This window comes from Rutidosis leptorrhynchoides, chromosome 8 (genome assembly GCF_046630445.1).
Source record: "Rutidosis leptorrhynchoides isolate AG116_Rl617_1_P2 chromosome 8, CSIRO_AGI_Rlap_v1, whole genome shotgun sequence".
NCBI classification, from domain to species: Eukaryota; Viridiplantae; Streptophyta; class Magnoliopsida; order Asterales; family Asteraceae; genus Rutidosis; species Rutidosis leptorrhynchoides.
In genome coordinates, this window is record NC_092340.1 from 48,728,775 (window position 1) to 48,800,863 (window position 72,089).

At 32.7% G+C, this 72,089-nt stretch overlaps 3 protein-coding genes across 3 annotated transcripts; all 3 read left to right on the forward strand.

Annotated features, from left to right (window-relative positions):
• Positions 1-15,073: 15,073 nt before the first annotated feature.
• On the forward strand, positions 15,074-39,315 carry LOC139863372 (uncharacterized). The gene is made up of 7 exons (XM_071852010.1): positions 15,074-15,181; positions 15,488-15,908; positions 16,002-16,260; positions 16,345-16,514; positions 16,579-17,130; positions 37,775-38,152; positions 38,291-39,315. Exons 1-7 carry the CDS (start codon positions 15,074-15,076, stop codon positions 39,313-39,315), a joined length of 2,913 nt encoding a protein of 970 aa, XP_071708111.1.
• A 1,715-nt stretch (positions 39,316-41,030) lies between these two features.
• On the forward strand, positions 41,031-42,815 carry LOC139862974 (ras-related protein RABA6a-like). Its single transcript, XM_071851610.1, has 2 exons — positions 41,031-41,252; positions 42,377-42,815. Exons 1-2 carry the CDS (start codon positions 41,032-41,034, stop codon positions 42,813-42,815), a joined length of 660 nt encoding a protein of 219 aa, XP_071707711.1. The 5' UTR covers position 41,031.
• A 6,626-nt stretch (positions 42,816-49,441) lies between these two features.
• Positions 49,442-56,158, forward strand: LOC139862756 (pleiotropic drug resistance protein 2-like). The gene is given in 18 exon segments (XM_071851381.1): positions 49,442-49,535; positions 49,569-49,834; positions 49,905-50,018; positions 50,117-50,188; positions 50,478-50,870; positions 50,945-51,035; positions 51,453-52,353; positions 52,429-52,589; positions 52,752-52,855; positions 52,945-53,110; positions 53,203-53,372; positions 53,455-53,787; positions 53,983-54,273; positions 54,346-54,429; positions 54,499-54,632; positions 54,724-54,951; positions 55,020-55,446; positions 55,860-56,158. Coding segments are annotated over 18 exon segments (4,299 nt in total). The 3' UTR covers positions 56,130-56,158.
• Positions 56,159-72,089: the final 15,931 nt, after the last annotated feature.

Sequence of the window (72,089 nt, forward strand, 5' to 3'; positions counted from 1 at the left end):
ACTTATCATATAGATTATATTACTCCCACTTGAGATTATATTACTCCTACTTTACCCACCCCTCTATATATATTTATATACATACGTGATTTAGGATATGCATATGAAACCGAGAGTCCCACCTTCTTTTTCCAATAATACCACACATCACAATCATCTTTATCATTATTAAATTTTCTTCCTTATTCGATCCAATGCTTGTGATATCCTGTCTCCCTAAACATATATCCGTGATTTCATGAATTTAACATTGAGATTACTGTATATGTTTTTGTCTCCTTCACAAACATCTACCATCTATTTAGCCTCTATAAATAAATATACATATACATGCTTGCTCGATGGATATCACCATTCCATCATTTTTTTATTTTTGGTTTATTGCCGTGAACAAAACCCACAAACCGCCACCACCTTCCTCTCCTTCAACCACCTTCCACCGTAGCATCATCACCACCGCCACTATCTTTAAACTTCAAACACCAACAACAACCACATAACCATCATGAACAACCCCTTCATCTCTCTCTCTCTACAAGTTTTGATCGTGAAACACCACCGGAGTCACCATCACTTCCATCGGCTCACAACCCTGCACCACTTTCATGCTCGATCAACACCTTCAACCATCTTATGCTTCTGTTTCTTTTATAACGATCGATTACCATCACTTACCTTCTGCAAGTTATTCGACTCAAACAAACCATTGTTACTGCATTTTACTTGTTTCATGTTTCATGTTTCATTTTTGTCGACCACCAAAACCCACAACTCAAACATTACAAATCACCTTGCAAACCACCATCACTACTCCCTACACATTTATGTTTCTATCCCTCTCTAATTCTTTCTCTTTTCTAAACTATTTCCTCGATCAAATAATCATCAAATACCATCATTAATATCACCGTATTACTGCAAATGTGTTAAGAATCATTTATTCGAACTATCTGCAAGATTTTAACCTCTAATTCCTTCAATTGCTTATTAATTTCGAAGTCAAAGCTTAGAAACAAAAAGTCAACTATTATGATCTTCATAAAATTCGAATCCGTGTTATTGTATCTGAATCAATTGATAAATCTAGAGTGTTAGGAAGGTAATTTCTAACATTTTTCATGATGGAATTAAGACTTACAAACAACCAGAATTTGTTTTGATTTTTGGAACTCATATTGAAAAGACGAACGGGATACCTGTTACCTTCTTCTGTTATCATTCGATTAACCCAAACCCCACCTTTGTTCTTGTTCGATCGGTATCTTTTGGTTGCTACTGCTATTTCCTCCTTGATATTGGAACCTGTCGATTACCAAGTACCAACACTGGAAAACCATCTGTAAAATGATTTCGGTTCCTGTTACGACTATACTCCGTATTAATAAACCTGTTATTGGGTTAATGCTAATGGATCAATTAAATTGAATTGTATTGTTGGGCTTCTACACATTGGGCTTGTAATTGTTGTTGGGCCGAGATAATCATGAGCTGAAACAAATCACTCACCTTATTTATCTTAAGGTATAAATATTACGGAGTATTATTAATATTCTTATTAATATTTATATTATTATTATTAAGATTTTTTATGATCATTATTAAGATTGGATTTATAAAAAGATGAATATAATATTAAAGATGATGAAATTAACTAATAAGAATAATGATAAGAGGCGATCTTTGTAAATGCTATAATGATATTAGTATTAAGTTTATAGGATGATACAGAGGTTAAACGATAATGATGATGGTAACGGTTTATATTAAATGAAGATAACAATGATGAATGATAGGATTATGATGATGATTAGAAATAAGATTATGATGGTGATCGAAATGAAAACGATTTAAATAATGATTTTAAAGATGAGGATGATATTAAAATGAGGATGATGATGGTATGATATTACAATTATTAATATTATTTTTACTAACATTAATAATAATAATAATAATAATAATAATAATAATAATAATAATAATAATAATATTATTATTATTATTATTATTATTATTATTATTATTATTATTATTAACATAAGTATTATTATGAAATGTCCCGTTCATATTGATTATAAACGTTTCATATTAATTAATTTCTTTGCGAGATTTTTGACCTCTATATGAGACGTTTTTCAAAGACTGCATTCGATTTTGAAAACAAACCATAACCTTTAAAATATTACGACGATTATCAAATAATGATAATCTAAAATATAGCGTTTTCACACGACCATTACATAATGGTTTACAATCATATTACACAACAATATATGTCTTCGAATGTAGTTTTTAAACAATATTATACAAGCATGCTGACTCCAAATCTTGTTCATAAATTAGCATGCAACAGCGGAAGCTCTTAATAATCACCTGAGAATAAACATGCTTTAAATGTCAACAAAAATGTTGGTGAGTTATAGGTTTAACCTATATATCAAATTGTAATAATAAATCACAAGATTTCATCTTTCAATAACATGCAATCTGCATAAAAATCATTCATATGGTTGAACACCTGGTAACCGACATTAACAAATGCATCTAGAATATCCCCATATATAAATATCAAAGTACTAAAGCAGTTCAAATTCTCTGACTGGGGCGTGTCTAAGCCCATAGATCTATCTTTAGGATTCGCGTCAATTGGTGGCAATTATAATAAACACCAATTCTTAGGCTACCAAGTTCATATTCAACATAGAATGTAGTTTCAATACTTGTGTCTATTTTGTAAATCATTTTCAAAACTGCATGTATTCTCATCCCAAAAATATTAGATAGTAAAAATGGGACTATAACTCACTTTCACAGATTTTTCCTTCGTCAGGAAAATAAGACTTGACCACGGGTCGATTCACGAACCTATAACGAATATATACATATATATCAAAGTATGATCGAAATATATTCACAACATTTTTTATTACGTTTTAACGATTTAAGTTTGTTAAGTTAGCAGTCCAACGTTAGTAATCTACAACTAGTTGTCCACAGTTAGATGTACAGAAATAAGTCAATATAAATTATCTCGAATCAATCCACGACCCAGTGTATACAAGTCTCAGGCTAGATCACAACTTAAAGTATATATATTATTTTGGAATCAACCTCAACCCTGTATAGCTAACTCAAGCATTACTGCATATAGAGTATCTATGGTTGTTCCCAAATAATATATATAGATGGGTCGATATGATATGTCAAAACATTGTATACGTGTCTATGGTATCCCAAGATTACATAATATATGTTAGAATACATGTATAATACAATATAAGTTAGTTAAGTTATGATTTGTATAGATTTGTTACAAATTTCACGTAGCTACAACAAGCAAAATTATCCAATCTTGTTTTACCCATAACTTCTTCGTTTTAAATCCGTTTTGAGTGATTCAAGTTGCTATGGTTTCATATATTATTAATATTATCATTATTAATATTCATATGATTATCATTATTAGTATTGTTATTATTAAAAATTATTATTATTACAACTATATTATTATTATTATTATTATTATTATTATTATTATTATTATTATTATTATTATTATTATTATTATTATCATCATTTTTTTTACTACTAGTATCATTATTATTATTATTACGACTATATTATTATTAAAAGAATCATTATTAGTAAAACTATCATTTTATCATTATTATTAAAAACATCATTTTTAGTAAACTTATCATTATTATTAAAGTTATTATCTTTATTAAAATTATCATTTTAAAAATTAACATTTTTATTATTATTATTAATATTATTACTATCATCATTATTATTATCTTTAATCTAGTATTATTACTATTATTAATTTAACAAATAAATGATCATCATATAAAAATATATTTAATAACCATAACTTAACTACCTTAATATCTTTATTTATTTTTAAAAAATATAAACTAAATATATTTAATTAAATAATGAAACCTATAAGTTATTAATATAAAAATGTTATCACTAATAAATATATATATAAATTTGTTCGATTACAATTATATGTGTTGATATATATAAATGATATAGGTTCGTGAATCTGAGGTCAACCCTGCATTGTTCAGTTCTGTCGCATTCATATTTTTACTACCAAATATCGTATCGTGAGTTTCATTTTCTCCCTTTTTAAATGTTTTTGCAATATATATTTTTGGGACTGAGAACACATGCGCTGTTTTTATAAATGTTTGACGAAATAGACACAAGTACTTAAAACTACATTCTATGTTGGATTATTAAACCGAATATCGCCCTTTTTAGCTTGGTAGCCTAAGAATTAGGGAACAGACAACCTAATTGACGTGAATCCTAAAGATAGATCTATGGGCAGTGACCAGCCACAGTCAGAGAATTTGAACTGCTTTAGTACTTCGATTTAAATGGTGATTGCGATTGCCAGTATATGGCATACTTGCGAGTATGCGGGGGATATTTAAAATGCATTAAAGTTAATGTCGGTTACCAGGTGTTCATCATACGAATGGATTTTATACGCTTGCGAGTGTTTTGAAATCGAAAATGAAATCTTGTGGTCTATTGAAATTATTGAAACGATTATTTATGATAAACCTATGAACTCACCAACCTTTTGGTTAACACTTTTAAGCATATTTATTCTCAGGTATTAAAGAAATCTTCCGCTGTGCATTTGCTTATTTTAAAGATATTACTTGGAGTCGTTCATGACATATTTAGGACAGTACCTCGCAATGGGACTAAATTTTGAAGTGTTCGTCCATGTGGATTTGGACGGGTTGCTACAAATTATGGCAACTAGGTAATTGTTTTTTTAAGTTTCAAGTTTCTATTTTATTTTAATTTGATAACTATTGTATATTTTTTTATTTTCATACGACTACGAGTTATATACTAACTAATCATGACAACTAATGTAGTACATTTGAGAAAAAAATATTATACAATAAAATTATGACGGCTTAAAACAATTAATTTAATACAACTCAAAAAGAATATTAGACAATGAAATTGATCGTATATGTAAAAAATTACGTTAATTCATTTTTAACAATTATCATTTTATGTACAAAAATAATCAATATAGGTAAAATATTACTCCGTATTTTTACCATGTTTTTCTGCTACGGGTTGTTATTTTAGCTATTTATTATTTATTGTAGAAAAATAATACAAAATCATTATAAAATATATAGTAAAGTTTACTGAGAATACACCCCGCTTTTTGTGCCCCAACTCAACCCGGATTTTTTTCTAACTTCCATGTTTTTTCTTTTGTTCATATATATATATATATATATATATATATATATATATATATATATACTAGCCTTTAAGAGCTCGTGCGTTGCACGGAGACTCTTAATCAAATAAACTGAAACGTATATGTTATATCAATTAACGGTATGATAAAGAGAGTATCAAAAGTATTCTTGTGGATGAAATAACAATAATATGGCTAAGTTTTTTTACTTTACACTAAACACATAGATTAAGGGTACTAATTCCGACATTAACAAAACACATGACCAACATTAGGAAATTTATATGTAAGTACATCGCCAAAAGTTGCATAATCGAAACATTGTTTTACACAAAACACAATGGGTGACGATTGACACCAATGTGGCTCTAACACCCTCTTGCAACTATCCGAACAATTTTAATCCAACAACAATCATGCTCATATGCTGTAAATTTCAATTATAATCGTCAACTACTTTAAATATAGAATAGCCAAGTTGACTAAGAAGAAATTTTCGTTGAGTAAGTAGCTAATGAACTGAAAAATATAAGTAGCCAATACCTTCTCTTACTAATCACATCTAAATCATTTGGATGCGGATTCATATTAGCTTTCAGAACTTGGTGCTATGAAATAGGATTTTTCGTAAAACCTGCAATAGCACCCACATGAAACCAAAAAATAAATAAATAACACATTTTGGTAAAATCTCTATACAAAAATTATGTATCCGTTAAAAATAAGATGCTGAACGTGGTAACACATTACGAACATGTAAACCCACCCATCTTGCCACCAATACATATATACCTTAATACACGCCAAACAGTTGATTAGGTAACAAATTAAATTTAAAAAATTCACCTAATCCGTAAGTAGTAAACTGATGACAAAAAGCAATAATTTTTTTTATTTAAAAATTCTTTGAATATAAGTGAGACTCAACTGAACCAAACATGGACTGCAAGCTTCGAACTAAAACATACTGCATTTAACTAATTACCAAACTCGCCCAACCCACCCATTTGGCCACCTCTAAATCTTATTTGACTAATTACCAAACTCACCCAACCCACCCATTTGGCCACCTCCAAATGTTACCCAAATTTGTAAAATATAAGTGTATAAAGAGTAAGTAGTATTATGGAGATCAACGCTAGTTTATGTTATGGTTGTTATACATAAATGTAAATAATATAAACTATAAAACGTCATAGAAATTAAACAAAATTGTAATCTTAAAACACATTGAGGGTTATATGTTGGGAGCAACGTTCAGAGGCCTGATAAAGTTACCTGATAAACCGAAATAATAAGACAGTGTGCCTAATTGGTCCATTGTTAACCGAAATAATAAACACTCATTTATAAAATACCAAAACTTGCAAACTTACGTAACTCGATAAAAAAACAAGTAGTGTCTAGCAATCACCCATTTGGACACTAATTAACCGAAATGAGTCAAATGACGAAATAGTCATCAAAACAACCTCTTATTAATTAAACAATACTTTTACTCCCAAAATTGTCACAAATCAAAAGAACACCTCATATGTTTTTATAGTATCATATACGTTCAGTTTAATTTAAAAATCATATAGCATTTATCATAATCGAATACTACATGAAGTTTCAACATATATTCATTTACCTGTATGGCTTCCTCTATTAGCACATGAGAGTGGTAAAGTGGTTTGAGAAGGTTCTGCCTCACCTCCATCCATATTTGCAGATTGTGAGATAGATATGGTCAGACTCCAGAATTATTACCCAAACATACCTTGTTTAGTAAGCCTAGAAATTAACACATTACCATTGATACTGAGAATGAAGTGAATTGCACAAATTGTCCTACAAATACAAATACAACATCAAACTAAAGAGACATAATAGATTTGAAAGCTAAAAAAGTACATGTTGTAAGTTAATAAACTTCATCAAAAAAACTCTAAAAATTTACAAATGGAATTTAAGAGCCCGTGCGTTGTACGGATATTTAGTTAATAGTTCTAAATATATTATTGTTGAACTTATTTACAGATTCTTGAATGCATTACAAAAACCCACAGGTAAAAAAAACTATAGCACAAGCTTGATATAAATAAATTGTATTTCAAATATTAAACTATGCAACGACATATTAATGCTACCTCTGTTTGGAACTCTTTTTCACCCTGTTTGGAATCAGTTGCAAGAACTTTAACAGCAACTGCTTCACCGGCAGTCATTTGAGCTCTATAAATCGGACTAAACGCCCCTTGACCTATCAATGATGTGAAGTTGTAGGTCGCTTTCTGTTAATTCAACATCACCTTTTCTACCTGTTAAAGAACAACTACAACAAAAACAGATCAAATACATAAATGACAAAAATACTAAAATAACAATCACCCATTTTGACACCAATAAACCCAGATGGGTCAAATGCCGAGATAACCATCAAAACAACCTCTGATTAACTATACTTTTTTACACCACAACACTAAAACTTATTAACTTACATAACTCGATAGTCTACTATTTATGCTCTTCTATTAATTTTGCAAAAATAATAAATAAAAGATAGTCCATTATATATTTACATATCAACTGAAGTGAAATTGCAATCTGTATCGCTTCTAGGAACTATATAATAGCAAACCAAAAACGTTTTTCGAGTTACGTGATGAAAGGCTTAAGAATTAACTAAAATGCTTAACCATTTTTGGACTATTGCGCCCTTTACTAAAATGTCTTATAAATAAGATTAATAAATTGTCATTGATAACAACGGGAGGATGACAATGCCAACGAAATAGTAGTCAATTTATCAAAACCAAAAAGCATGATTAAGAAACGACAAACAATGCCATAACTCATAGACTTATGGAAATTAAATTGTAAACGTGATGTGAGATCGTAAACAGAACTTCAAAATTTTCTGATATAAAAATAAAATGTACCTTTGTTACATGACGAAGAGTAACATCTCTTGTAAAAAAAGCTATGTCAACGAAGCAAGTAACGAATTTGAAACTACATATGCAACATATCTTCTTCTATGAATTAATACCTTTACAGAAATGATGATGAAAGTGCAAAGAAAAAATTTAAAACAATAACATCACAAAAATAGATAGATTCCAAAGATTAATAGAAACAATAAAAATAAGTAATTCTCAACAAACTACCTATATTTTCACGGCAATTCAAAGATTTGAAGGCCTAATTCAACAAAAAAACAATATAATTAAACCAAAAAATAATCTAAGTGAACGAACAGGGTTTATAGAAACAAATCAATAACTTACGTAGTCGGAGGCGGATACAAAAGCGCAGACTGTTAATGGAACCCTAATAATCGTTCATTATATCCGGAAAATCGTTAATAACCAGTGATGTTCAATTGAAACCCTAATCAAACGAACTCGCAAGCCGATCATCCAATCAAATTCAGTTTGGATTTGGAAGAAGATGAAGACGATTCAAAAGGTTCCGACGAGTATATGTCTTCAAAATATAAAAAAGTAGTACTGTTATGTTCGCAAAGTCAATGATTAATACGGCGATGGCGGCGATGTTTATTAAGGGCGCCGGAGGAAATAAGCACCTGTGCAGATTGTGGGTGGTTACAGTTTTGAAGAGAGATGGGTGATTCCTGTCTACGGTTTTTATTTTTTATTTTCAATTTATTATTTATGTTAATGGTGGTATAATCTGGTGTTTGATTGGGACACTTGTAAATTTTGTATAATTAACATAATTAATTCGTAATTAACAGAAAAATACACGTGGCAGTGTTTTGTCAGAGTCATTTTCAGAATGACACGTGGCTTTAAGTATCACACTTTATGTGAGGAAAAAAGGATATATATATAATATATAATATATATATATATATATATATATATATATATATATATATATATATATATATATATATATATATATATATATATATATATATATATATATATATATATATATATATATATTTGACCTAAATAATTTTAAGTGTTTTACTTAAAATTTAGACATAAATCTAAGGTGAACATATGATAAATTGAAGGAAATAAAAGAAAATAGTTTTAAAATCATAATTAAAAATCATTTTTCAGATATTTTAAGTATTTCAACTTTATATAACCTTTATTAAAGTATATTAATATTTTTATTTCTCATTTAATAAAGTATTTTTTGTCAATTATCAATGTGGGGCGATTCGATATACATACCCGTGGGATCACGAGATACCACTACCTTAAAATTTTTACCAAAAAATACTTTTTAAATTGTATATGACACTATTAAATTTAATTGCAGTACCTTATATATTTTTCAAATTCATAGTTTTTCTTTTTATATTGTATAGTACACCGCTAAATTTAACTACTCGGACCACATATATTTTTCGAATTTTTAGTTCTTTTGAAAAGAAACTACCACTGAGATAGCATTCAAATTTATAATTAGTACAGAAAAAAAATCCGGAATCCCATTGAAATATTATCCTCAAATCACCATGCGTGAGTATTTAAATTTCGTACCGCCAACCCAGGTTCGATTATCACTCAAAGGAGTGAATTTTCAACCTTTGATGGAATAGCCAACAATTTGGGAAGGTCTCGGGGGGAGGGGGGTTTCACAACTTTCGATGGTGCTGTCAACATCGTCGCGAATTGAGTTTCCTTTTAGGGTGATGATATTTCCAAATCTAAATTTGATACTTCCACTAATTTTTTGCATACTTTCTTAAAATACCCCTACTCTTTCCTCTCACATCCATCAAGTTGTTTTATCTATATACATAAGGGTACTTTAGGAAATGATAGAAAAACATTGTGGATCTATCAAATTCAAGTGTGGATTTATCACCTCCCTTTCTTTTAACGTGTGTGTGAGTGACAAATGAAAGCATTCGATGTGGATATCGCTGTAAAAAAAACAACTCCCTCGTTATAAACCAAATGGAAATATTTGAATATAAGTATGACAACAATGATCACCATGGGCCATGGCTAGAAATAAGTCAAACAACTGTCTTTTTATATATTGGGTCATAAGTCATATAATCATCCATTAAGCCCATCAGAAATTTGATATATACTGGGTCAGGTTACTTATAAGCCCATACTATTTTGTTAAAGATAATCGCATTAATTTCGTCCAAACATTTATTTTGTACATTTTTTTTTTTAATAACTTAACAGAAAAACGGAGAACTTTAATGCAAAATGAAAACCCCCAAGGGTAAACGAGCTCAGTCGAGCTCGAACTCGACTAAGTTCGAGATTGACTCGTTTAAATTTTATAGAGCTCGAGCTCGACTCGATTCGAGCATGATATTTTAAGCTCGAGCTCGACTCGTTTGATATTTTGCAAGCTCGAGCTTGGCTCGAACTCGACTCATTAAGTACATAATCTTTTTAATCTTCATACTATTTAAATTAATTATATTCGTATTTATTATGTTTGTAATTTTCATCCACATATAATAAGATATAAGATATAAGATATATTAGTATTGTTTTAACTATGATATGGAGTATAAAATAAGAATATTTATTACATAATTATATTTATATAGCAGATTATTACAAAAATAATATTTAGTGTATAATCATGAAAAATCTCGTTTAGGCTCGCGAATTTGTTCGAGCTCGAGATATGAAGCTCGAGCTCGGGCTCATTTACTAAACAAGCTTTAAAATAAGTTCAAGCTTGAACCCGAACTCGTTTACACTCGATTTGAATCGAACTTTAAACGAGTCGAGCTACTCGTGAGTTTGAGGGTTTAATATAAACAATGAGGGTTTCTTATGATTTGTATGATTTGACTCAGAACCGAAATTTTCAAATTTGTATATCATGAGAGTTTGGCCAATCACATTGCATATTTTATTTTAAAATTTTTCTTAATTCTCTTCCTTCATATAATTGATATTGATATAATTTATAATTAATAATAAATTAATAATTGATATTGATATTATATATTTTGCCTAATTTTTTTTTTCGTTTACAAGTCTAGCATTGCTTCTAATTAACTTTATAACCTATAATTTAATATATATATATATATATATATATATATATATATATATATATATATATATATATATATATATATATATATATATATATATATATATATATATGTGTGTGTGTGTGTGTGTGTGTGTGTGTGTGGAGTTAAAAGAAAGTATTATATTAATTTTTTCCGAAATGCCGGCTATATAAACACGAAAGAGCCAGAAAAGGGGCTCAACCCAATACAAGCACGAAGAAACTCGACACTATCTATATAGAGACACCCAACATACTAGAATCACCCAACTTATTATATTAATTAACTTTATAATTGAAAAGTTACGTGATTAATGAATAAAAGTTAAATATATATGTTTATATATCAAAATTTATAGTTAAATAAGCTTAAAAGTTAATATTTTAATGAATTACTGAATAACTAGTGAAATGATCCGTGATATCACGGGTTTGTTTAAACAAAACAGTTCAATGATATATTTTAGGTATTAAGTAAATGTAAATGTTAAATTCATTTAGTTTAATGACATGTGGAAACACGAATTCCAACTAAAAAAACTTGTCGTTGTTTTTACAAACATATTGATGTACTTAACTTGGTCCGTATATAACCCGAAAATAATATCCAATATTGTTTGTAACTTTGAAAATCGAAGTAAAACTTACTACAGTACATTTTTTTGTACAAAAATATATACTCCGTATATCTTATCTTTATCGAACGAAAAAAATAATACTAAAACTTAACCTTTTGTTTCTGTTCATCTTTTACACCTCACACACCAAGAAAATCCCTGAGGTTTATTTATTTAAATCTAATATATATACACTCCGTATAATATGTTACATATCTTTAATTAGGAAAGACTTAAAGATATTAGAATAAAAACATAACCTTAATATTTCGACCAAAAATACTTCAACAGAAAGATCACATTTTAAAAATATTATTTGTTTTTATGTTGTTTTTCTGATTTTTAGTTAAGTAATTAATATATAAAATAATAATGACATCATTATTTAAGTGATTAAATAATTAATTACTATAAGTACAATTTTTCTTTAATAACAAAATTCTTAAGATTAATGACATCATCTAAGTGAGCTGAATTTTTTTCTTTTTATTTTTGATTTTTTCTTAATAAATGAATTAGCCTAATAATGACATTATCATTATAGGATTTAATAGAAACTATAGATATAATAATTAAAATTATGATATTTAAGTAAATACGAGTTTACTAAATGGTGGTTAAGAATTTTTTGTCGAAAATTACTTTTATAAACAAGAGAGTTGCCCCCAATTAAATTACATACATTTTTTTCTCTTTTTTATAATTCCCTTCCTACACATGATTTTACACTTCATTTTGTATATAATTTTTCTTTTATGTTTTTGTAAGCATATAATATAATAATTACTATTTGAAGTATATAAATGGTCATATTTAAACTTAATTTAATGATCACTAGTAGTTTTCAAAATCTAACTTATGATATTGTAAATACTTACAAAATTAGATAATTGGGATGGATCATCATCTGACTTCATATCTAAGTAAGCTTATATCTTTGAACACAATCTACCAATTGAGATATGATATTCCGTACGTTGCATCATACAATGCTGATTAATTTAAGGTAAACACTTTTTAGTTATTTATACCAAAAAAAGCATTTATACATTTTAATTTAAATGAATGTCAAATAATTCAATGTGAGAGGTTTGTTATTAATGCACATATTTGATATGTTCGGATTTATTATTTAGGCTTATTCATATTATTTGGTGTGATTGAGTTAGGTTTGGTTAGCGTTATGTAGTTTGTTTGCTTTTGTTTTGGTCATTTAAGTTAGTAGTAGCCCGGTTTAACTCGATTATAGATAGTGGTTGCTCGCTGCATTTTTTCGGTAGCAATGTTTTCTAGTCTCGAGCCTAATCGTTTTATATTGGATCTTATCATTTTTGCCTCTTTCATCTTTCGATGAACTTGTCTTACTTATATGGGTTTCGTTATTTTTTTATCAAAATCAATAAATATTTTTTTTCCCAGCTTTAACATCATGTGAAAATTTAAAGATAACTAGTTTAGAAATCAATCTCAAAAAACTAACATAAACTCACATTATGAACTCAGATTTCTACCGCATGCTCAAATTTTGATCAGAAAGTCAAATAAAGGTCACATAATCACACAAGTAAAAAGAAGTTCTATAACCTAGAACTTCTTTGTACTTGTGTAAAAAGAAACAACAACAACAACAAAATCCAATACCACACAAGTGGGGTGGTAATAACCCTAGTTCCTCCGAAAACTTTGGGGCGATTTTACGGCGCAACATTTTGATCAATTGCTTAACATTCAATCTGTTTCTGTGGTTCGTTTGAGGCCATGGGTAAGAGTTCGGGTGGCAATAACATGAAGAAGAAGGCTCCCCAATCTGTGTCAAAGGTCTTGCGTAGCCGAACGATTGGGGTCGATGAAAAGGTAGATGTGGCAGATGATGCATCGTCTAAACGGGATATGGTGGAGGTGACTGCCGTTAGTAAAGAGGATGTCGATCCTTTATCAAGTGGTAACGTTGAAGGGGTTGGGATGATTGATCCCGTGCAGTTTAATATGGATGACGTGTATGAACAGGTGAATGATAATATTAGTGTGCACTCGATTAATATGTCGTCTAATTCTGGGGATGATACAGGTCCGGTGGAGGGGGATCAGAATCAATCTAAGCCAAAAGTGCAGGTAACTGGTGAACCTTTAAAATCCTACGTGAATGTTCTAAGTGGTGCTCAAGGCAAAAAAACAAGTGAACTTTCGTGAATTTAAGGAGCCATGTTTGATGGATGATGATGTAGATGTTGTGATTCCATTGTCTTCTGTAAAGGAGGCTGTGGAAAAATATCAAAACACTCTTTATGGGTATTTTGTTGGGAATAGAATGGCGTTTCCAGTGGTAAAAAACTATGTTTCGAATGTGTGGAAGAAGTACGGTCTAGATAAAATTATGATGAATGATAAGGGGTTCTTCTTCTTCAAGTTTGAGACGGAGAAAGGGCTAAGGGACGTTTTAGAAAATGGCCCATGTATGATTTGGAACAATCCTATTATCTTGAATAAGTGGTCAGCAGACATCTCATTATCTAAGGAGAATGTGACAAAAATTCCTGTGTGGGTGAAGTTATATGATGTCCCATTGGCGGGGTTTACCGAGGATGGGTTGAGTGCAATTGCAACTAAGATTGGGCGGCCTATAATGTTGGATTCATATACGAGCACTATGTGTATGGAGTCATGGGGTCGTCCTAATTATGCTCGGGCTATGGTGGAGGTATCGGCTGAGGCTGACTTGAAAGATTCAATCCGGGTTGCTACTCCAAGTTTAAATGGAAAAGATCGTATTATTGATGTAATTCGGGTAGTGTACGAATGGAAACCGCCGCGTTGCTCTTGTTGTCGGGTGTTTGGCCATGCGGATGCTAAGTGCCCTCTTAATGTGCCCGTGGTGGTGGATACTCCGAAAGTTGGTGGGGATGGTTTTCAACTTGTAGGGAAAAAGAATGACAAGAACAAGATCCCAGAGGTCCATTAGAAGGCTAAAGGTGGGTTTCATACGGGAAAGAATAAACAACAGTTTGTTTATAGGCCTAAATTAAATGTTGAAAATAGGGATGGGGTTAACAAACCTAAACAGGCTGTTGGGGTTGGCACATCTAACCAAAGTGTTGGGGTTGGCACATCTAAACATACTAGTGGGGCTGGTGAAGCAAACCAAACTGAAAGTTAGAAGGAAGAATATCAACATCTTAATATGTTCTCGGCTCTAAATGGGTTAGAGGAGGATATCAACGATGGTGATGAATGTGATGTTAATGCAAACATGGATGAAACATGTGACTTCATGGCACACAAAGATCCGGTGGGTGCAAGCACACCCAGTACATCGGTTCTCAATGTTTAGCATCGCTTCGTGGAATATTAGGGGTTTGAATCGTGTCCCCAAACAAAACGAGGTCATGGAGGTTGTTAATGGTAATAAATTGTGTGTGTGCGTGCGATTCTTGAATCTCATGTTATTATTCATAAACTTAGTGTTATATGTAATAAAGTGTTCCCTAATTGGCAATGGTCATCAAATAGTAATAAATGCCAAGGAGGTACGAGAATCATTATGGGTTGGGATCCATCTATGGTAACTGTTATGGTGTTATCGATGTCATACCAGGCTATTCATTGTTTGCTTGAGTCTGTCGCTGATGGTAAATGTTTCTATACGTCTTTTATTTATGCTCATAATCGGTATATTATGAGAAGGCCGTTATGGACAGAATTATCAATGCATTCTTCATTTGTGGGTAGCCATCAGTGGGCTATTCTCGGTGACTTTAATGTTTCTTTGGAAGTTGATGAATCGTCTAGTGGGTCGTCGAAGGTTACATTGGCTATGAGGGAGTTCAAGGATTGTATCGAGGGTATCCGTATGACTGATATCAATCGTTCAGGGTTCCAGTTTACGTGGAACCAACGCCCGAATGCTAGAACTGGTATCTTGAAGAATATTGATCGGGTTATGGTCAATGATGCGTTTCTTAATGATTTCTCTAATGCTTTTGCTCTATTGGAGCCTTATAGAATCTCGGATCATTGTCCTGCAATATAGAAGATTCCGAGTAATATTAGGTCAAAACCTAAACCGTTTAAATTTTGTAATTTTATTACAAAGAATGAGGATTATGCAGATACAATTCATAAGGGTTGGATGGTTGAAGTTCAAGGCTGCCATATGTTTAGAGTCGTTAACAAACTCAAAGGTCTGAAGAAGCCTATTCGAAAACTCACTTGGAAACGCGGTAACTTGCACAAAAGGGTTATAGAACTTCGTGATAAGTTGGATGCAGCCCAGCGTAATCTGGATATGAACCCGAACTCCGTGGATATTCGAGAAGCTGAAGCTGAATGCCTTCGAAATTATAATGAAGCTTTGATTGAGGAAGAGATGTTCTTGAGGCAAAAAGCAAAGATAGATTAGTTAAGAGTTGGTGATTGTAACTCAAAGTATTTTCATAGTGTGGTTAAATCTAGAACTAACAGAACTCATATACAATCGATTGAAGATAATGATGGTGTTCGAATTGATGGGGTTGGAGTTACCGATTTTTTTGTTAAGCATTATGAGGCGTTCTTAGGCACTTCCCAGCTTGCAAACGAGCTAGACGCTCAAGTTTTCGAAAACAAAATATATCTGAGGCAGCGTTGCATATGATTAGGGAAGTCACTTATGACGAGGTGAAGATGCTATATTTAATATTGGGTCAGAAAAATCGCCTGGACCGGATGGGTTTAATGCGGAATTTTTTAAAACGTCGTGGAATATTGTTGGTGAAGATGTGACTAAAGCAGTGATTGATTTCTTCAAAAATGGAAAACTTCTAAAGCAGATTAATCACACAATTATTACCCTTATCCGTAAGGTGCAGTCGCCTAGTAAGGTTACTGATTATAGGCCTATTTCTTGTTGCAATGTTCTCGATAAATGTATTAGTAAAATTATCACGAATCGCATCAAAATGAGCCTTTATGAGGTGGTGGGTTGTAATCAATCGGCATTCATTCCCGGAAGGAGGATTTCAGATAACATTCTTCTTACGCAGGAATTGATGAAGGACTATCATACGAATAGGGGTGTTGTGAGTTGTGCATTTAAGGTGGATATCCATAAAGCGTATGATACTGTTGACTGGGGTTTTTTGGAGTGTGCTCTGCGGTGTTTTGGTTACCCGGATACTATGGTTAAATGGATCATGACGTGTATCTCGTCTACTTCCTTTTCAATTGCAGTTAACGGGGACCTCCATGGTTACTTTAAAGGTAAGCGGGGTCTCAGGCAAGGGGACCCTATGTGTAAAGACCCAGAAAATTTCATATTAATAAATTAATTACAGGATAAAATGTTTCCGACACGATAAGCGAACCTATTATGCTGAATCTTAAAACTTTTTGAACTAGTTTACACATTCATGTACCTTTCAAATTTTTTTCGATGATTCACGAACGTCATAACCTGTGATAAATATATAATCGTTTTATAATGTAAGATATTTTTTAAATTTATAAGAAGAAACGCAATTAAATCAAAGATGTACAAGTAAAACACTATTTGCTACAGTAAAAATTATTTTGCTACAGTAAACACTATTTGTTACAGTAAAACACTATTTGCTACAGTAAAAAACATTTTGCTACAGTAAACACTATTTGTTACAGTAAAACACTATTTGCTACAGCAAACACTATTTGCTACAGCAAACACTATTTGCTACAGTAAATATTATGTCGTCGAACTAGCAAAGAAAATGAAATGAGCTGTCCAGCCTAGCCATGTGATCGCATGGCAAAAGCACTGAAAACCCATGCGATCGCATGAGGACCAAATTCAGGAAATGTGTCTATAAAAGCCAGCCTTGTTCTGCTGAATTAGGTACACCATATTGAATCAGAATTCAATCTCACTCTTTCTTTCTATATTTATTTTATAATTATAAATTTAAATTAAGTTTAATAATAATAAGGTATATGCGAGGGTGTTTTTAATTCGGCTTTCAAACCATTTTAGACTAAGGAAATATTGGGTATTGTTTGGGGTATTGTTCTTGAATCCAAGGCCAACCATACAGTCGTCTACCATCATTACGTCTACACAATTTGCCTACAATATTGAATCTCAATATTGAACCGTAAGTTTATAGTCTCCCTTTTTAAATACTTTAAAAAATTTTGGGCTGAGAATATATGCAATTTATTTTAAACGCAATGGACACAAGTACATACTAAATTCTACATTGAGTTAAACCGAAAATACCTTAGCTTTGGTAACTAGTAGCTGCCAGTACATAGGATATGGACTGGTGGGCGCGAATAATTATATATGGATCCATAGGGCTTGACATCCCCGTCCGAGCTAGAGCGCTAGCCTTTTAACGGACGTATGTTATTTGAGTTTATGACACTTTGGTTTACGTGTATTAAAACAAATAGGGTAATTATTATTATAGCGTTAAGTTTAGTTACCAGGGTGCTCTGTTACGTAGAATCTATTGATAAACTTTTGATGAAATCTTGTGGTCTATCTTTATATACTTATGACTCGAGCAATTAAACCTATAACTTACCAACATTTGTGTTGACCTTTTTAGCATGTTTTATTCTCAGGTCCTTAGACTGCTTCCACTGTGATGTGCTTGTTGCCTGCATGGAGTCTCTCATGCTTTGTATAAAGTTTATTGCATTCGAAACAAAACCACGTTGTGTAATAAATAAATTGACTGTGATGTCAACTTGTAAAATAAAGACTTATGTATTTTGGGGATTTGCTTATACCTAAGCACTCGCCCACATGCTTATAACTTTCTATGTTTAGAAAGTCACTTATTTTAATGAATGCAATATTTTATCAAAACGTATCATATAGAGGTCAAAACCTCACTGTGGAATCAATGATTAACGTGCCGCGTCAATAGCGATTTTGACGGGTCGTTACAGTTGGTATCCGAGATTGAGGTTATAGGGAACCAGAATTTACATTAATATGTTTAACTGGTAATTGTTAGGAAGCATTAGTGAGTCTGGACTATGAACATATCTGTTTTTACCGATTTTTGCTTATCATCTTGTCAAAAACACTATATATGATATATTTATATGTTAATGTAATTATTGTTTCAATTATGTGATAGATGACTTCTTCTAATCAAATTATTTTGTACGACTTGGAATCGGACACTGAATCTATTCTCTCCACAACTATAAAGGACGTTCCAATACCTATTAAAGAAGAAATTGTGTTAGCCGGGGAATCTCAACTCCAGGTAAACCCAAAGGAGGTCCCAGCTCCACCCATCCCTGGTTTTTCGGAGCCACAGTATCGTTTCGATGGTACCGTGATCCCTGGAATAAACGAGGGCCGTCCATTTCTAAACGAACATGGATACTGGTCGAGATACACCGCCGACGGGCGGGTTGTGCCGATTACGCCTGGTAGATATCGGATCATGACCACCGGCCGAACATATTCTCCTATACATGACTCAGACAGTTCATTAGGTGAGATCAGTGAGGAGGATGAGAAGGAAGTAAAGGAGATTACTGAAAAAGAAGTTAACAAAGGAAAGAAACCTGTAGTCACCAACCCAGAATTGCCAAATCCAAAAATTAATAAAGCAATTGTTGCTCCTAATGTTGCTACCCCTAGTCACCCTTGTCTTACCAACTCTATTGAGGTATCAAGTATCTCAGAACCACAACAAAAATATAAACGTACCGCTCAAATAAGCGTTATTCCAGAACCTGATAACAAGAAGCCTCGTCGTTTTTAAAAAACCATTTCCGCTACGACATCACTTCACGCATTGTATAATATTAATTAGTGTGCTTTACTTTATTTTACGTATGTTTTATGTAAAATAAACTTATGTGAATAAGTGGTATTGTATCGTTGTACCATAGTGCATTGAAGAATAAAGCGTGAAATGAAAATGCATTAGTTTTTCATAATAGAATATCATTTGAATGGTAGTAGTTAATTGTTGTACTAAGCTATTAAGTATGAACTTTAACGGGTATGTAATATCCTAGAAATAATTATAAAACACTAATAAGAAGAAAAGGCTTTTATAATAATTGGTTCATATTATTAATATGCTACAATTAACTATTGACTACTCATTATACCTATAATATTCTATATGATTAATTTATCTCTGTTGCGTTTATTGAAGAAACATGTCTCAAATGTCGGATGCTGAGTTTGAGGAACTAGTCGAGAAACGTGTGAATGAAAGAATTGCTGCAGCTGAGGCAGCCGAAGCAGCGGCCAAAGCAGCAGCCGAAGCAACAGCCGTAAACACACACTCACGAAACGGATGCTCATACAAAACTTTTCAAGGATGCAAACCACAAACGTTTAGTGGAACCGAGGGACCAGTCAGTCTAACCCGATGGTTTGAAAAGATGGAGTCTGTTTTCAAAATCAGTAATTGTGCGGACGGAGACAAGTCAAAGTATGCTTCGTGCACGTTGCAAGATGGTGCACTTACTTTGTGGAACAATTATGCTAAAGCAGAAGGAGTAGATACAACATATGATATCTCTTGGGAAGAACTGAAAAAGATGCTAATCGAGGAGTATTGTCCTCGAAATGAGATCAGAAAAATGGAATATGAGTTACATAATCTGAAGGTTTTTAGCGCGAATCTCAAGAACTATGAACTAGCCTTGTTGTGTCCTGAATTAGTGCCAAACGAGAAACGAAAGATAGAGATGTATATTGACAGTTTGTCAATCAATATCAAAGGAAATGTTACATCATCCAAACTGAATACGATGCAGGAAGCCATGAGAATGGCACACCAAAAGTTCGATTAAGGAACCAATTACCGAAGTCAAGACAACTGAAGAAAAGAGGAAATGGGAGGACCATAAGGGCAAAATTTCTCACCCGAAGAGGCAAGAGACCTTTAAGGGCAAACAATATGGGGCAATTGATAGCCCATACTACAAGGGACCCCATCCGTTCTGCAAAAGATGTTACACACATCATGCAGGTTATTGCCATGTGGTCTGTGATAAGTGCAACAGGAAAGGGTATGTGGCGAAAGATTGTTATGCCACTGTTTCTGGCGTGAAGACAAACCCGACCGATGTCAAGAAATGTTTTGGATGCGGGAAGCCTGGTCACTTTATAATTCAATGCCCTGATAAGGAGAAGAACAAAGAACCCGCACGTGGGAGGGCATTTAACATTAATGTCAGCGAAGCACGTGAGGACCCTGATCTTGTTACGGGTACGTTTACTGTTAATAATCAACTAGCTTCTATTATGTTTGATACGGGTGCTGATAGAAGTTATATGTGTAAAGACTTTAGTTCTAAACTAAAATGTGCATCATTGCCTCTAGACGATAAATATACTATTGAATTAGCTAATGATAAACTGATAAAAGCCGATAAAATTTGCCATGGTTGCGAAATAAATCTCGTTGGTGAAACCTTCAAAATCGATTTGATACCCGTAGAATTAGAAAGTTTTGACGTAATCGTTAGCATGGACTGGATGTCCAAAACAAGAGCGGAAGTTGTTTGCACTGAGAAAGCGATCCGCATCCCTTGAAAGGATGAAACGTCATTAATGATTTATGGGGAGAAGAGCAACTCGAAGCTGAACCTTATCAGATGTATGAAGGCCCATAAACTTATAAGAAAAGGTTGTTATGCTATTCTAGCACACATGAAGAAGATCAATACCAAAGAAAGAAGCATTGATGACGTGCCGGTTGTAAGAGAATATCCCGAAGTATTTCCAGAAGAATTACCAGGGCTACCTTCAAACAGATGTGTAGAATTCCAGATTGATCTCGTACCAGGAGCTGCACCTGTAGCCCGATCCCCATATAGACTTGCATCTTCATAAATGCAAGAATTACAAAACCAGTTACAAGAATTATTGGACGTGAATTTATTTGCACCAGTTTTTCACCTTGGGGTGCTCCTATTCTGTTCGTCAAGAAGAAGGATGGATCTATGAGAATGTGCATAGATTACCGAGAATTAAACAAATTAATGATCAAGAATCGGTACCCATTACCGAGGATTGATGATTTGTTTGATCAACTGTAAGGATCAAGTGTTTATTCTAAGATTGATCTACGCTCCGGATATCATCAGCTGAGAGTGAAGGAAGAAGATGTTCCTAAAATCGCGTTCAGAACCCGTTACGGTCACTATGAGTTTTTAGTCATGCCTTTTGGATTGACTAATGCTCCAGCAGTATTCATGGATCTAATGAATCGCATCTGCAGACCGTATTTAGACAAATTTGTCATTGTTTTTATCGATGACATATTGATTTACTCGAAGAACAAGGAAGAACATGAGCAACACTTAAGACTGGTACTGGAGGTACTCAAGAAAGAAGAACTGTACGCAAAATTTTTGAAGTGTGATTTCTGGTTACAAGAAGTACAGTTTTTGGGCCATGTTGTCAGTAAACATGGAATTAAAGTTGACCCCGCCAAGATTGAAGCCATTAGTAAATGGGAAACCCCGAAGACTCCAACACAATTTCGCCAATTCTTAGGTCTTGCTGGTTACTACCGAAGATTCATTCAAGATTTCTCTAAAATCGCCAAACCCTTAACTGCATTGACTCAAAAGGGAAAGAAGTATGATTGGTCTACGGAACAGGAATCCTCATTCCATTTATTAAAGAAGAAGTTAACGTCTGCACCCATTTTGTCATTACCAGAAGGAAATGATGATTTTGTGATCTATTGTGACGCTTCGTGCCAAGGTATAGGATGTGTATTGATGCAACACATAAAAGTTATCGCATACGCCTCACGATAACTAAAAATTCACGAAATGAACTATACGACGCACGATTTGAAACTTGGAGCAGTAGTTTTTGCACTCAAAATATGGAGACACTATCTATATGGCACCAAGTGTACAGTGTACACCGACCATAAGAGTCTTCAGCATATTTTTGATCAAAAACAACTCAATATGAGGAAACGTCACTGGGTAGAGTTATTAAACGATTACGATTGTGAAATCCGTTACCACCCCGGAAAGGCTAATGTTGTAGCCGATGCCCTAGGTCGGAAAGAAAGAGTAAAACCTCTTAGGGTCCGAGCTTTGAACATTACAATTCGTACTGATCTCACAAAGCAAATTCAAGCAGCGCAGTTAGAAGCTTTAAAAGAAGAAAATGAAAAAGGCGAAATGAGTAAAGGATTAGAAAAACAACTTGAAGTAAAAGCCGATGGAACCCTGTATTTTTGCTGGTAGGATATGGGTACCAAGACATGGTAACCTAAGGCAACTAGTACTGGATGAAGCACACAAAACGAGGTACTCAATTCACCCAGGAAACGAAAAAATGTACCACGATCTTAAGAAGTTCTATTGGTGGCCTAATATGAAGACAGAAATTGCTACTTATGTAAGTAAATGTTTGACATTTGAGAAGGTCAAAGCTGAGCGCCAAATGTAAAGACCCGTCCTAATCCATCCGGACGAAGTCCATATCGATTATAAACGATTCACAACAGTTGATTACATCGCGAGGTACTTGACCTCTATATGATACATTTTACAAACATTGCATTCGTTTTGGAAAGACAATCTTTCATTACATCTAAAGTTGACGACATGCATACCATTTCATAACATATCTTACTATAATTGATTAAATAACAATCTTGATGAACTCAACGACTCGAATGCAACGTTTTTTGAAATATGCCATGAATGACTCCAAGTAATATTTCTAGAATGAGCAAATGCACAGCGGAAGATTTCTTTCGTACCTGAGAATAAACATGCTTTAAAGTGTCAACCAAAAGGTTGGTGAGTTCATTACTTTAACATAGATAATCATTTCATAATTTTTAATAGACCACAAGATTTCATATTTCCATTTCTCATAAACATACGTCCCATGCATAGAGACAAAATATCATTCGTATGGATTGAACACCTGGTAACCGACATTAACAAGATGCATATAAGAATATCCCCATCATTCCGGGATCCTCCTTCGGACATGATATAATTTTCGAAGTACTAAAGCATCCGGTACTTTGGATCGGGCTTGTTGGGCCCGATAGATCTATCTTTAGGATTCGCGTCAACTAGGGTTTCTATTCCCTAATTCTTAGATTACCAGACTATATAGGGTGATATTCGATTTGATAATTCAACCATAAAATGTAGTTTTGATCACTTGTGTCTATTTCGTAAAGCATTTATAAAAGCAGCGCATGTATTCTCAGTCCCAAAAATATATATTGCAAAAGTATTTAAAAAGGGAATAATGAAACTCACCCAATGTATTTTGTAGTAAAAATACATATAACGATTTTGAACAATGCAGGGTTGGCCTCGGATTCACGAACCTATAACAATTGTGTATTTATTAATACGTATAATGTAAATTATAAAATTTCATTTATTAATATGTATTATTTATATATTTATAGTTTTATAGAATTTATTCTAAATTCCATTTTAAAACGTATACTTATATTATATTTTAAGTTATATTTTATATATATCGATTTTATGTATATATATTTATAATGATTAACTTTTATATAATTAGTGACATTAATATATCTATATGCATATATTTATGATTACTATTGTATTTTTGAAATTTTATTAGTTTGTTATGTGAATTATTAATACAATTCTGGTATATGCCATAAATATATATATATATAGTGTACAAAAGATTTATTTGTTAAAATAATAATTTAAATAATAATGATTTACTAATAATAATAATAATTGTATTAATAATGATAATACTAATAGCAAAAAAATGAAAATGATAACTGTTAATGATACAAACAATAATAACTCTAAAATAGTATTAATACTAATAACATACTTATGTTAATAATAAGGGTTCTAATATTTATAAAATGATAAATGATAATCATAATAATGATAATAATTCTTAAAATGATAAACTTAATGATAATAGTATTAAAATTATTTATACTAATGCTACCGGATAGTATTATGAATAATGTTACTTAATAATAATACTACAGATAATGATAATATAACTATATCAAGGTTAATAATCTTATTTATCATGTTATTGTTAATAATATTGATACTAATTAATAATACCATAATGGCAATCGATAATAACAATACTAGTATTAATATTTGATAGTGATAATAATATTGATAATAACAATAATGATAATAATAGTTGTAATTGTAATCATGATAGTAATAATAAATAATAACTAGTACTTATATCAATAACAATAACAATAATATTAGTACTAGTTAATAATAACAACAATTAATAATAACAATATAAATAATAATAATAATAATAATAATAATAATAATAATAATAATAATAATAATAATAATAATAATAATAATAATAATAATAATAATAATAATAATAATAATAATAATAATAATAATAATAATAATAATAATAATAGAAAGTGGACTACCTCAAATAAAGTCAAAAGAAAAAAGAAAACTGTCGCGAACGGGACTCGAACCCGAGACCTCTCGCTCCTCGTCCCACACACTTAACCATCCGAACCATTCTGTCTTTCTGATATTATCTATACTTATATAAATATAAACCCGACATCCTGTGCCTTCTTCTTCTTCTCAGTTTAACAACCAACCAGTGAACTCCAATAGAAATCCAAATAACGAATCAAGAATTATAGTAAGACTGGAATATTAATTATAAACGACTTGTAATGACATCCTTTTGTTCAATTAATCAAAATAAATTTAAAATTTTACAGACCTGCTGTTCGTGAAGTAAGAAAGCAACTCGATCCCTAATTTTTAATTGAAGACTGTTTTGGCAAATGGTTTCAACACAAAGTAGTTTGTAAATCGTTCCTGGAATCTGTTTGATCCTTCAATTGAATCGTAAACATTGTCTAGACTTCTAATTTTGCAAAGAACAATCCTGTTGACTTTTTAAAATTGAAGCTTTGACTTCGAAATTAGGATTCGATATAGAAAATTGGAAAATGAAACTTTCCAGATAGTTTGTTCAAAAGATTCCTAGAAACTTTGCATTTAAGGATTTTAAAAATCAAGACAAAATCAAACAATTGCAAATTATGTCAATAACAGAGGTTATGCGAGTGTTCTTCAATATTTTGGGTTTAATTCTTCTGTTTTCTTTTGAATTGCATTGACAGTGGGTTATGTAAAAAGAAAGTGATATCATTACAGTTGATTTCGTACAATATCATTTGTTTTGTAGTTCAACCGAATCGACAAAAAATTAAAGCAGGAACAGAATAAAAAAAAATAAATAAAAGATATATTTGATATAGATGGATAACAGCTTTGTTTTGGATATATCTGATTGATTTCAATTATTTTCACAAAGTTACAGACAGAAAACAAAAGTGGTTGAAATGAGCATAAGGTTTGGATTCCCAAATCTAATAATACTTATATATATCTTTATATAAATCTATGTGTCTATTAATATTTATATATATCCTATATATTATATTTATATACAATATTTTATATATATGTATATATATATACCTATATATATAAATCTGAAAGTATATATCTGGTTATCTGATTAAATTTGTATCCTGCATAAAAAAAAATATCTTAATATTATTAATAATACTAATTTTATTACTTAATATTAATATTAATCTTAATAATGTGTCTAATATTAACAATATAATATAAATAACATTATTCATGATATCATAATAAGGATAATGATAATAATAACTTTAAATGGTATGGAAAGTCTTGTAGTTAAGTTAATAATATATTTAGTAATCATAATAATAACTAAGATCAATGATACTATTAATGCTAATAATAATATTAATAATAATACTAATAATAATATCCAAATTACATGTATCCATGCTCATGTTTATATATTTTAATTAGTAATACCAATAATACTGATTTTATTACTAATATTTATTTTAACGATAGTAATAATAATAATATTTTTAACTTAAGATTACTTTTAATATATATATTACAATTTGTTTATTATGTAATGTTTAATAATTATGTACTATGTATAATCGAATTTTTATACATTACAATATACATATAATCATGTTCATATATAAAAATTATATACACTTATGTACGGATTTGTTACAACAATAATTTGTATCCTATTTTATATTTTTAAATTTTATTTATTTATTTATTTAAGATATATATATATATATACACATTTTTATTTACAAACAATTGTTCGTGAATCGTTGAAAATAGTCAAAGGTTAAATGAATCAATGTAAATAGTTCACAAATTTTTAAGACTCAACATTACAGACTTTGCTTATCGTGTCAGAAATATATAAAGATTAAGGTTAAATTTGGTCGAAAATTCCCGGGTCATCACAGTACCTACCCGTTAAAGAAATTTCGTCCCGAAATTTGAGTGTGGTCGTCATGGCTAACAATAAAAATGTTTTCATGACGAATAGGAGTTGATAAATAGAGTTTTATTACTATTGAGTACTAAAGGTAAAATGATTCGATTATTCGAAGTGTACGAATGAAGCTATCGCAAAGGAGTGAAATGAATAAATGAAGTTTCGTTTTAACTTGTGACGTAGTCATGGTTGAATTTAGAAGATAAGGTGCGTCTTAAATTTTGACGTTGTCTTGGTTGAATTCCGGAATTCAAGGGATTTCAAAGAAAATCTTCGAAATCTAAAAGATATGATTCTTCGGTAAATGAGGAAATTAGGATCTCTTTAATTAAATGCGATGATCTGCCTTGATTGCTCTGTCTGATATTTTCACTATAAATTTATCTTTTCCATTCCATTAGTTTCCACCACTTCTATACCTTCTTTCTCAGTTCATATATCTAAAAGATTATAATAATGCTTAATCCGGTTCTAATCCTTGTTCTTATTCTGACTATCGCAATGATCATTCTTCTTTTCCAACTCCCACCGGAAGAATCTGTTTATTTCTACTATGGTCTAGGGATTATTGTATTTATAATTCTCCCGTGTCTTTATATTGCTATACGCACTGATATCCACAGTTTGTAATTTCGGTGGTGTTGTTGGGCTTTATATTTTTCTTATATATCGGAGCTTCATGCTCTTGTTTTCTCTTCCCGACTTTAAATCAAGCGAATAATGGTCCAGAATTTGTAGATATAGAGTTCTAAATGATTATAATGTTCTAAGCAGGGTGGAACATGATAGCACGATTTGATTTTCAAATTTATCAAAAATACAGATGATAGAACTATCAAGAATATATTCTTCTTGATATGTTCGGAGGTTATGTAGAATGAAAGAGTTATGTAACATGACACATGGTGACGTTATAATCTGTGAATCATCATGTTCCATTTAGAAACTCAGCATGACTTACTGTAATATAATCACGTTGATCAAGTGTCATTATATTATACTAACTCATGCATCAGTTCCCAACACTACTTCAAAAACATTCATATTTTAAGCTCAAAAGTTTACAGAATATAGAAACTAACAGTTTCTATATGATGTAACATTGATAGCACGAATAGATTATTGATTTCAGATAAGAATAGTTATGAAAATATCTTCAGAAATATGGAGGATATTTATAATGAAAAATACGATGATATCTTGGAATTTCTAATATCGATGGATGATGAAGAAGATTTATCCGTAAGGGTTTAGATTCGAAAGCAAGGTATTCGCTAAAGATTTCATCAGAAACAGAATCATTTGGATTCTTTGAAGTCAAACTTATTCTTTGTGATTTGTCCGCGGCTTCCTTCATAGTTTCGCATAATCCGCTTTTCAGTACTAAATTTTCTATTGAATGTTTCCAATATAATGATACACAGGAAGCACGAAGAGGTATATAATTTCGGATGTGAATATTTATGAAAATATCCTCAGAAATATCGAAGATATTGATGATGATATTTTGGAATTTCTAAGTTCGATGGTTGATGGATAAAGATTTTTCCGCAAGATTTTAACATGACTTCAGAGCAAGATATTCTCTAAAGATTTCAACGGATCCAGAATTATCTGGATTCTTTGAATATAGGGTATGGTCCTTATATTTGTCCTTGGTCTCCTTCATGGTTAACTCTATCCGTTTTCCAGTTCCAACGTTTCTGAGCGTTTCCAACTTATTATTCTTTATCATCAAACTTCCGACGACTAAGGTCGTTTACAGTTGTCTACAGTTTCTGCTGCTTCATTCAGCTTTTTCAACATTCAGAGTATCGATTCGTAAACTGGGTGTTTTTTTCAAAATTTCAGAATTTAAGATCGTAATTCTAGGAGATAATTGTTATATATATACAAATAACTATTGATGTAGAAATGCTACGAGATTCGAAATACTGATTGCTGATTCCCGGTAATTGGTATGGCAATTATTGTTACAGGGTATAGATGAATACAAGATGGGGTTTCAATGAATATAATAACTTTTCATAAGGTCAAAGATCAATGAAGTTGCTGGTAAGTTTACTGCTAATGTAGTGAGGTATAAACGGTTTTCCGGTATTGATGACGAAAGGTAAACTTATATATCAGGGTTATAATAAGTTAATCCGAGTAAAAAGTCGAAGTTGATTTGCTGGAGCTGTGACAAAATTGACTAATTTTTGGATAGAAATAGCAAAGTTATTTTCGGTAATAACAATGCCCAAAGAGTTAACACAGATACGTGTTTAACGTTTACTCTGGTTCCAAGAGTTTTCAAGTGCATAACTATATGCATCAATCTCTTCTTACGTAGATGAAATGCGATTGGTTCATCCTCTCGATTGAGGTGTTTTCAAGAATTACGAAAGGTTTGAACGCAGATTGTAATCGTCAAGATACAAATGAGGTTTAAGATGAAATCAAGTGGCAAACTTGAAGAATTGTTTAGTTTCATATGTTATAGTCAATATTTTAATTCATTTTAATTGTTCAATGTTGGTAGTCCACAGTTGATAGTCCACAGTTAGCGATTCAATAATTCATATATATATTTTAATATATAATATTCGAATTAATTAATATGTATCGTGACCCGTATTTGTCTCAGACTCGATCACAACTCAAAGTATATATATTATTATAGAATCAACCTCAACCCTGTATAGAGAACTCGATCATTACTGCATATAGAGTGTCTATGGTGATTCCAAATAATATATATAGATGCGTCGATATGATATGTCAAAACCTTGTATACGTGTCCCGATATTTAAAGTGTGTAAAATAAATAACATAAATTAAATAATGATAAATAAAGTGCGTAAAGTAAATAACAGAAATTAAATAACAATAAATAAAATTGCGAGAATTAAATTGCGATAAAATAAATTGCGATAATTAAATTGCGATAAATAAAATGTAATACGGAATTAACAGTTAGCTAGGAACAGTTAGCTAGGATTTTGTTAGCGTGGATTCTTAACAAAATTTATTATTGTTAATTAGTCTGTTTCTAATCAATTTTTATTGTGTCCATTATTTCTTCATTATGCCACTTGTTGGATTCTGATAGGTCAAAATCCAAATATGAAATTGAATTTGAATGAAAATAGTTATTCTTTGGTGAACGGATACGTATCTCGATGGTTGTAAATAGGATAGTGAATAACTGTTGAATCAGATTCGAAGAATATACAGTATAACTTATTAATGTGAAATCTAAATATTCCTCGGGTATTACCTACCCGTTAAAATATTTTCACCATTAACAGTTTGTACAAGAGAAATTTTAATTACAATCTTTATGAAAACATATATACATATATATTTTCTTCAGATGTATTCATGGATTTAATGAGTTAATATGATATTAAACTCATTTGCTTTTCGGTTGGAACTAGAATAAATAATCTCTAAAACTTTAGAGATTACATATTCGCCATGTCGAACGAAGATAAATGAGGTAGAACGATACGTAGAACGAAGATCATACTCAAGGTACATATGATGATATTGAAGCATGGATTGTTGATGGTACTGGTGTTACCGGTGCTGTTGCTGAAGCTGGTAAGTTTTGCACCACGTTTTCCAGATTGATTATTCGAGCACGAAGTTCGTTGACTTCTTCCATTATTCCGGGATGATTGTCAGTCAGAACAAGTGAGTGAATAAGGTTTAGAATTGTGGATAGAATATAATCATGTCGAGATACTCTGGAAATGAGAGAGAAAATGGTGTATCGAACAGGTTCGCCGGTAAACGCTTCGAGTTCATTGTCAAGAGGTGAATTCGGTTGGTGGAAGGGATCGCCTTCTTCACGTCTCCATGGATTAAGTCGACTACAAACCCATCCTTAATTCATCCAGAATAGATGATGGCTAAATGGTTGATCCATTTCGGTTATACTGCTTTCAGAGCTCGAGTGAAGATCCATATCGGAATAGCTGTCGGAATAGCTGTCAAAATAGCTATCAGAATCTGAGGGACTCGAACTGGTCGCAGGATTCATCTCGTACAATCAGACGAAGGAATTTCGATAAGAAATAGATTATAGGATGTAGATTAGTACCCTGCAATACATAGTTTACATATGCATATATAATACTAAAATCCCATAAGTTACGGAGGAATCTATGGAATCTGTCAGGCAAAGGTAACAATAATAGATACACTAACATATGAAGTAGTAGATACGTTAAGATATGAATTTTGTCTATACACTATTCATGCAATCCAGGCATTAAGATATGTCTAGATTAAGAATGATAAGCAAGTGATTCTCTAAGAATGATAAGTAGGTAATTTTTGACACGAAATGATAAGCAAAACATTTGACATGCAGACACGGTCGAAGTCCAGACTTACTAATGCATCCTAACGACTTATCAGTTAGACACACTAATGCAGACCTGGTTCACTAAGACCACCGCTCTGATACCAACTGTAAAGACCCGTCCTAATCCATCCGGACGAAGTCCATATCGATTATAAACGATTCACAACAGTTGATTACATCGCGAGGTACTTGACCTCTATATGATACATTTTACAAACATTGCATTCGTTTTGAAAAGACAATCTTTCATTACATCTAAAGTTGACAACATGCATACCATTTCATAACATATCTTACTATAATTGATTAAATAACAATCTTGATGAACTCAACGACTCGAATGCAACGTTTTTTGAAATATGCCATGAATGACTCCAAGTAATATTTCTAGAATGAGCAAATGCACAGCGGAAGATTTCTTTCGTACCTGAGAATAAACATGCTTTAAAGTGTTAACCAAAAGGTTGGTGAGTTCATTACTTTAACATAGATAATCATTTCATAATTTTTAATAGACCACAATATTTCATATTTCCATTTCTCATAAACATACGTCCCATGCATAGAGACAAAATATCATTCGTATGGATTGAACACCTGGTAACCGACATTAACAAGATGCATATAAGAATATCCCCATCATTCCAGGATCCTCCTTCGGACATGATATAATTTTCGAAGTACTAAAGCATCCGGTACTTTGGATCGGGCTTGTTGGGCCCGATAGATCTATCTTTAGGATTCGCGTCAACTAGGGTTTCTGTTCCCTAATTCTTAGATTACCAGACTATATAGGGTGATATTCGATTTGATAATTCAACCATAGAATGTAGTTTTGATCACTTGTGTCTATTTCATAAAGCATTTATAAAAGCAGCGCATGTATTCTCAGTCCCAAAAATATATATTGCAAAAGTATTTAAAAAGGGAATAATGAAACTCACCCAATGTATTTTGTAGTAAAAATACATATAACGATTTTGAACAATGCAGGGTTGGCCTCGGATTCACGAACCTATAACAATTGTGTATTTATTAATACGTATAATGTAAATTATAAAATTTCATTTATTAATATGTATTATTTATATATTTATAGTTTTATAGAATTTATTCTAAATTCCATTTTAAAACGTATACTTATATTATATTTTAAGTTATATTTTATATATATCGATTTTATGTATATATATTTATAATGATTAACTTTTATATAATTAGTGACATTAATATATCTATATGCATATATTTATGATTACTATTGTATTTATGAAATTTTATTAGTTTGTTATGTGAATTATTAATACAATTCTGGTATATGCCATAAATATATATATATATATATATATATATATATATATATATATATATATATATATATATATATATATATATAGTGTACAAAAGATTTATTTGTTAAAATAATAAAATAATAATGATTTACTAATAATAATAATAATTGTATTAATAATGATAATACTAATAGCAAAAAAATGAAAATGATAACTGTTAATGATACAAACAATAATAACTCTAAAATAGTATTAATACTAATAACATACTTATGTTAATAATAAGGGTTCTAATATTTATAAAATGATAAATGATAATCATAATAATGATAATAATTCTTAAAATGATAAACTTAATGATAATAGTATTAAAATTATTTATACTAATGCTACCGGATAGTATTATGAATAATGTTACTTAATAATAATACTACAGATAATGATAATATAACTATATCAAGGTTAATAATCTTATTTATCATGTTATTGTTAATAATATTGATACTAATTAATAATACCATAATGGCAATCGATAATAACAATACTAGTATTAATATTTGATAGTGATAATAATATTGATAATAACAATAATGATAATAATAGTTGTAATCGTAATCATGATAGTAATAATAAATAATAACTAGTACTTATATCAATAACAATAACAATAATATTAGTACTAGTTAATAATAACAACAATTAATAATAACAATATAAATAATAATAATAATAATAATAATAATAATAATAATAATAATAATAATAATAATAATAATAATAATAATAATAATAATAATAATAATAATAATAATAATAATAATAATAATAATAGAAAGTGGACTACCTCAAATAAAGTAAAAAGAAAAAGAAAACTGTCGCGAACGGGACTCGAACCCGAGACCTCTCGCTCCTCGTCCCACACACTTAACCATCCGAACCATTCTGTCTTTCTGATATTATCTATACTTATATAAATATAAACCCGACATCCTGTGCCTTCTTCTTCTTCTCAGTTTAACAACCAACCAGTGAACTCCAATCGAAATCCAAATAACGAATCAAGAATTATAGTAAGACTGGAATCTTAATTATAAACGACTTGTAATGACATCCTTTTGTTCAATTAATCAAAATAAATTTAAAATTTTACAGACCTGCTGTTCGTGAAGTAAGAAAGCAACTCGATCCCTGATTTTTAATTGAAGACTGTTTTGGCAAATGGTTTCAACACAAAGTAGTTTGTAAATCGTTCCTGGAATCTATTTGATCCTTCAATTGAATCGTAAACATTGTCTAGACTTCTAATTTCGCAAAGAACAATCCTGTTGACTTTTTAAAATTGAAGCTTTGACTTCGAAATTAGGATTCGATATAGAAAATTGGAAAACGAAACTTTCCAGATAGTTTGTTCAAAAGATTCCTAGAAACTTTGCATTTAAGGATTTTAAAAATCAAGACAAAATCAAACAATTGCAAATATTGGTCAATAACAGAGGTTATGCGAGTGTTCTTCAATATTTTGGGTTTAATTCTTCTGTTTTCTTTCGAATTGCACTGACAGTGGGTTATGTAAAAAGAAAGTGATATCATTACAGTTGATTTCGTACAATATCATTTGTTTTGTAGTTCAACCAAATCGACAAAAAATTAAAGCAGGGACAGAATAAAAATAAATAAATAAAAGATATATTTGATATAGATGGATAACAGCTTTGTTTTGGATATATCTGATTGATTTCAATTATTTTCACAAAGTTACAGACAGAAAACAAAAGTGGTTGAAATGAGCATAAGGTTTGGATTCCCAAATCTAATAATACTTATATATATCTTTATATAAATCTATGTGTCTATTAATATTTATATATATCCTATATATTATATTTATATACAATATTTTATATATATGTATAAATATATACCTATATATATAAATCTGAAAGTATATATCTGGTTATCTGATTAAATTTGTATCCTGCATCAAAAAAAAATATCTTAATATTATTAATAATACTAATTTTATTACTTAATATTAATATTAATCTTAATAATGTGTCTAATATTAACAATATAATATAAATAACATTATTCATGATATCATAATAAGGATAATGATAATAATAACTTTAAATGGTATGGAAAGTCTTGTAGTTAAGTTAATAATATATTTAGTAATCATAATAATAACTAAGATCAATGATACTATTAATGCTAATAATAATATTAATAATAATACTAATAATAATATCCAAATTACATGTATCCATGCTCATGTTTATATATTTTAATTAGTAATACCAATAATACTGATTTTATTACTAATATTTATTTTAACGATAGTAATAATAATAATATTTTTAACTTAAGATTACTTTTAATATATATATTACAATTTGTTTATTATGTAATGTTTAATAATTATGTACTATGTATAATCGAATTTTTATACATTACAATATACATATAATCATGTTCATATATAAAAATTATATACACTTATGTACGGATTTGTTACAACAATAATTTGTATCCTATTTTATATTTTTAAATTTTATTTATTTATTTATTTAAGATATATATATATATATATATATATATATATATATATATATATATATATATATATATATATATATATATATATATATATATATATACACATTTTTATTTACAAACAATTGTTCGTGAATCGTTGAAAATAGTCAAAGGTTAAATGAATCAATGTAAACAGTTCACAAATTTTTAAGACTCAACATTACAGACTTTGCTTATCGTGTCAGAAATATATAAAGATTAAGGTTAAATTTGGTCGAAAATTCCCGGGTCATCACACCAAAAGCCGTCAGGATTATTGCAACAACCAGAAATTTCTCAGTGGAAATGGGAAAGAATAACCATGGATTTCATTACGAAATTACCAAGGACTGCAAGTAGTTACGATGCTATTTGGGTGATAGTTGATCGTCTAACTAAATCAGCTCACTTTCTACCAATAAAGGAGACAGACAGTATGGAGAGATTAACACGCCTATATTTGAAGGAAGTAGTTTCCAGGCATGGTGTACCTATCTCCATCATATCTGATCGTGACACCCGATTCATATCACATTTCTGGCAGTCATTACAAAAAGCATTGGGAACTCGATTAGATATGAGCACCACTTATCACCCACAGACAGATGGTCAAAGTGAAAGAACAATAAAAACATTAGAAGACATGTTACGGGCATGCGTGATTGACTTTGGAACCAGTTGGGATCGACACTTACCGTTGGCAGAATTTTCATATAATAACAGCTATAATACGAGCATCAACGCAGCGCCATTTGAAGCACTTTACGGTAGAAAGTGCAGATCTCCTATCTGTTAGAGTGAAGTAGGAGAAAGACAACTTACTGGACAAGAAATTATTCATGAAACCACCGAAAAGATCATTCAAATACAACAACGATTGAAAACGGCCATGAGTCGCCAAAAGAGTTATGCTGATGTAAGAAGAAAACCGCTAGAATTTCAAGTGGGCAACAAAGTCATGTTGAAAGTGTCACCCTGGAAAGGTGTTGTACGATTCGATAAACGAGGAAAGCTAAGTCCTACGTACGTAGGACCCTTTAAAATCACCGAAAGAATTGGAGCAGTTGCTTATCGATTAAAGCTACCACAAGAACTTAGTAGTGTTCACGACACATTTCACGTGTCAAATTTAAAGAAATGTTTAGCTGAAGAGGATGTCGTAATTCCTTTTGACGAAATACGAATCAATGATAAACTCCATTTTATCAAAGAACCTGTTGAAATCATGGACCGTGAGGTCAAACAATTAAAACAAAGCAAAATACTGATAGTTAGAGTTCATTGGAACGCTAGACAAGGACCCGAGTTTACTTGGGAACGTGAAGATCAGATGAAGCAAAAGTATCCACATTTGTTCACTGGTATCGCTTATAAAACAGGTACTACTCAAAATTTCGGGACGAAATTTTCTTTAACGGGGAGGTACTGTAAAGACCCAGAAAATTTCATATTAATAAATTAATTACAGGATAAAATGTTTTCGACACGATAAGCGAACCTATTATGCTAAATCTTAAAACTTTTTGAACTAGTTTACACATTCATGTACCTTTCAATTTTTTTTTTGACGATTCACGAACGTCATAACCTGTGATAATTATATAATCTTTTATAATGTAAGATTTTTTTTAAATTTATAAGAAGAAACGCAATTAAATCAAAGATGTACAAGTAAAACACTATTTTCGACAGTAAAAATCATTTTGATAGCGTTAAGTAAAGTTGAGTTTATGACACGTTGGTTTACGTGTATTAAAACGAATAGGGTAATTATCATTATAGCGTTAAGTTTAGTTACCAGGGTGCTCTGTTACGTAGAATCTATTGATAAACTTTTGATGAAATCTTGTGGTCTATCTTTATATACTTATGACTCGAGCAATTAAACCTATAACTCACCAACATTCGTGTTGACCTTTTTAGTATGTTTTATTCTCAGGTCCTTAGACTGCTTCCGTTGTGATGTGCTTGTTGCCTGCATGGAGTCTCTCATGCTTTGTATAAAGTTTATTGCATTCGAAACAAAACCACGTTGTGTAATAAATAAATTGACTGTGATGTCAACTTGTAAAATAAAGACTTATGTATTTTGGAGATTTGCTTATACCTAAGCACTCGCCCACATGCTTATAACTTTCTATGTTTAGAAAGTCACTTATTTTAATGAATGCAATATTTTATCAAAACGTATCATATAGAGGTCAAAACCTCACTGTGGAATCAATGATTAACTTGCCGCGTCAATAGCGATTTTGAAGAGTCGTTACACTATGTCTCCTTATCTATTTATGTTAGTTATGGAGGTATTGTCGTTATTGCTTCAAAAGCGGTTAAAGGAGGGAAGCATATTTCGTTTTCACCCTAAATGTGAGAAGCTAAAGATTATTAATCTATGCTTTGCGAACGATCTATTTCTCTTCTCTCACGCCAATGTTGATTCTGTTAGGGTTATTGCTGAGTCCCTGAATGAGTTTAAACTTTGTTCTGGGCTTGTTTCGAGTATGACTAAGAGCACCGTTTTCTTTGCTAATGTCTCTCAATGGTTGAAGGAGGTTATTCTGGCCATTTTACCATTTGAAGAAGGGAAGCTTCCGGTTAAGTATTTGGGTGTACCCTTAGTGTCATCAAGTTTATTATACCGCGATTGTCGTGTCCTGGTGGATCGGGTTAAATGTAAAGTTCAAGATTGGAAGAATAAATTTCTTTCTTTTGTAGGACGAGTACAGCTTATCATCTCTGTTCTTACCTCTATGCAATTATATTGGCAATCTGTATTTATTATCCCTGATGCTATTATAAAATAAATTGAAGCTCTTATGAGAGGTTTCCTTTGGTGTCAAGGGGAATTATCTAGAGGCAAGGCGAAGGTTAAATGGTCGACTATTTGTCTTCCAAAGGATGAAGGTGGGTTGGGCGTTAAACTATTGAAAGAGTGGAATATTGCTTTGATGGTCTCTCATATTTGGCGTCTCATCACGAACAAACACTCGTTATGGGTTAAATGGATCCATGAGTACCGTATTAAAGGGATGAGTTTTTGGGATGCTCCATGTGTTGCAGGAGCTAGTGTGGGGTGGCGAAAGTTACTAGCTATAAGAGGTATAGTTCGTGACCGATTCATTATTCAGATAGGAGATGGCAGAATGGCGTTTGCATGGCATGACACCTGGAGTGATAACGGTCCCCTTATCTCGTTCATTAGTAATAGGGATATCACTCGAGCCGGGTTTAGCATACAAGCGAAGGTGCATGACATTTGTGTAGATCGCATGTGGACCTGGCTAAACGAATGGGTTGTCAAATACCCGTTATTATCGAACATGAGTGCTCCTTCTTTTGTTGATAGCCCGAATAAAAGTAGATGGAGAAACTATAATGGTGACCTGCAAGATTTTTATGTGGGTGCTGTGTGGGAGTCTATTCGTCATCATCAAGGGAAAGTTCCATGGTATAATATTGTGTGGTTCGCTAATTGTATTCCAAAACACGCGTTTATCACATGGTTACTCATGGGGAAGAAGCTCAAGATGCAAGACAAATTGCAAACATGGGAGACGAGGTACCACTCGGGTATTTCAAGCGTGTGCTCGTTATGTTCACAGGTAGCTGATTCGCACTCACATTTGTTTTTTGAGTGCTCATTTGCGTCACAGATTTGGAATTATAGTAAAAGCCTCTCAAATGTTGCGATGGGTGGTTCTCAATGGCAAGATGTAGTCGCTTGTATTGGTCAAATGGCTGCTCAAAAGACGTCGCACTTGATTGTTGCGAAACTGTTATTTGGAGCATCGGTTTATTTTATATGGCAGGAAAGGAACAGAAGGCTTTTTTTCTAAGAAGGCTATGGGATGTGAAAAAGTGAAAGAGTTGATCTATTCTACAGTTCGGATGAAGATCATGGCTATTAGTTGGAAGAATACCAAGAACGTCCAAACTATGAAAGCTAATTGAAAGATTCACTAATTTGTTGTAGTTTGGTTTGTTTTGGTTGGGTGTTGGTTTGTGTTTTTTCTGGTTTGTTGCCTTAGAGGCATGTCTCTTTAGCCGTTCTTGTGCCTTTTTGTAATATTTGTTTATATCAATATATTTACCGGGTGATCCCCTTTACGAAAAAAAAAAGTGGGGTAGTGTATGAGGAGGTGAGATGTAGTCATGTAGACAATCCTTCCCCTATCCGAGAATAAAGATAAGTCATTTCTCCACCCAGAGTGAAAACACTCTCACTAGTAGAGAAAGTTATCACTCTCTCTATTCGACAGATAGAGAGATTGCTTCCGAGTGGACCTCCGGCCAATAAGTAGGAAAAATCTTTTGAAATAATATAATAAAATTGAGACGCCATGAAAATGGTAAAATCAAATTTTCATGGGTGTTTTATCCTGTCTGAAATTTACTTTAAGCTCTAAGAGTCAGTCAAGTCGCCAATAAATCGACATTTGCTGTCAACTCAATATTTAGAGCCGCTTGAAAATGGTAAAATTAAATTTTCATGATAGGAGGTTCTATAGCATCTCTTGTAAATTAGTTGTCTCTTACACATATAATATAATATATTATAAATTAACATAAAGGGTCATAATCAAGAGGGAAGCACTTTTTGGGGGGAAGGGGGAAGCAAATTATTTTTTATTATTTTTTCATTTTTTAAAAAAACTTTGTTCACGAACATTATAGATTAGATGAAAATATGAACATTTAAAAAAGACACTTTGTGATGAATGTCATTATTTTGGCGGAAAAACGCTCGAATAAAAAAATTAAAACATTCAATGCATTGAATGTTTTGCTGTTGAGTTTATTTGCATCGTTTTGTTTTCATCTTGTGTGAAGTGTTTTTTTCGAATTTAGCCCGATTTAGAGTTTAGGGTTTAGGGTTTAGGGTTTTAGGTTTTCGGGTTTACTCCGTAAACCCTCAACCCAAAACCCTAAACCCTAAAACCTAAACTCTAAACCGTTCGTGTTAAAATATTCAATCTAAACCCTAATTTCTAAACCCCAAACCCTAATTTCTAAACCCAAAACCCTAATTTCTAAACCCTAATAGCTAAACCCTAATTTATAACCCCCTAATTTCTAAACCCTAATTTCTAACCACTTAAAAAAAAAAAAAAAAACTCAGCAGCAAAACATTTAATGCATTGAATGTTTTTATTTTTTTCTTCGAGCGTTTTCCCGCCAAAATAATGACATTCATCACAAAGTTTCTTTTTTAAATGTTCATATTTTCATCTAATCTATAATGTTCGTGAACAAAATTTTTTCAAAAAATGAAAAAAAAAATTACTTCCCCCACTTCTCAAAAAAGTGCTTCCCTCGTTATGACAATTAACATAGCGTAGGCTATAATCATGGAATGGGGCCCGCATAAACTAACCTTTGATTAAAACGGGCATGCCTTTCTCAAAACCCAAGTAACAACGACACTCATCATGTTGTAGTCCAATATTTGTTCACTGTGCACTAATTACCATCATTAACATACATCTTTAGTTGCTTTATATTCAACATCACCCTTTTAATTAACTCCAAACATAAACAGATGAAATATGATGATGGCTAGTAATCCTTTTGATGAAGATTGTGATTACTTATTTAAAACAGTTTTGATAGGAGATTCGGCCGTTGGGAAGTCCAATCTCTTGTCGAGGTTCGCTAAAGACGAGTTTTACTTGGATTCAAAACCGACGATTGGAGTTGAATTCGCTTATCGTAATGCTAAAGTTGGCGATAAGATTGTCAAGGCTCAAATATGGGACACTGCTGGACAAGAGAGGTACATATATTCAACTGTCTTTTCTTTCTTTTATTTCTAATTAATCATTTGTTTATTTAAGAATATTAAGAACACCATGTGTGTGTTTACATGTAGAAAAATTCATATATGTTTCCTTGATAAAATATGACATGGATCTTGTATAATAATGAATTAGATTAGATATACAATATACATGATATATATTCAGTTAGTTTTTGTGCACATTTCATGAATGCTTTTTGTTTTTTGTTTTTTTTTTTTGGCAAAAAACACAAATTAAATAAATAAAACTTTCACGAACATGTGAAAGGTCGGAGAATACAAACTAGGAAAGACATGGATTTACAAAGCTTATTACATCCATCCTTTCAATCCCATGAAAAAGCAATCTAAGAAAGTCACCATAGAACTACAACAAACATAACTTCAATACCAAAATTTAAACAAATTTTCTCTTTAATATTAAGCCCTGCACTTCCAACCAACATCCTATTTGCTCACCTTTGCAATATAAACCAAGGTTGATCCTTCCATATGAAAATATGAAAATACGATGACTCGAAACTAACTTTTGCGTGGACGGGTCTTTGAAGGCTCGAAACTACACCAAATCAAAAGTTCACCAACTAAAGACCACTCTTAACAACAAAGCAAAGACAAGAAATTCGTTTGAATGCTTTTTGTTAAAATAGAGGGGAATCAAAGAATTTATAGCTAATAGTAGTTGTTCTATAATTGTTCTAGCTTTTTGACTAGTCTTTAATAAATTTTGCTACTCAAGAAACAAACATCAACGCTTTGTCTCTCGGAGTATTAAATATAATGAGAAATCAAGAAATCGATCAGAGACCAGTGGTATCAAGAAGTCTCATAGATTATGAGTTCGAGTCCATTAGTGGACAAAAATGTGTGTATGTGTTTGCCTTTAAAAAAATCGATGAAACAAGTTATTATGCGTGTTTAATCAGGGTCACATCTCTTAATGGGTAAGGGATGGTCATGCCCCCCTCCAAAATGTTGTAGCATCACGTAGTATTTCGTCCTCCAGCAAACATGTTCAAGCTCCGTCGCTCAGTTCAACTCAACAATATATGGATATAGAATTGCAGGTTTTCATTAATGTGTGATGCTTCCGACTACAGGTTCAGAGCGATAACTAGTTCGTATTATCGTGGAGCACTAGGCGCAATGTTGGTCTACGACATCACAAGACAGGAAACATTCAAAAATCTAAAGAAATGGCTACACGAACTTAGAGAATTTGGAAATCGTGAAATGGTGATTGTCCTTATTGGTAACAAGTCGGATTTATGTGATTCGAGGGAAGTTGATGTTGAAGATGGACAAAATCTTGCACAACTTGAGAACTTATGTTTTATGGAGACATCCGCAAAGGAAAATTTAAATGTTGAGGATGCATTTCTCCAAATGATCACCAAAATATACGAAATTGCAAGTCTGAAAAGCCTTGAGGCCAAGAAAAATGAGCCAAACCCTAATCTTGATGGTAGGAAAGAAATAATTGTTGTTGATGATGAAATTGCTCCCATTAAACAAAATGGTTATTGTTGTACAAGCTGATTTTTAAAGGTTGGCTTCAAATCTACTTTTTACTGATTCTTTTAAGATCAAATATTTTATCATTTCATACTTCATTAATTATTAATTACAACGAGATGATGGTTTATGGCGAGAGTTAATTTTGTAATATGGATACATTTTTAATATTTATATTTTATATTTAGTATTATGGTAATAGTTATTGGTCATTTTCATATTCATAGCTATTTACACGTTCAAATTTTCAAACATAGTGTGGTTATTTTTGGTGACGGATGACATGGGGTTTAACCATATTAGGGCCTATACGATTGACTTGGTCCACAAGTCATCTAAACCCTTAATTTCATTAGGGAAAAACTTACATCAAGAACACACTCTCCTCACCACAACACATACGACTTCCATCGTCGAATCTTTTATCTACGACCGTCTCTATGATTGAAATACACAATCAATACTAGGATTTTTTCCTACGACTTCATGTAGGGTTTTTTCCCTTACGGACTGGAGGTTTGGAGGTTAATGACGTTGACGCCTTAAATACCCCTCTTATATCGTTGTTCATGGGTGTGTTTTCTCTCGGAAAATATATGCATGAATAAATGGTGCCATCCATGGGACGCGAAATATAATGTCTCGTGTTCCTACCGTTACGTTCGGTTTGAGAAGGTTTGTTTTTCTTATTAAGCTTTTAATTCGTTATATGCGGTTTAAGGGCAGAATATTTTTCACCCAGATGTTCGTGCGCGCTTGCGCAACTATTCGCGCGCTCTCTTGCCTTGTTTTCAAGCGCTTTTCGCACAGTTGTCCGCTGTTTTATGGGCAATTTTTCATGTGGTTTTACGCATTGTAGTTCACGATGTTTTTGCGCACAGGTGTCTGCGTTTTTACGCGCAATCTTCGTGCGGTTTTGCGTGCATCTGTCCGCGGGTTTACGCACAGTTGTTTGCGCACACTCCAGTGAATTTGTTTTTCCCGTAGCATAATGAGAATTTTGATATGATTACTTGACAAAAACATCATACCGAACTTAGGTGGCTTGATGGCGTAGGGTATACCTAGATTAGGGCCTACACGATTGATTTGGCCCACAAGTCATCTAAACCATAATTCACATCTATAAATATGAGGCAAAAATCTATATCTAGAACACATTCCCCTCACCACAACACATACGGTTTCCATCGATGAATCTCTCTTATTCACGATCGTCTCTACGGCCGGAATACACAATCAATACTAGGGTTTTTTCCTACGACTTCAGGTAGGTTTTTTTTCCTTTAACCGTCGATCGATTTCGACCATTGACCGATGACAAATCGTTAGCCACCCTCCCGAGATCATCATCTCGGACACGGGTTATCAACGGTTTACGGATCGGAAACTAATGACATTGACGTCTAAAAAAACCCTCTTATTTCGTTGTTCATGGGTGTGTTATCCCTCGAAAAATATATGCACAAAGAGTGACCATGATTGTAGCGGTCATTGTTAGGCGGTTATATATACATATACTTGTCAAGTTTATAATTCAAGTTATTCTCTTTTCTTGTTAACGTCTTTGTGTTATGTTATGTATGGTGAAATATCATTATTTTGGTTACATTTGTTTTGTTGGTTACTGTACATCTCTTTGAAACGACAATTTGTGAACGATAAAAATATTCACGACTTTAGTGATAGATGTCTCCCGTCTAACTGGATAAGTTAGATTGAAGTTAAATGTATTCGTTTGTAAAGTAAAATTAGTGGAACATATTACTCTGTATTCTTTTGTATATATTTTCTGCTTGTAAAGTTCATATTTTATAATCATCGAAATTATAATTGTTTGAAATTTGAACTTCATATGTTATAATTATATTGTGAAATTATAATTGTTTGAAATTTGGATACCGAGTAACTTACGCCATGTTCTAAGATTCTAAATATACATACAAATATATACTCTTACTGCATGCTAATGATCTGATCATCATATTATAATTATAATATCATAATGATAATAGAAGTCTTCAGTTATTATTGATAAAAATAACAGGATTAAATAAAGATCTATTTATCTTGTGATGCTTAAACGAAGAATACCATGTTTTGGCTTTTTTCCGAACAATATCAACAACAGTTTCCATCTAATGAATAATAGATTCTTATCCTTATTAGTTGCAACTCCTTAAGTAGGAAGTAATTACATGAGCACATTTAAGTTTTATAATAAATAATACATTAATTGGTTAATGGTTGGATGGTAAGTTAGGTAAAGGACTTATTTTGTAATAACTTAGGACTTGAAATGTTAAGAGATAATGGAAATGTAAGAATATGTAATTTCCTAATTAAAAAAAGTGTCACTAGTGATGTTAGTCAAAATTTATCCAAAATTTACAAATTAAAAAATGGTGTTGGTCGAATGTTCTGCTGGCGACAAAAGGAACGAAACCAGAATCTTCATCTCAACTCAATTCCATTTGGGGGATTTTAGAAACCCTCATCTATGCTTAATTGAAGTTTATTTGGGGGATTTTAGAAACCCTAATTCAAGGTATGCCTTGTTTTATTAATTAGATAAAAAGTACGGAGTATTAGTTTACATTGTATTGTATATATGATGAAATGAAGTTATTAACTTCATTTAAGCCCTAACTAATGAAAAGCAAGAGTTAAATTATCATGCGTGTGGGTGAAAATTAGTATACGAAAAGAAAGTAGTTTGTGATGAAATTGACTGAAATGGTTAACTAATCAAAACACTAGTTGTTGAGTGATTTAATGGGTCAATGATTGATTCCATGGGCTATGAATAAACTTATAGATTATAGATATTGGGATGAATGAGAGATTTAAAACAATCTTGTTGAATAGGTTCTTGAAAATGGTTTTATAAGGAGTGACACTCAAGTTGAAGTCAAGCTAACTAACAAGTTCAATAGCCATGGTGAGTATAAATTGTATTGTATATGTATTTTGTGAATTATAAATGCTTATGTATGATATAGAGTAATTGTACTTATGATTTGCATGTGTGATGAATAAAAATAATTTATGTGACGATCATGTGAAATTGATGAATCTATATGATGAAATATGTATAACAAGGTGTGTACTCATTATATGTGTTAAGTGTTATGACAAATGAAAAAGCTTTTTTTGATGAATGAATTGGGAGTGTGATCTAAGAGATGGGGAAGATACGATGATCTTGGTGATCTAAGAGATGGGGATATAATGATCTTGATGATCAATGATAAGATGAGGTAATGATCTTGGTGATCTATGATTCGATGCTATAATGATCGTTGGTGATCTATAAAAAGATGGAGTTTTTGGTAAATGACATTTTGATGATGTATTGATTTTGTAAATAATGATAAGTTGAGCGAATTAAATTAATGACAAATATTATGTTGATAATATGCTAACCCTTTATGAGGGAGGATATAATGCTATGTGATTCATGAATGAAATTAGCAAGTGCTTGAGACCTAATGAATTTCATTAGGTGAGGTTTTCTTGGCACAATGCCTTATGCGTAAGGTCATTATTATTGGTAGACTTAAAATTTATATAATTGAATGTTTGTGACTTTGTACTTGGTGCGTTTTCTCTTTATAGGTTCAAGTGAAAAGGTTTTGGATAAACCTTTCGAATGGAGTTAGAAGAATAGTTGACTTCGTGAATTGTAGCTCAATGGTTCGAAAGGTAGATACCTTATTTTATTGGAGTAGAAGTCCCTTTGGCCGTGCTCTTGAATTGTCACGCGTTGGTGTATTGTATAGGTTGTAATTGTTGGTGTCATATGTTGTGTTGAATTAAAGTTGTCGTTATAATGATGTATATGTTTGAAAGGTTGTCAAGGTGACTATTTGGTTGCAAAACTTATGGGTCAAGTTCTGAAATGTTTATGTTGAATCAAATGTAGTACTCCGTAGTAGTAAAGAAAAAAGAAAAATGGTCCTTACAATCTAAAAACAATAATCACATCCCTAAAAACGTAGCCATAACTATTAGCATTCTCTTTAAAGCAAATATATTTTATTTTATAATATTAATAATTAATTTGTCCGACATGCTCCATAACTGTTTCATCTGATACAGCAACAACAACATCACAATCCTTTAGAGCTTCAATAACTTGCCTATTCTGTACATTTCATTTGGACTAGATACTATTGCATTATGAAATGAGCTACTAATTTTGTATTTTATTTTAGAAAGGACATCTTTACTCAGGCACGAAATTTTTCCAGGAATAAATCTTAATCACAGTTATTTCATAAGAACCACGCTTAATATATTAAAAAAAAAATTATTGGAGTGTACCTCCATAAATGGTATTAGGGCGGAGCCAGGATTTTATGTTAAGGGTGGCATAAGTTCGTTATTCGTCGAATTATCTAACGATCTCATATAATGTGAGTGAAAAATATACTACGATCGATATATACCATTATAAACACAATAACGTTATATATACCATTATAAACACAATAACGTTATGATACATTATTGAAAGGTTTTATTTTTTTAATTGAAGTTCCCATCTAACTTTTTTTACGTTGGCTTTAATGCAACTCAAGTGTCTTTTGTTTTTCTCAAAAAAGTTTAAATTTATAAATGTTTACTACCATTATATGTTAAATTAGTATTTGATATAAACTTTTTTTTTTTTTTTTTTTTGAAAGGCAGTGAGTATTTGATATAAACTTAACGTAGCAAAGTGTCTTCAATTTCTTTTTCTAAAGAAATTATAACTTTTATTTACAGTATATGTTAAATTAGTATTTGATATAGACATAATACAAAACAAACATATGATGCGGAGCGCTTTCAAGTTTTGACCTTTTGCAGGAAATTGTGTAAGTCTAAACTTTAAAGTTAAAGTTATCAATTAAAATAAAAAGCTGTCAAACTACAGGGGTTATAATAAAACATGAAATAAAAGTTGTGGGACTTAAACTAAAATATGACAAAAGTAACGGAGTATCTTCTTCCCCAAATTAACCTGCAATATACTCACCCCAACTTCATATCTCATCTTTTTCACTGATAAACATACCATTAAAACACAAAAAACTACCGGATGCTCAACTACAGTTGAGGGTGGCAAAGCATCCTTCTGCCACCCTAGTAGCTCCGCCCCTGATTATGGTAACCGATTTCGTTATTTTCACCAAAAAAAAAAAAAAAAAAAAAAACTATGTATCTTTTACAAAGACTAAATATGATTGGTTTATATGTTCTAAAATCAACTCTTGACGTAAATTAAACAAACTCGGGTCTTATGTCAAGAAAGTTGTTAAGAAACTTCGATTGGACACGGTTGTTGGGAACTAAAATATTATTAGCAAAAGACAAGTAACAAGGTCATTAAATAATGTACAATTCAGGCACAAAGTAATGGTCAAGCATATATAGTTATTTATGAAGCATATATGATGTACCAACAAATTGCGTCACAATTTTATAATGGTGAAAAACGAATACAATGCAAATTGCAAGATAAGCACATGTTGACATTTTTTTTTTTTTTAACTGCGATTTTTTGGTATTAGTAGATCATTTCTTTCAATGACCCTCATCATTTGCACGTAACACACACGTTCGGGCGGAAACCCGAACCCGATCGACGGTACCCGGAAACACATCCATTCGGGCAGTGTACCAGGTAGAGGTCCGTGAACGAATCCGGTAAAACCTCCCTATAGGGTCAATATATACCACCATTATTGGTGTTCAATTGATTTAAAGAAAATCATGTCATCCCTAAGGATCGAACCCATGACCTCTCCCTATCCCATGATACAAAATACATGGAGTTGAACCGTTGAGCTATGGCCGCAAGTTCCACATGTTCGCATTATGAAGACACCCGTGTTAAAAAATAATTTACACTCTACAATGCTGACACCCGTGTTAAAAAATAAAAATTGTCAACCACAACTCCCTTTCCTTACCAAAAAATGTTATTAATATTATAATAATGTTTTAATAATAACAAAAGGTAAAAAATTTTAAACTATATATATATAGCCTTTTCATTGATCAATAAAGTAGTAGCAATTCAAATCTTTACTTCAAGGAGCAACACAAATATTTATAATAAACTCTCTCCAACATCACCTGGGTAGATATTCAACAAAGTAATGTATTATTCAAAAAACTTATATTTTTATATGTTTTGGTTCATTTTATGATCTGGGTTCTGCTTATATCATCATAATTCAGTTTCTTTGCATAAAAATGTGCCATGATTTATAATTTATTCTATATTTCTATAATATGTTTATTATTCTATTCAGTTCTTTAAAGTTAACAAAATGATATCATATCATATTCATATTCATACTTCAAAATATAAACTGAAAGATTAAAGAAGTTGAAAGCTTCTTCTTGTAGTAAAACTTGTCTATTTTATGTTTTTGAAAATGGGTATGGGTAAAATAATGAAAAGATCAGTTCTTTATTAAAGAAGTTCATGATCAAGCCAATTTTGACATCTTTAAAATGACTATAGTTATTTAGTTAACTTTTCTTTTTAATTGTGTTTCTCTGCAGTTACAGTCACAAGTTTTCGGGTGATTCGGTAGTTTTTAATTTAAGAAAACCACAATCAATAGTTTTTAGCATTTGAAATATTTCATACCATGGCGGCATCAGTCGCCGGAGATGATCTTGTGAGGTCGATGAGCAGGCGAACGATTATTTCGTCATCTAGTAGAAAGAGTTGGGCATCAGCTAGTATCCGAGAAGCTTATTCCAGTGTACCTGCAGGCGACATTTTCGCTAGAAGTGGTAGAGAAGAGGATGATGAAGAAGAACTCAAATGGGCTGCAATAGAAAAGCTTCCAACTTATGATAGGTTAAGAAAAGGAATCTTGAAACAGGTTCTTGATGATGGAAAAACGGTTCATGAACAAATCGATATCACAAATCTTGGACCTCAGGATAAAAAGCAGCTTATGGAGAGCATACTCAAAGTTGTAGAAGAAGATAATGAGAAGTTTCTTGTTAGAGTTCGAGCAAGAACCGATAGGTGAGTTACTAATCATCATACAAACTTTCTTATTACAGTAATATTTTGAGCATAATATTATTGAGGTTAAACAGGGTGATATTCCAAAGATCGAAGTACGCTACAAGAACTTTTCGGTTGAAGGAGATGTTCATGTTGCCTCCAGGGCACTTCCTACTTTACTAAATTCTACCTTAAACACTTTAGAGGTTTGCTGATTTATAATTTAAGATAATTATGAAAATTTATATAATATCATATTGTTGATGCAACTTTCTAACCTTTATTTATCTATCAATGAAAATAGGGATTTCTTCAATTGCTGAGGCTTGTTCCATCCAAGAAAAAGGTTGTCAAAATCTTGCAAAACATGAGTGCGATTTGCGCCATTTTAACTCATTAAAAACAATAGAAGTGCCAAAATGAACGTCGGGGAAATTTGGTAAACGGTAGACGGATAAGGTTTTCCCTGTTCAGGCTACTGTTTCCGACCCCTTTCTGTGTCCACCCAAATATTTTATGCTTTTGAACCTAGTACCTCTTGTTTTGATATCGGGTTCTAATCACTTGTGTAGATTGGGATATAAATAAACATGTTTACCCATTTACCCGTTTACCTGTTTACCGTTTACCCTTGTTGCTTCTATTCGTTAAACGTAAAATTTAACCCCAACCGACCTTTCAGGATGACACTACTTTTAGGACCCCCTGGTTCAGGGAAGACTACATTTCTGAGGGCCCTTGGTGGAGTAATGGAACCCGATCTAAGAGCCACAGGAGACGTTACATACTGTGGTCATAAAATATCTGAGTTCATTCCTCAAAGAACTTGTGCTTACATCAGCCAACATGATGTTCACCATGGTGAGATGACCGTTAGAGAGACTTTTGATTTTGCGGGTCGTTGCTTAGGTGTAGGGACCAGATACGATCTCCTGGCAGAACTTTCACGTCGTGAAAAGGTGCAAGGGATCAAACCAGACCCAGAAATTGATGCTTTCATGAAAGCCACATCAGTTGCTGGTCAAGAATCCAGTTTGGTTACAGACTATGTTTTAAAGGTTTAGCTCAAAGCCTTGGTTCTTATTTGAATCTTTATTTGTCCATTAAGTTAACTTGAATTGAATATGAACAGATTCTTGGATTGGATATTTGTGCTGATATCATGGTGGGCAACGATATGAGAAGAGGAATCTCCGGTGGACAGAAAAAGCGTGTTACTACTGGTATTGTTTGACATTTGTGTTTTATAATCATGTTTATTGCATTAGTTGAACCATCACAAAATAGCCCAGACGTATGGGCCTTGATATCCTCGCAAGAGGCTCAGGTTCAAATCTTGTGGTGGCAAACAAAGGGTTGAAAACGGCCATGAAATAATCTGGACGGCTCGCATACATTAGATTATGTGGTCGGAATAATCGCTCTCCCTAATAACCCGAACTGAAAAAAAGCTTATAAACTTTTTATTGCATTAGTTATATATATAACATAAAAATCCGAGGGCCAACCTGCTTAAATCATCCAATTTAGACAAGCATTAGAAACAAGCCATTGCAACCAAATATGTTTTGACACGTTACTCAAAATATACGACCCACCCATTTTGCCAATTTTGATTACTTGTTTTTTTGTAACTTTAGGAGAAATGTTGGTTGGGCCAGCAAAAGTGTTCTTCATGGATGAAATATCAACTGGGTTGGATAGTTCCACTACTTTTCAGATAGTCAAATACATGAAACAAATGGTTCATATTATGGATGTAACCATGATCATTTCACTGCTTCAGCCCGCGCCCGAAACATTTGAATTATTCGATGACATCATACTTCTCTCAGAGGGTCAAATCGTCTACCAAGGCCCACGTGAAGACGTTCTCAGTTTCTTCATGACTGCAGGGTTCAAATGCCCCGAAAGAAAAGGAGTTGCTGACTTTTTACAAGAAGTTACATCAAAAAAAGATCAAGAACAGTATTGGTTTAACAAAAATGAACCTTACCGATACGTTTCAGTTCCAGAATTTGTTCAAATCTTCAACGCATTCCACATTGGCGAACGTCTTAATCAAGATCTTTCAGTTCCTTACAACAAAACCAATGTGCACCCTGCATCATTAGTGACCGAAAAGTATGGTTTATCAAACATGGAGCTTCTTAAGGCAAACTTAGACCGAGAGTGGTTATTGATGAAACGAAATGCCTTTTTGTACATATTCAAAACCACTCAGCTCTTTATAATGTCGGTTATCGCTCTCACAGTTTTCTTTAGAACCGAAATGAAAGTTGGTCGAATTGAAGATGGTGGGAAGTACTTTGGTGCATTGTTTTTTGGTCTCTTAATTGTCATGTTTAATGGGGCTGCAGAGCTCGGGCTCACAGTTTTAAGGCTGCCTGTGTTTTACAAACAAAGGGATTCTCTTTTTTACCCTGCTTGGGCATTTGCTATCCCTATGTGGATTATGAAAATTCCTATATCGATAATGGAATCCGTCATATGGATTGTTCTAACTTATTACACTATCGGATTTGCACCTTCAGCTAGCAGGTAAGTGTCTGTACTATCTTAATATTAAGTAGAAACTTTAATGAAACTAACATGTTTGTGTATGTTCTTGATCAGGTTTTTCAAGCAGCTTTTGACTTATATCGGCTTGCATCAAATGGCGTTGTCTCTTTTTCGCTTCATTTCTGCACTTGGAAGAACGCAGGTCGTAGCAGGCGCTCTTGGTACCTTTTCGCTACTACTAGTCTTCGTGCTCGGTGGTTTCATTGTTGCAAAAGGTTTGTATTCACACACATACACACACACACACACACACACTCTCTCTCTCTCTCTCTCTCTCTCTATCTCTTTTCGTATACAAAAGGCCTACTTTTTATTTTTATTTATTGAACAGGCCTATAAGATTATAATATACTGAAGACACATTATGTTTCTTGCAGATGACATTCAGTCATGGATGATATGGGGATATTATATCTCCCCAAAGATGTATGGACAAAATGCCATTGTCATCAATGAATTTTTAGACGATAGATGGAGCGCTGTAAGCTCGATTAATAACCTTCTATAACGAAATCCTCATTTTTGTGCTTTATGTCCCAAACTATAAATATTTGTTTTCTTGGGTGACAGCCCAACACGGATATACGAATCAATGAAACAACTGTAGGGAAGGCGCTACTAAAGTCCAGGGGGATGTTCACAACCGAGTATATGTTTTGGGTTTGTGTTGCCGCACTCTTTGGGTTTTCACTTCTGTTTAACCTCTTCTTTGTGTTGGCTTTGACATACTTAAATCGTAAGATTATGCGTCCTGTTATTTATCTTTATAATTTAGACAATGTCTAAGATCTTATATTAATAAATATGTCGTTTTGATCCAAAATGTAGCTCTTGGAGATTCAAAAAGCGTTGTTCCGACAGACGATGAACAGAATCAAAAGTCGGCATTGGGCACAGAAATGGAAACAAGAAACAACAATAAGAAAGGAATGGTGCTTCCATTTCAGCCATTATCACTTGCATTTGATCATGTCAATTACTATGTAGACATGCCAGCTGTAAGTATTACATATGTCAACATTAAAGATTGTTTTTTTCTCGATCGGTGAACAAAGACGAAATCTTATTATCATTTATCAGGAAATGAAAGCACAAGGAATCGAAGAGGCTCGCCTGCAACTTCTACAAGACGTTAGTGGTGCGTTTAGGCCAGGTGTACTGACAGCATTGGTTGGTGTAAGTGGGGCCGGAAAGACCACGTTGATGGATGTGTTGGCTGGTAGAAAGACTGGTGGGTACATTGAAGGAAGTATCAGTATCTCAGGTTACCTTAAAAAGCAAGAAACTTTTGCTCGTGTGAGCGGATACTGTGAACAAAACGACATCCATTCTCCTCATGTTACTATTTATGAGTCACTCGTGTACTCTGCCTGGTTACGTCTTTCTTCAGACATAACTAAACAAACTCGTGAGGTAATATTTCTCTAATCGGCCAAATCACTTATGAATAAGGGTACGTTTGATTACCTCTTAATGGTTCATGCCTGAATGCTCGTTCGGCATTAAGTGAACTCGTACAATGTCTAACATGAAATACAATTTTTTATTAAACGCATCCTAAGTCAACTCGTACAATGTCTAACATGAAATACAATTTTTTTGGTTCAGATGTTTGTGGAGGAAGTCATGGATTTGGTTGAGCTTAACCCGTTAAGAAATGCAATAGTCGGTCTTCCAGGTGTAGACGGTCTCTCAACCGAACAGCGAAAAAGACTAACCATAGCCGTAGAGTTGGTTGCCAATCCGTCAATCATATTCATGGATGAGCCCACATCAGAACTAGATGCAAGAGCTGCTGCTATTGTCATGCGTACAGTTAGAAACACAGTGGATACTGGTCGAACCGTTGTCTGCACCATTCACCAACCCAGTATCGATATTTTTGAAGCTTTTGATGAGGCAAGTAATCTTAAACTAACTCCTTTATTTCAAATCAGTTCTATTCAAAACTAACTCCTTTCTTTCTTACAGCTACTGTTGATGAAACGAGGTGGTAGGGTCACTTACACAGGACCCCTTGGACACCATTCTCACCTACTAATCGAATATTTTGAGGTGAGTAATTTTTTACATTATGCTCTTATACAAACAACACATAGAAACTAACATGAACCATTTTATCAGTCTATTCAAGGGGTTAGTGAAATAAAAGAAGGTCAAAATCCGGCTACATGGATGCTCGACGTTAGTTCTTCAGCAGTCGAAACTCAACTTGGAGTTGATTTTGCAGATATATATGCTAACTCTGATTTATACAAGTAAGAATCTCCAAACACCTAATATTCTAATATTCTGCTCTTTTTATTCATGTTCATGTTACTCATCCTGATCATCACTTGTCGCTAATAGGAGAAACAGGAGCCTAATTAACGAGCTCAGCACACCCTCATCCGGGTCCCATGATCTTTCCTTTCCAACAAAGTACTCTCAAACCTTTTGGACACAATGCTTAGCTTGTTTGTGGAAACTGCATTGGTCTTATTGGAGGCATCCACAGTATAACTCTATTCGGTTCTTAATGACTATAATCGTTGGCGCTCTTTTTGGAGTAATTTTCTGGAACAAAGGCCAAAAAACGTAAGATTCTAACTCGCCGTTTTCAATATTAACATCTGATTCTTAAACATTTTGTGTTGTTCCAACAGAGACCAACAACAAGATGTGATGAATTTGATGGGAGCTATGTATGCTGCTGTCTTGTTTCTTGGTGGAGCAAGCACGTCAGCTGTGCAGACTGTAGTGTCTGTAGAACGAACGGTTTTCTATCGTGAGAAAGCGGCTGGAATGTATTCAGCGATCCCCTATGCAATTGCGCAGGTTGCTATCGAGGTGGCGTATATAGCCATTCAGACGTTCATTTACAGTCTACTGATCTACTCAATGATCGGGTTCCATTGGTCGGCTGACAAGTTCTTGTGGTTCTACTTTTACATTTTCATGTCGTTCGTCTACTTCTCATTATACGGAATGATGCTTATAGCGCTCACTCCAAATCACTCTATAGCAGCCATCACTATGGCGTTTTTTCTCAACTTCTGGAACTTGTTTTCTGGTTTCATGATCACCAAAACGGTACAACAACTCTCTACATCACTATATAACGATTTTTGTATGCAATATACATTATGTTATCATCCCAAGATAGGTTCAAGTCTGATATCTTCACAACAAGTCTCAGATTCAAACTCTCTACATCAAAGTAAAAGTACTACTATCCCTGGTTAGCCTAACTATATATGGCAAACGGGTCATGTTGGGTCGGTTTGGGTAACCGGTCAAAATGGTTTTGGGTTGAAATGGGTCACGGGTCAAACGGGTCAAATTTCTAAACGGGTCCAAATGGATAACAGGTTGAAATGGGTCATGGGTCAAACGGGTCGAAACGGTTCATGGGTCAGATAGGCCCTAAATAAACAGAGAAACTTTATGCGTTAACCCGTTTTAGTATAAAAGTTGCTAACAAAGCAAGTGAAACTTTGTTGCAGCAAATTCCGATATGGTGGAGGTGGTATTACTGGGGGTCACCTGTGGCGTGGACCCTATACGGGCTGATCACATCTCAGCTTGGTCAAAACGAACAACTGGTGGTGATACCGGGTCAAGATTCGGTGACAGTGAAACAGTTTATTAAAGATTATCTAGGCTTTGAGTATGATTTTCTAGGGTACGTTGCTTTGGCTCATGTTGCTTGGGTTGTTCTCTTTTGTATCGTCTTCGCTTATGGTATCAAGTTTCTAAACTTTCAACGAAGATAGATGCATTTTGAACAAATTGGTTAATTACTTTGGCATATATAGAATGATTATGATTATTATTAATATATTTTTTGTTTCATCAATTAGACAATTACTACGCTAAGTGTAATGGTTTTGTGTTTATAAAAATGTACGGAAGTCTCGAATTTTTGTGTGTGTGTCTTTTTTGGTTTATAGAGAAGCACGGAAATTTATTTTCAACTGTTTTTGTAACGTTTTTTATTATGTCATGGGTGTATTTTTGGTTATTGTAACAGAAAGCTAATGAAAGACTACCAACAACTGGGTAGAAGTAGAACCTTTAAAATTTACATGAACCAAGTATGCATATAAAATAAATGTGACAGAAAATATGAGCTTAACATGTACATAGACTAAATATGCATCATTCCATGTATAAGCAGCTGAGGTAACAATTATAAAGACTGAACATACATATAAACAGATAATGCAGATCTAATATGACAGTATTGTAGTGACCCGAACTTTTCCATGTTTATATATATATTAATTGAGATTGATATTTACATGATTAAATGTTTCCAACATGTTAAGCAATCAAGCTTGTTAAGACTTGATTAATTGAAATATGTTTCATATAGACAATTGACCACTCAAGTTGACCAGTGATTCACGAACGTTAAAACTTGTAAAAACTATATGATGACATATATATGGATATATATATAGTTAAAATGATACTATGATAAGTAAACATATCATTAAGTATATTAACAATGAACTACATATGTAAAAACAAGACTACTAACTTAATGATTTTTAAACGAGACATATATGTAACGATTATCGTTGTAAAGACATTTAATGTATATATATCATATTAATAGATATTCATACATGATAATATCATGATAATATAATAATTTAAAATCTCATTTGATATTATAAACATTGGGTTAACAACATTTAACAAGATCGTTAACCTAAAGGTTTCAAAACAACACTTACATGTAACGACTAACGATGACTTAACGACTCAGTTAAAATGTATATACATGTAGTGTTTTAATATGTATTTATACACTTTTGAAAGACTTCAATACACTTATCAAAATACTTCTACTTAACAAAAATGCTTACAATTACATCCTCGTTCAGTTTCATCAACAATTCTACTCGTATGCACCCGTATTCGTACTCGTGCAATACACAGCTTTTAGATGTATGTACTATTGGTATATACACTCTAATGATCAGCTCTTAGCAGCCCATGTGTGAAATGTCCCGTTCTTATTGATTAAAAACGTTCCATATTAATTGATTTCGTTGCGAGGTTTTGACCTCTATATGAGACGTTTTTCAAAGACTGCATTCATTTTTAAAACAAACCATAACCTTTATTTCATAAATAAAGGTTTAAAAAGCTTTACGTAGATTATCAAATAATGATAATCTAAAATATCCTGTTTACACACGACCATTACATAATGGTTTACAATACAAATATGTTACATCGAAATCAGTTTCTTGAATGCAGTTTTTTTACACAATATCATACAAGCATGGACTCCAAATCTCGTCCTTATTTAAGTATGCGATAGCGGAAGCTCTTAATAATCACCTGAGAATAAACATGCTTAAAACGTCAACAAAAATGTTGGTGAGTTATAGGTTTAACCTATATATATCAAATCATAATAATAGACCACAAGATTTCATATTTCAATACACATCCCATACATAGAGATAAAAATCATTCATATGGTGAACACCTGGTAACCGACATTAACAAGATGCATATATAAGAATATCCCCATCATTCCGGGACACCCTTCGGATATGATATAAATTTCGAAGTACTAAAGCATCCAGTACTTTGGATGGGGTTTGTTAGGCCCAATAGATCTATCTTTAGGATTCGCGTCAATTAGGGTGTCTGTTCCCTAATTCTTAGATTACCAGACTTAATAAAAAGGGGCATATTCGATTTCGATAATTCAACCATAGAATGTAGTTTCACGTACTTGTGTCTATTTTGTAAATCATTTATAAAACCTGCATGTATTCTCATCCCAAAAATATTAGATTTTAAAAGTGGGACTATAACTCACTTTCACAGATTTTTACTTCGTCGGGAAGTAAGACTTGGCCACTGGTTGATTCACGAACCTATAACAATATATACATATATATCAAAGTATGTTCAAAATATATTTACAACACTTTTAATATATTTTGATATTTTAAGTTTATTAAGTCAGCTGTCCACGTTAGTAACCTACAACTAGTTGTCCACAGTTAGATGTACAGAAATAAATCGATAAATATTATCTTGAATCAATCCACGACCCAGTGTATACGTATCTCAGTATTGATCACAACTCAAACTATATATATTTTGGAATCAACCTCAACCCTGTATAGCTAACTCCAACATTCACATATAGAGTGTCTATGGTTGTTCCGAAATATATATAGATGTGTCGACATGATAGGTCGAAACATTGTATACGTGTCTATGGTATCTCAAGATTACATAATATACAATACAAGTTGATTAAGTTATGGTTGGAATAGATTTGTTACCAATTTTCACGTAGCTAAAATGAGAAAAATTATCCAATCTTGTTTTACCCATAACTTCTTCATTTTAAATCCGTTTTGAGTGAATCAAATTGCTATGGTTTCATATTGAACTCTATTTTATGAATCTAAACATAAAAAGTATAGGTTTATAGTCGTAAAAATAAGTTACAAGTCGTTTTTGTAAAGGTAGTCATTTCAGTCGAAAGAACGACGTCTAGATGACCATTTTAGAAAACATACTTACACTTTGAGTTTAACCATGATTTTTGAATATAGTTTCATGTTCATAATAAAAATCATTTTCCCAGAAGAACAACTTTTAAATCAAATTTTATCATAGTTTTTAATTAACTAACCCCAAACAGCCCGCGGTGTTACTACGACGGCGTAAATTCGGTTTTACAGTGTTTTTCGTGTTTCCAGGTTTTAAATCATTAAGTTAGCATATCATATAGATATATAATATGTGTTTAGTTGATTTTAAAAGTCAAGTTAGAAGGATTAACTTTTGTTTGCGAACAAGTTTAGAATTAACTAAACTATGTTCTAGTGATTACAAGTTTAAACCTTCGAATAAGATAGCTTTATATGTATGAATCAAATGATGTTATGAACATCATTACTACCTTAAGTTCCTTGGATAAACCTACTGGAAAAGAGAAAAATGGATCTAGCTTCAACGGATCCTTGGATGGCTCGAAGTTCTTGAAGCAGAATCATGACACGAAAACAAGTTCAAGTAAGATCATCACTTGAAATAAGATTGTTATAGTTATAGAAATTGAACCAAAGTTTGAATATGATTATTACCTTGTATTAGAATGATAACCTACTGTAAGAAACAAAGATTTCTTGAGGTTGGATGATCACCTTACAAGATTGGAAGTGAGCTAGCAAACTTGAAAGTATTCTTGATTTTATGTAACTAGAACTTGTAGAATTTATGAAGAACACTTAGAACTTGAAGATAGAACTTGAGAGAGATCAACTAGATGAAGAAAATTGAAGAATGAAAGTGTTTGTAGGTGTTTTTGGTCGTTGGTGTATGGATTAGATATAAAGGATATGTAATTTTGTTTTCATGTAAATAAGTCATGAATGATTACTCATATTTTTGTAATTTTATGAGATATTTCATGCTAGTTGCCACATGATGGTTCCCATATGTGTTAGGTGACTCACATGGGCTGCTAAGAGCTGATCATTGGAGTGTATATACCAATAGTACATACATCTAAAAGCTGTGTATTGTACGAGTACGAATACGGGTGCATACGAGTAGAATTGTTGATGAAACTGAACGAGGATGTAATTGTAAGCATTTTTGTTAAGTAGAAGTATTTTGATAAGTGTATGGAAGTCTTTCAAAAGTGTATAAATACATATTAAAACACTACATGTATATACATTTTAACTGAGTCGTTAAGTTATCGTTAGTCGTTACATGTAAGTGTTGTTTTGAAACCTTTAGGTTAACGATCTTGTTAAATGTTGTTAACCCAATGTTTATAATATCAAATGAGATTTTAAATTATTATATTATCATGTATGAATATCTCTTAATATGATATATATATACATTAAATGTCTTTACAATGATAATCGTTACATATATGTCTCGTTTAAAAATCATTAAGTTAGTAGTCTTGTTTTTACATATGTAGTTCATTATTAATATACTTAATGATATGTTTACTTATCATAATATCATGTTAACTATATATATATATATATCCATATATATGTCATCATATAGTTTTTACAAGTTTTAACGTTCGTGAATCACCGGTCAACTTGGGTGGTCAATTGTCTATATGAAACCTATTTCAATTAATCAAGTCTTAACAAGTTTGATTGCTTAACATGTTGGAAACATTTAATCATGTAAATATCAATCTCAATTAATATATATATAAACATGGAAAAGTTCGGGTCACTACAGTACCTACCCGTTAAATAAATTTCGTCCCGAAATTTTAAGCTGTTGAAGGTGTTGACGAATCTTCTGGAAATAGATGCGGGTATTTCTTCTTAATCTGATCTTCACGCTCCCAGGTGAACTCGGGTCCTCTACGAGCATTCCATCGAACCTTAATAATTGGCATCTTGTTTTGCTTAAGTCTTTTAACCTCACGATCCATTATTTCGACGGGTTCTTCGATGAATCGAAGTTTTTCGTTGATTTGGATTTCATCTAACGGAATAGTGAGATCTTCTTTAGCAAAACATTTCTTCAAATTCGAGACGTGGAAAGTGTTATGTACAGCCGCGAGTTGTTGAGGTAACTCAAGTCGGTAAGCTACTGGTCCGACACGATCAATAATCTTGAATGGTCCAATATACCTTGGATTTAATTTCCCTCGTTTACCAAATTGAACAACGCCTTTCCAAGGTGCAACTTTAAGCATGACCATCTCTCCAATTTCAAATTCTATATCTTTTCTTTTAATGTCAGCGTAGCTCTTTTGTCGACTTTGGGAGGTTTTCAACCGTTGTTGAATTTGGATGATCTTCTCGGTAGTTTCTTGTATTATCTCCGGACCCGTAATCTGTCTATCCTCCACTTCACTCTAACAAATTGGAGACCTGCACTTTCTACCATAAAGTGCTTCAAACGGCGCCATCTCAATGCTTGAATGGTAGCTGTTGTTGTAGGAAAATTCTGCTAACGGTAGATGTCGATCCCAACTGTTTCCGAAATCAATAACACATACTCGTAGCATGTCTTCAAGCGTTTATATTGTCCTTTCGCTCTGTCCATCAGTTTGTTGATGATAGGCAGTACTCATGTCTAGACGAGTTCCTAATGCTTGCTGTAATGTCTGCCAGAATCTTGAAATAAATCTGCCATCCCTATCAGAGATAATAGAGATTGGTATTCCATGTCTGGAGACGACTTCCTTCAAATACAGTGGTGCTAACTTCTCTATCTTGTCATCTTCTCTTATTGGCAGGAAGTGTGCTGATTTGGTGAGACGATCAACTATTACCCAAATAGTATCAAAACCACTTGCAGTCCTTGGAAATTTAGTGATGAAATCCATGGTAATGTTTTCCCATTTCCATTTCGAGATTTCGGGTTGTTGAAGTAGACCTGATAGTTTCTGATGCTCAGCTTTGACCTTAGAACACGTCATACATTCTCCTACATATTTAGCGATATCGGCTTTCATACCTGGCCACCAAAAATGTTTCGTAAGATCCTTGTACATCTTCCCCGTTCCAGGATGTATTGAGTATCTGGTTTTATGAGCTTCTCTAAGTACCATTTCTCTCATATCTCCAAATTTTGGTACCCAAATTCTTTCAGCCCTATACCGGGTTCCGTCTTCCTGAATATTAAGATGCTTCTCCGATCCTTTGGGTATTTCATCCTTTAAATTTCCCTCTTTTAAAACTCCTTGTTGCGCCTCCTTTATTTGAGTAGTAAGGTTAGTGTGAATCATTATATTCATAGATTTTACTCGAATGGGTTCTCTGTCCTTTCTGCTCAATGCGTCGGCTACCACATTTGCCTTCCCCGGGTGGTAACGAATCTCAAAGTCGTAATCATTCAACAATTCAATCCACCTACGCTGCCTCATATTCAGTTGTTTCTGATTAAATATGTGTTGAAGACTTTTGTGGTCGGTATATATAATACTTTTGACCCCATATAAGTAGTGCCTCCAAGTCTTTAATGCAAAAACAACCGCGCCTAATTCTAAATCATGCGTCGTATACTTTTGCTCGTGAATCTTCAATTGTCTAGACGCATAAGCAATCACCTTCTTTCGTTGCATTAATACACAACCGAGACCTTGCTTTGATGCGTCACAATAAATCACAAAATCATCATTCCCTTCAGGCAATGACAATATAGGTGCCGTAGTTAGCTTTTTCTTCAATAACTGAAACGCTTTCTCTTGTTCATCATTCCATTCAAATTTCTTCCCTTTATGCGTTAATGCAGTCAAGGGTTTTGCTATTCTGGAAAAGTCTTGGATGAACCTTCTGTAGTAACCAGCTAGTTCTAAAAACTGGCGTATGTGTTTCGGAGTTTTCGGGGTTTCCCACTTTTCAACAGTTTCTATCTTTGCCGGATCCACCTTAATACCTTCTTTGTTCACTATGTGACCGAGGAATTGAACTTCTTCCAACCAAAATGCACACTTTGAAAACTTAGCGTACAATTCTTCCTTCCTCAATACTTCTAACACCTTTCTCAAATGTTCACCGTGTTCTTGATCATTCTTTGAGTAAATAAGTATGTCATCAATGAAAACAATGACAAACTTGTTAAGGTATGGTCCACACACTCGGTTCATAAGGTCCATGAACACAGCTGGTGCATTAGTTAAACCAAACGGCATGACCATAAACTCGTAATGACCGTAACGTGTTCTGAAAGCAGTCTTTGGAATATCATCTTCTTTCACCCGCATTTGATGATACCCGGAACGTAAGTCAATCTTTGAATAAACAGACGAGCCTTGTAGTTGATCAAATAAGTCGTCGATTCTCGGTAGTGGGTATCGGTTCTTGATGGTAAGTTTGTTCAACTCTCAGTAGTCGATACACAACCTGAATGTACCATCTTTCTTCTTGACAAACAAAACAGGAGCTCCCCACGGTGATGTGCTTGGTCGAATGAAACCACGCTCTAAAAGTTCTTGTAATTGGCTTTGCAGTTCTTTCATCTCGCTGGGTGCGAGTCTGTAAGGAGCACGAGCTATTGGTGCAGCTCCTGGTACAAGATCTATTTGAAATTCAACGGATCGATGTGGGGGTAATCCCGGTAATTCTTTCAGAAATACATCGGGAAATTCTTTTGCAACGGGAACATCATTGATGCTCTTTTCTTTAGTTTGTACTTTCTCGACGTGTGCTAGAACAGCATAGCAACCTTTTCTTATTAGTTTTTGTGCCTTCAAATTACTAATAAGATGTAGCTTCGTGTTGCCCTTTTCTCCGTACACCATTAAGGGTTTTCCTTTTTCTCGTATAATGCGAATTGCATTTTTGTAACAAACGATCTCTGCTTTCACTTCTTTCAACCAGTCCATACCGATTATCACATCAAAACTCCCTAACTCTACTGGTATCAAATCAATCTTAAATGTTTCGCTAACCAGTTTAATTTCTCGATTCCGACATATATTATCTGCTGAAATTAATTTACCATTTGCTAATTCGAGTAAAAATTTACTATCCAAAGGCATCAATGGACAACTTAATTTAGCACAAAAATCTCTACTCATATAGCTTCTATCCGCACCCGAATCAAATAAAACGTAAGCAGATTTATTTTCAATAAGAAACGTACCCGTAACAAGCTCCGGGTCTTCCTGTGCCTCTACCGCATTAATATTGAAAACTCTTTCGCGGCCTTGTCCATTCGTGTTCTCCTGGTTCGGGAAATTTCTAATAATGTGGCCCGGTTTTCCACATTTATAACAAACTACATTGGCATAACTTGCTCCGACACTACTTGCTCCGCCATTACTCGTTCCGACACCATTTGTTCCTTTCGTTCTATTAACCCCTGGTCCGTAGACCTCACAATTGGCCGCGCTATGACCATTTCTTTTACACTTGTTGCAAAATTTGGTGCAGAACCCCGAGTGATACTTTTCACACCTTTGACATAGCTGCTTCTGATTGTTGTTGTTGTTGCGGTTATTATTGTTGTTGGGATGATTGTTGTAGTTGTTGTTGTTGTTGTTGTTGTTGTTGTTGTTGTTGTTGGGCCGTTTGTTGTAGTTGCGATTGATGTTGCGATTATTGGGATAATTGTTGCGATTATTGTTGTAATTGCTGTTGTTGTTGTATTGGTGATTCTTATCACCGTTTTCCTCCCACTTTCTTTTGACTTGCTTCATATTAGCCTCTTCAGCCATCTGTTCTTTAATTCTTTCCTCAATATGGTTCACTAGTTTGTGAGCCATTCTACATGCCTGTTGTATGGAGTCGGGCTCGTGTGAACTTATATCTTCTTGGATTCTTTCCGGTAATCCTTTCACAAACGCGTCGATCTTCTCTTCCTCATCTTCGAACGCTCCCGGACACAATAGGCACAATTCTGTGAATCGTTTTTCGTACGTGGTAATATCAAATCCTTGGGTTCGTAACCCTCTAAGTTCTGTCTTGAGCTTATTGACCTCGGTTCTGGGACGGTACTTCTCGTTCATCAAGTGCTTGAATACTGACCACGGTAGTGCGTAAGCATCATCTTGTCCCACTTGCTCTAGATAGGTATTCCACCATGTTAACGCAGAACCTGTGAAGGTATGCGTAGCGTACTTCACTTTGTCCTCTTCAGTACACTTACTTATGGCAAACATCGATTCGACCTTCTCGGTCCACCGTTTCAATCCGATCGGTCCTTCGGTTCCATCAAATTCCAAAGGTTTGCAGGCAGTGAATTCTTTGTAGGTGCATCTTACATGATTTCATGTACTGCTAGATACAAGGTTATTGTTGGTATGTAGCGCAGCCTGTACTGCGGCTATGTTTGAAGCTAGAAAAGTACGGAATTCCTCTTCATTCATATTCACGGTGTGTCGAGTAGTCGGTGCCATTTCCTTCAAAATAGTCAAATGGAACAAGTTAATCATACAGAATATTAAGAGTAGTTAATAGTATTTCGTAGCATAATATGAACTCATTTATAAAAGCTTTTTCTTCATATTAGCGTTTTATAAGTTTAAATTCGGGTAGTACCTACCCATTAAGTTCATACTTAGTAGCTAATATACAATTCAACTACTACAATTCTATATGAAAAACTGATTATAATAATATTTCGCGTTCAAACTTTTACACAATATTTTATAAACTTACAATACCGCTTATTTTACATATAGCATGAAATATAGCACACAATAAATTTGATACAAGATGGTTGTGAAGATAATTCTAGCTAGTAGACAAGTCGTTCAGCAAAGGCAATAAAGACACGTAATTCATACGTCTAGAAACAAGTCATGCATTCTGGTTTTACTAGGACTACTTCCCATCCTTGGTCTTGTGGAACATAACCGTTATGGCCGTTGATAAGACAACGTGTTGTAACGTCGTCAAAGGGACGAGGGTTACGTAATGTCCAACAGTCCCGTAACAATCTAAAAACCTCATTTCTTACCCCAATTACCGACTCCGTCACTTGTGGGAACGTTTTGTTTAATAGTTGTAGCCCGATGTTCTTGTTCTCACTTTGGTGAGAAGCGAACATTACTAATCCGTAAGTATAACATGCTTCTTTATGTTGCATGTTAGCCGCTTTTTCTAAATCACGAAGTCCAATATTCGGATATATTGAGTCAAAAAACTTCAGCTCCAAAAAAAAAAAAAAAAAAAAAAAATTTCTAAAAATAAGTTTAGAACTCCAGCTACACACTATTTCACTAAACGCACCAATTATAAATATCTGAAGCTTATCTTCTTTTTTTGTTCTTTTTGAAAGTCAACCATTTTATTAACTAGTTGAATTACAAGTTACAAATCTAAAGCTTAACTTGATATTCCCTGTAACTTATTAAATAACATAATTAAAACAATTTTTAAACGCCAAATAATTTATGTAATACTCCGTATAAAAGTATATCAGAAGTTACATGTTACGGAGTATGTAACATTTTTTTTTGAACGGCTAACCCATTGCGTAAAATAGCATTTGGGTTCCCCGCAATATATGCGTCAAAGTAAACACATCGTAACTTATGGATTTCCCAATGTGATATCCCCCATCTTTCGAACGAAAGCCTTTTTTAAACCAAGGCATTCTTGGAACATTCTTCGAATGTCTTACAAACTGATCTCGCCTTAAATAGTTGTGCCGAAGAATTCTGACCGACTGTTCGCTTCTCACCAAAGTGAGAACAAGAACATCGGGCTACAACTATTAAACAAAACGTTCCCACAAGTGACGGAGTCGGTAATTGGGGTAAGAAATGAGGTTTTTAGATTGTTACGGGACTGTTGGACATTACGTAACCCTCGTCCCTTTGATGACGTTACAACACGCTGTCTTATCAACGGCCATAACGGTTATGTTCCACAAGACCAAGGATGGGAAGTAGTCCTAGTAAAACCAGAATGCATGACTTGTTTCTGGACGTATGAATTACGTGTCTTTATTGCCTTTGCTGAACGACTTGTGTACTAGCTAGAATTATCTTCACAACCATCTTGTATCAAATTTATTGTGTGCTATATTTCATGCTATATGTAAAATAAGCGGTATTGTAAGTTTGTAAAATATTGTGTAAAAGTTTGAACGCGAAATATTATTATAATCAGTTTTTCATATAGAATTGTAGTAGTTGAATTGTATATTAGCTACTAAGTATGAACTTAACGGGTAGGTACTACCCGAATTTAAACTTATAAAACGCTAATATGAAGAAAAAGCTTTTATAAATGAGTTCATATTATGCTACGAAATACTATTAACTACTCTTAATATTCTGTATGATTAACTTGTTCCATTTGACTATTTTGAAGGAAATGGCACCGACTACTCGACACACCGTGAATATGAATGAAGAGGAATTCCGTACTTTTCTAGCTTCAAACATAGCCGCAGTACAGGCTGCGCTACATACCAACAATAACCTTGGATCTAGCAGTACCGGAAATCGTGTAGGATGCACCTACAAAGAATTCACTGCCTGCAAACCTTTGGAATTTGATGGAACCGAAGGACCAATCGGATTGAAACGGTGGACCGAGAAGGTCGAATCGGTGTTTGCCATAAGTAAGTGTACTGAAGAGGACAAAGTGAAGTACGCTACGCATACCTTCACAGGTTCTGCGTTAACATGGTGGAATACCTATCTAGAGCAAGTGGGACAAGATGATGCGTACGCACTACCGTGGTCAGCATTCAAGCACTTGATGAACGAGAAGTATCGTCCCAGAACCGAGGTCAATAAGATCAAGACAGAACTTAGAGGGTTACGAACCCAAGGATTTGATATTACTACGTACGAAAGACGATTCACGGAATTGTGCCTATTGTGTCCGGGAGCATTCGAAGATGAGGAAGAGAAGATCGACGCGTTTATGAAAGGATTGCCGGAAAGAATCCAAGAAGATATAAGTTCACACGAGCCCGCCTCCATACAACAGGCATGTAGAATGGCTCACAAACTAGTGAACCAGATTGAAGAAAGAATTAAAGAACAGACTGCTGAAGAGGCCAATGTGAAGCAAGTCAAAAGAAAGTAGGAGGAAAACGGTGATAAGAATCACCAATACAACAACAACAGCAATTACAACAATAATCGCAATAATTATCCCAACAATCGCAACATCAATCGCAACTACAACAAACGGCCCAACAACAACAACAACAACAACAACAACAACAACTACAACAATCATCCCAACAACAATAATAATCGCAACAACAACAACAATCAGAAGCAGCTATGCCAAAGGTGTAAAAAGTATCACTCGGGGTTCTGCACCAAATTTTGCAACAAGTGTAAAAGAAATGGTCATAGCGCGGCGAAGTGTGAGGTCTACGGACCAGGGGTTAATAGAACGAAAGGAACAAATGGTGTCGGAACGAGTAATGGCGGAGCAAGTAGTGTCGGAGCAAGTTGTAACATCCCGCCTTTTTCCGGTTACTTTCCGTTTAACTATTTTAAAGTCCGTTATATATTTATAACATCTTTCGTTAATACGCGTTTTAAATTATCTCGATTAGGTAATTCACGCACCCGATTCAAAGTTGAGGGACTAAAATTGACACGGGGCAAACTAGTTGACTAGGTCAACTAGTCCACCCCAATCACCACCATTCAACCATCTCCATCTCTCTCTCTTTCTCTCTAGCAAGAACACACACACAATTACCAAATTCATTCAATCATCATCTAAATTCGATCTAGGCGGCTTACAACAAAATAAATTACATATTCGTGATCCTCTCTTCATCCTCTTCATTTTGGTACCAACTTCATCTCATTTGGGTAACATTTCTAAAACTCTAGATTTCTCTAAATTCGTGTTTTTGACTTGAAATGGTGTTAGTTAGTGTCTATGGCTCATTGTGATGTCGTGTATGTAATTTGTAGGCTCGATCTTGCTATTTGGTGTAACTAGCATGAACACTTGAAATGGGTTAGTTGAACCTTTGATTTTGAATGATAAAATGTGTTTAGATGTTAATGGTGGTGTGTTCAAAGTGTTAGTTACTTCATTAACTTCGTTTTGGTGTGTTGATTGACATGAAAACCTTACATTAACATGATTATTGGTTTTGAGATTTTGGTTAGGGTTTGATAAGCTTTATATGAACTTTTGATGTATCAAATGCTATGAAATATTGTTGATAAGTGTTTTGTTGCAACGTGTGTTTGAATACCTTCGAAACGGCATATCATACATGTAAATTGGTTACCCGAATCATGAAATGCGTTTTTAGAACTTGAACCTTTGATTATGAAGGTTTAATGTGGTTTTGGGTTGTTGTAGGTGTTAAATTACTTGTTGAAATGTGTTTAGTTGTCTTCCTCGTCAAATTACTGATAATGCTAAAAACGAACATATATTTCATAGCATTATTCCTCAAGAAAAACAAGCTTTTAGTTGCAATTGTTCTATTTACAAGTGATATTCGTTTAAATAATAAAAGGTGAAGACAAAAGACAGATTAGACGAATTGAAGACGCAAACGACCAAAAAGCTCAAAAGTACAAAAGACAATCAAAGAGATTCAAATTATTGATAAGAAACGTCTCGAAATTACAAGAGTACAAGATTCAAAACGCAAAGTACAAGATATTAAATTGTACGCAAGGACGTTCGAAAATCCGGAACAGGGACCAGAGTCAACTCTTAACGCTCGACGCAACGGACTAAAAATTACAAGTTAACTATGTATATAAATATAATATAATATATAATTAATTATATTAATTATATATATATATATATTATATATATAAAATAAATCGTCGGCAAGAAAGACTCCAAACATGGGTGAGCTGTAAAAGTAAACTCCGCGACTCGCGGAGTTTGAAGGCAAAATTGGCCGCGAGTCGCGGAGCCCCAATTTCTGAAACTCCCTATAAAGCTCGCGCATTCTGATCGTAAAAAAACACAAAATATATCCATCTCTCTATCTATATCGTATATATTTATATTTATATTTTAATTTTAATTTTAATTTTAATTCTAATAATAAGGGTATGTTAGCGAATGTTGTAAGGGTGTAAGTCGAAATTCTGTCCATGTAACGCTACGCTATTTTTAATCATTGTAAGTTATGTTCAATCTTTTTACATTAATGTCTCGTAGCTAAGTTATTATTATGCTTATTTAATCCGAAGTAATCATGATGTTGGGCTAATTACTAAAATTGGGTAATTGGGCTTTGTACCATAATTGAGGTTTGAACAAAAGAACGACACTTGTGGAAATTAGACTATGGGCTATTAATGGGTTTTATATTAACTAAACAATACCTTGTTAATTTAATATACAAACTTATAATTCGACGTATTTATATATAACCACATACGCTTGACTGGGTACGGTGGGCGGGATATCTATAAATACCAATAATTATTCATTTTACCGGATACGGAACTGGATTAATAGTTAATAGACTTGTTGAAACAGGGGTGAATTACATTCAAGGGTAATTGGTGTAATTTTTAACAAAGTAGTAAAACCTTGGTTTACACGCAGTCGATAACCTGGTGTATTCATTAAACAAAGTATTAAAACCTTGTTACAATTCGAATCCCCAATTAGTTGGAATATTTAACTTCGGGTATAAGAATAATTTGACGAGGACACTCGCACTTTATATTTATGACTGATGGACTATTATGGACAAATCCGTATGGACATATTAAATAATCCAGGACAAAGGACAATTGACCCATGGGCATAAAACTAAAATCAACACGTCAAACATCATGATTACGGAAGTTTAAATAAGCATAATTCTTTTATTTCATATTTAATTTCCTTTATTTTATATTTAATTGCACTTCTAATTATCGCATTTTTATTGTTATTGTATTTAATTGCACTTTTAATTATCGTACTTTTTAATTATCGCAAGTTTATTTTATCGCACTTTTATTATTCGCAATTTCATTATCGTTATTTACTTTATGCTTTAATTTAAAGTCTTGTATTTATTTGGTTTTAACTGCGACTAAAGTTTTAAAATCGACAAACCGGTCATTAAACGGTAAAAACCCTCCTTTATAATAATAATATTACTTATATATATATATATTTGTATTTTTATAAAAGTAAACTAATATAGCGTTGAGCTTTGTTTAAAAAGATTCCCTGTGGAACGAACCGGACTTACTAAAAACTACACTACTGTACGACTAGGTACACTGCCTATAAGTGTTGTAGCAAGGTTTAAGTATATCCATTCTATAAATAAATAAATATCTTGTGTAAAATTGTATCGTATTTAATAGTATTTTCTGCTAAAATTTAATAGTATTTTATACCCCTTAACTTTGACATCAAGTATTTTTGGCGCCGCTGCCGGGGAATCTCTTAAAAGCCGGAAGCGCAACGCTAATATAAAAAAAAAATTTATGTATTTTTAAGATTTTATTAAATATTTAAGTTTTATAAAGTATCTTTATTTTTATTTTATAAAAACATAAGTTTTATTTAAGTATTTTGTTTTTATTTAAAAACATAAAAAAAAATATATATAAATCTAGTTTTAAGCATTTTATTTATTAAAATTATAAAGTAGTTCTATTTTATTTAAGTTTTTAAAATATAAGTTTTTATTATACACATATTTTTTTTTTAAATATATAAACAGAAAAATTAAAAACAAAAAAAAAATTAAAAAAGAAAAAAACGCGTCAAATTCAAACTGTACCAGAGTTGAATTTTTGAACCCCGCGACTCGCGGGGTTTGATGCATTAAATACCGCAACTCGCGGAGAAAACCTGACACGCGACAGAAGCCCTAATCAGGCATTAATCACGGTGTAATTATTATTATTATTATTATTTAATTAAAAACCCTAAATAGGTTTTATTTATTTATTAATTAGTTTAGTTTATTAATTTAATTTGTTTTATTTGTTAAATTAGTTTAATTAAATTATAAAATTAGTAGTTTTATTAAATAAATAATATAAAAATAATATTTTTATAAAAATTGTACTTTTTATAACTTTTTGTATATTTTTATATTTTGTCCCCTTTTAATCGTTTTAACGTAATATTTGTATTTTTCGCTCATATTTAGTTTTAAACTTAGTTTTTGCCATAGTTATTTTTTTACTTCTAGATTTTTAGGCTTTGCCGTAGAATTCCTTAAGTGCTTTTTCTTTAGACTAAGATTTAGGTGCTTTAGAATTTTGCGACGCCTTTTTAAGTTTTAGTTTCTTTTTAAGTTATTTTCATTTGGGATATAGTTTTACT

What these genes read in the sequence shown, in the direction of transcription:
- LOC139863372 (XM_071852010.1), top strand. Translation starts at nt 15,074, where the DNA reads ATGTTCTCGGCTCTAAATGGGTTAGAGGAGGATATCAACGATGGTGAT. An exon ending in GCTTTGATTGAGGAAGAGAT is followed by an intron (nt 16,261 to 16,344) that starts GTTCTTGAGGCA and finishes GGTTAAATCTAG; the next exon opens with AACTAACAGAACTCATATAC. An exon ending in CCTGGTGGATCGGGTTAAAT is followed by an intron (nt 38,153 to 38,290) that starts GTAAAGTTCAAG and finishes AATAAATTGAAG; the next exon opens with CTCTTATGAGAGGTTTCCTT.
- LOC139862974 (XM_071851610.1), top strand. Translation starts at nt 41,032, where the DNA reads ATGGCTAGTAATCCTTTTGATGAAGATTGTGATTACTTATTTAAAACA. An exon ending in GACACTGCTGGACAAGAGAG is followed by an intron (nt 41,253 to 42,376) that starts GTACATATATTC and finishes TTCCGACTACAG; the next exon opens with GTTCAGAGCGATAACTAGTT.